This window comes from Xenopus laevis, chromosome 2S (genome assembly GCF_017654675.1).
Source record: "Xenopus laevis strain J_2021 chromosome 2S, Xenopus_laevis_v10.1, whole genome shotgun sequence".
Lineage (NCBI taxonomy): Eukaryota > Metazoa > Chordata > Amphibia > Anura > Pipidae > Xenopus > Xenopus laevis.
In genome coordinates, this window is record NC_054374.1 from 135,847,672 (window position 1) to 135,919,760 (window position 72,089).

The 72,089-nt window shown below is 38.2% G+C and overlaps 1 protein-coding gene across 1 annotated transcript; it reads left to right on the plus strand.

The window, feature by feature from the left end:
* Nucleotides 1-2,767: 2,767 nt before the first annotated feature.
* Nucleotides 2,768-55,209, plus strand: twist2.S (twist family bHLH transcription factor 2 S homeolog). Its single transcript, XM_018250117.2, has 2 exons — nt 2,768-3,577; nt 53,575-55,209. Exon 1 carries the CDS (start codon nt 3,050-3,052, stop codon nt 3,536-3,538), a length of 489 nt encoding a protein of 162 aa, XP_018105606.1. The 5' UTR covers nt 2,768-3,049; the 3' UTR covers nt 3,539-3,577; nt 53,575-55,209.
* Nucleotides 55,210-72,089: the final 16,880 nt, after the last annotated feature.

Below are 72,089 nucleotides of genomic sequence, written 5' to 3' on the forward strand. Positions count from 1 at the left end.
ATTGGTCAAAATTTACAGATTTTTGTTGCTTTTTCAATAATATTCAACAAAACTATTCATTTCTTGCGCTACTTCGAAAATAACTTTCACATGGACTTTGCCCAAAATATTACTAAAACTATTTTGGGGATAAATGAGAAAATAAGGAATTGATATTTTTTCTTATTGTATATCAAAGTTTTCTGCTTCAACAATATATCCACTCAGTGCAGAATTTTACTTTAATCTGCATTAATGAGAAACGTTTTGAAACTTTATGACACTGTATGTGATGTTTCTGCTGCCGAAAAATGCAGTGTCTGCATTAGCAGGAGGGGACTATGCATATCTCTACACACAGAAATGTGAATTTTGTGACCGAAATCCACCCTGTGTGCCCAATGACAGGTGAATATTCCGCCTATAAATACGCATACATTTGCATTGTGCAAAAATTTGAATATACAGGTATGGGACCTGTTATACAGAATGCTCGGGACCTGGGTTTTTCTGTAATTTGGATCTCCATACCTTAAGTCTACTAGAAAATAATTGAAACATCAAATTAACCCAACAGGTTAGTTTATCCTTTAAAAAAGATTATATCTTAGTTGGGACCAAGTAAGTACAAGGAATTGTTTTAGTATTACGGAGAAAAAAGGAATAATTTCTAGAAATCTGAATTACTTGATTAAAATTGAGTCTAGGGGAGATGGCCATCCCATAATTCAGAGCTTTCTGGATAATGGATCCCATACCGGTACACATACACACATCCACTGTTGTGGAGGATTTAGGATTCAAACACAAAATTTTGGATTCAGTACATTCCTAATGGTAACACTGGGACAATGAGTATATTTTAAGTATGTCAATTCTATATGGTGTCCACATTATGTAGTGATCCATGTTGTGACTGATACAGTAAAGATGTGTATTCCACCTACACTCTGGCCACAGGTGATCAGTTTAAGGCTGTGTATAAAACCCTCTACACTGCACTCATTGCCCAATGAAGGTCTATGTTCCATAATTCCTGGGTGTGAGTCTTGTCTGATTTTCCGTTCCTGACCTTTGCCTGTTTTTGACCTTGCTGTATGGCTGTCTGAACCGACCCTTGCCTGTTTGACCACAGATTGGTTTTGACTCCGACCTGTTTATCCTGACTACGCTCCTGGTCCCTGATTCTGTACTGCCCTGTTTAATTAGTACTGTCCCTGCCTGTTCCACGTCTGCACTCTCTGTTCCCCGTCCTTCCTGTATACGTTATGGTTCCCTTGCCTGCCCAGAACTTCCCCAATGGTCCTCTCACTTTAAGACCTGGCAGCATCTGAGTAGTGTAGGGCTCCTCCTGAAGAGAAAGGCGGTTATTAGAGGCAGAAACGTGAGCCAAGACTAGGACCTTGGGGTGTGATCTGGGTTTTGAAATACCATACGTGACAGTACAATAGTGATTTACACTTTTAATTCTAGAGGACATTGAGGTCTAAGATTGGGCATCCCTGATTTAAACCATTGTAAACTCAGAATGCAGGTTTTTATATCAGAAGGTATGTAAAACAAGGAAAACAACTTTGGGCCCCACTGAGAAGCATTTTGTGCAGTGGGAGAGTAAAGAAACTATTATGCCCATCAATTTACTGTATGTCTTTTCTGGAAAGGGATAGTGTGTATATCACAATCACCCAACCTGTTATTTTATTATTTCTACTATTAATACTATCAGCAACTCCAATTTATTTGGCTCTGAGGGATATTAGTATTTGTACCTTGGATGCAGATAGAAATTTGCAATTTGATTGAAAAATAATTTTGCCCTGGGCCCCACTTGGCCCTAAACTTGGCAGACGTGGTTTCTCCAGTGAAACAAGGAGGGCACAGTCCACCTGTTAAAACATAAAGTACTATATTATCATAGTCAGCTGTGCGGGACATGGACTACGAGTACTCAGAACCAAACCTAACTGTTATGCTATAGGCTTCCTGCTTTGAATCCTAGCATTCATTCTCCTGTTTAGACAAGATGATTCAGTTTCCCGATTTAGCATCGTTTGTGTATGAGTATCGCTGCATCTGTCTGACCAGACTTCTGCAACAGCAACAAATTACTGGCAGTTCTCCTTGGTCGGGGGAATTGGGGACAGAAGAAGAATGCATTGCTAGCCTGGCCTCCCTAGTAAACAAGAGAAGTCATTTCTCAATCTTCTGACTTGCACCTGTATTGGAGCTCTGTTAAACGCTTCCACAGCAATATATTTTTATCATGTTACTTCCAGGCAACAAAATCTGTCACCATAGGCTAATGTCATTCTCAAAGATTTAAATTTGCCTAGCGGCAACATTTGTTGAAAGAGCCCAAGTTTTGAAATATGAAGAAAGGGCCTGATTGGCCGGCAACAATATATGTTAAGTGTCCAAAAGATTTAGTGGGTAAAAATGAACTTTTGTTAAAGTCCCCTGTACCCCCCTCAGTGGCGCCTAAGGGGTCTGATGCCGTCTCTTTGTTACTTTTCCCTTGATGGGCAGTCTGCTTCAGTCTTCCGTTCACTGTGCATCTGTGCCTGCAGGGCTTAAATCTGGAACCCATAATGTCCAGCAAAGTTTATACTACCTTTTCGTGATGGATTGGTTTTGACTAAAGGGAAAGAAAGAAGGAGGGGGGAGAAAGGGCTAGTTGGAACTAAGAAGGAGGGAGATGTGTTCTGGACCCTCCTCTCTACTTCATCAGCCTGGGCGACCCAATCAGAAGAAGCACCAGGCCAATTTTACTTGAGTTCCCTCCTTAACAACTCAAATTGAGGAGTGAAAGAAAAGGAGGAAGGATTGGAACATTATTCAGGAAGGCTGCTGAGTTCAGAAGCGCATACTTTGTTTGATGCTGTTGGGAGGTGCAACTTATTCTGCTTATTGTGCTGGCATTCCCACTTTGCCTTCCATTTTGTTTGCCTTGCTTGGACTGCATCTTAATTCTAACAGTAGGTTGGCATACATAAAATATCATCATTAACTTATAGACACCTGGGGGTAGTTTGCATCTGGGCATCAATAAGTAAGGACCAGTCCAACTAAGATGAAAGAAGAAGGAGCATGCCCCGATTCCCCTGAAGGCAGCATGGTAACCAGCGAGGAAGAGGCTGAGCGCCAACAGAGGAAGGCTATAGTTAAGCGTACAGGTCTGGTGGGCAAATCAAATGAGGGTAGAGTGCCCCTTTCACCTCCTTGCAAGCGCAGTAAGAGGAGCCCTCATATAGAACCCTTTGAGGATGTACACACTCAGAGAGTCATTGCCAACGTGAGGGAGCGGCAGCGTACCCAGTCCCTGAATGATGCTTTTGCAGAGCTGAGGAAGATCATCCCTACCTTGCCATCTGATAAACTCAGCAAGATACAGACCCTGAAGCTGGCTTCACGTTATATCGATTTCCTGTACCAGGTCTTGCAGAGTGATGAGTTGGACCACAAGATAGCCAGTTGCAACTACCTTGCTCATGAAAGGCTCAGCTATGCCTTCTCTGTCTGGAGAATGGAAGGTGCATGGTCCATGTCAACAACTCACTGATCCCTCAGCTGGTGCCCCTCCTGCCTGCCATTTCAGAAGGTATGTGGGGGAAAACGACCACAATACTTGGGAAAGATTTTCAAGCTTTTCTGTGGAGCCAACATTAATTATACATCTCTGATTCTTCCCATATCCAAATGCTGAAGAATTCTGCTTCATTCTGGATGCGCAGTATATTTGGCTGTAGACACACACGCACACATACTGTACATACGCACACACACACACAGATTTACACATGACTTGGACATTATTTTGGCTTCGTTAGTGTTTACAAATGTCTTTCTGCAGTGGAAAAATATGCAGGAAGTGTTTAGGAAAGCGATGGAGAAAAATCATTTAATCTCTTATTATAATAATTATGGACTTGAGAATTTGGGTATCTTTGGCTATGCCCCGTGTATCCAAACAGATTAGAATTCAGTTTAACATTTCTCAAATACACTTTATGCCATGTAGATCCATACCCGTGGCCTAGCGTTTTTGAAAAATGCAGCTTCCTATACTCTTAAGTAGTCTGAGGGCTGTTGGGGGATTTTGGGAATTGTAGTTCCCAGCAGCTGGAACATCAGGACTGGCCATCCCTCCCATAAACAAATCTTTCTTATGCCATCCAGATGTGAGGCTTTAATTAGATAATGCTTTCCTGCTGTGGGACACAAACCATCTACACCTTCATGTCCCTGTCAGCACCTACTCTTCTACAATATCTGGCAAAAGTGGCGGTGTTTTATATGTAAATATAGAACTTTAAAATTTCTATTAAATATATATATATATAAAGCAGAGGCCTGCATTCAATATCGGAAATATTTAATACACCTGATACAAAATGAATGTCCTTTCATTTATTTTCCAAAGCCATGGAATAACGTGAGTGCTGGTTCTTTGTCACTTGTGTCCAATACATGTGAGCCGGCTACTGACTAGTATGAAATCTCATTTGCTCACAGTGGATATTATGTAACAGGAAGGCATGGTCGGCCTAGGGCATATTTTCACTTTTCATTCCTTATTACGCTTGCTGTACAGGAACCAGAGACCCTGTGTTTTCGCCATTACCCCGAGCAGCCTTACAGGCTTTACTAATTTATTCCCATAAGAACTGGGACCTACAACAATATATGAGCTTAACACACTTCAGAAGGTAACTCTACACTGGCTGATGTCAGCATATAAACTGCTCAACATGGTACACAGTGGCCTGTGAATGCACCTCACTGGAGCTGAACTTGTATTTCCCTTTGAGTCACTCAGCCAATCCCAGTGTCCAGCAGCTTCATGGCCTTTTAGCCTAAAACCCACACCAATCCAGGCAGAATAACCTAAAATGATCATTTAGCTTCAGAAACAATCTAAGCAATTCTGCAACTGTTCTATCTGTGCATGCCTTTCTATTCCACTTCAACCCCAACTTGCTATACGATTGCTATGGTCAGCGACCCCCAATAACTAGAAAGCAGATTGAGCTCAAGACAATCCAATCTCACAGATACAATGCGACTGAAATGCCTTATTAGCCAACTACACAGTAAAACCATGACGTTCATTTACAGATTCTGTTTACATCATGTTCATTTAAGATCATTTAAGTGAAATTCCTTTTTTTGAAGTTATAAAATGATTATGTTGCTCTACCCCATTCTGTACAAAGCCAACAACTAAATCAATTCAGGCTCAGTACTAACATTTCATGTTTTGCACCCACTGCGCATCCATTCTCTACAGTGGAGCAAAGTGATTGGTGCTCAGATGTCCCAGGAACATGTCCCATATTAAACATCATACATCAATGAAACATAGGATCTATGTTAAGACAAAATAGAATGATCAGTTTGTCCCAATATTGTTCCAGACATAAATGGTGGCCATGGTAACTATAGTGCAGAAAGTGATGTTGCCATGAGTAGCGGATTAGAGGAATCCATACGAAAATCTTTCAAGGTAAATGATGACCTCCCATTCCATGTCAATCATTTCCTATAGATTATTTTACGTTCCTTTATCCTCCATCTCCCTGATAAGACTTGATTTCTTCAGGCAAATTTCTGCAATTGCTATTTGTAGATATTTTATAAAAAATGTTTTACTAGGGGGTAACAAGGCAATTGCCATTTTTGCCCTGGATTCTTTATGCCACAGCGTTTATAATCTACGTTTCCTGAAGCAAAGGGAGATTAAGTGAGTTGCCCAAGGTAACAAGAAATCAAACCAAAAAGTTCCTAAGGGAAAATCAATTGACTTACTAACTGAGTCCCACTGTTCTTATTCGTTGGGTCATAAATATCATTCTTGGTTTTCATGGTCCTCATTTTCAGTGTAGTCTCAGTTCTTATACCTGTATATAAATGGAAGCACCTAGTCTAGTTTCCTTTTGACTGTATGGGTCATTTTCAGCACATGGCACGGCATGAAAGCACCTTACCCCGATGTGATGTTAGTGTACGGATGCCACATCTGTTTGTCAAATATAACTCACAGAATACAGACACTGAAAGTTGAACATTCTTAGGGAATAAATGACTTAAACTGTTTATTGACTGCCACCATTTTCCACATCCCCTTTTGTTGCTATTTTTTATAAAGCACTTTAACCAAAGGACGAAAATTTTTTCCTTTAACCTTTGACAAATACAGTTTCATCCAGTGCTCGTTTTAGAGATTTCTAGGTGATAACAAAATAGTAAAATAGCTGCTATTTTATTTTATTTTATTCCTCTGATCATTCCAAAAAAATATAATTTCTAGGAAAACACTTTTACCTTGTTGTGCTCCATTGTTTCAGCATAAAAACACAAACCCAACACGGGGAAGTCTGTAAATTCCCAGCAGAGAACTTGCTCCATATCATCGTCTAATTACAACTTCCCTCTGCATTTCTAAATCTTATTTTCCTTCCACAGAGATTATGGAAACGGGGAAGTAGGTTATTAGTCCGTTTGTTATCATCCTGTATATATATAAAGTGCCAGAGTGTATTAAGTTACCAGTAGTAGGACATAATGAAGGTTATATATTAGTTTGAGCACTCCATGGGGAAGACGTTTTATTAGATACGTCCATTTACAGAGACAAATGTCAAAATCATGTTTGTTTAATTAACACTTGACCTTTCTGCTCCTGTAGGGACCTTTAGCAAATCGGAAAGCAATGAGCTGCAGGCTTCCTTTCTCACAAAGCTGCCGTTTATTTTGGCTTTGTATATGAGCACAGGTCTCAGCCACAGGGTCTCTGCGTGGGGCATAGCTGAGAACACGCTGTGTATTTAGGATCACAGCACTCATTCTGCCTTTCCCTATTCACAATGCTGTGTACATTAAGAACATCCCTTTGAGTCCTGATGCCCCATTTCAATATACCTCAAGTGCTGTTCTGAAAAAGCTTTATCGTTCTGATATAAATATAAGAAAAAGAACTACAAAATAGTAGAAGCTTTTTAGAATAAATAATCATGAATATTTTGGCAAGTCACAGATCTCAGTCGTGCTGTTCCCTCAAATGTTATAAAATCACTATTATAAAATACTTTCCTGCATAGTTTTCTATGTGTTGTTACAGTTTACATTGAATTTTATTGCAAATTTAATACTTTAATTGGATTAAATAATTATTTTTTAATCCTCCTCCCCCCATATTACACGGTAGCAGCTCATGAATAGAGATTTCATCTGACCCAAAAAATATCTGTGGAATACACACACACGTATATATATATATATATATATTCTGTCTGCTAAAGAAACTAAATGCATTAGGATTGTTTTGCCTCCTGTTTATATCTTTGCTGGAATCAAGTACAAATTATAGAAACAGGAATTTAATTTAAACATTGAATTATTTGATTAAAAAAAAATATTGCTACATGTACATAAAGGGGCACATTTACTAAGGGTAGAATTTCGAAGTTAAAAAACGTTGAAATTCGACCGTCGAATTTGATACTTTGATAGTCAAAGTATTTTTTCGATCGAAAACAGACGTTTTTGAGTGAAGTAAAAATCGTTTGATCGATCGATTTTACTAAAAAATACTTTGACTACTCAAATCTTAGCCAAACACTCAAACAGGTTATAGGAAGTCCCTCATAGGCTAAACCGCTATTTGGCAGGTTGAAGGTGGCGAAGTGCCGAATTCGAAGTTTTTTAAAGAGACAGATTTTCGAATGGTAGAAGTTTTTACAATTCAAATCGAATTTTGGCCTATTCGATGGTCGAAGTACCCAAAAATTACTTCGAAATTCAAAGTTTTTGCATTCGAAAATTCACTTCGACCCTTAGTAAATGTGCCCCAAAGTGTCTTAATGTGTCAAAATTAGGCTATATATATATATATATATATATATATATATATATATATATATATATATATATATATATATATATGTATATATGCAATGGAGCGCTGCATTCCCATAAAATTACACATGTTATTGCCATACATTAACGTTCTTAATGCGAGAAACTCTGAACATCTCTGAACAAACTGTATTTGTGACATCTTTTCAGTTTGGAGCAACAAACAAACAAACAAAACAAATATAACATGAATTCAGCAGGTCATTTGAAAACATCGGGATGTAGAAAACCCAGCTTAGAGGTTCTGCAATGATGAGTTTGTTTAAATGCAATGATTCTTTTTTATCAGTCCCTGATAATGCTGACTTTCACATAGCAGAAAAGAACAAATTGAATGTAACTATAAAACCGATAGACTTGACGAGAGCTGATATAGGTCTTACTGAAGTAGAATAAAATAAAGTTTAAACATTCAATTGCTTTGGAAAAAATATGAGTTTCAGTTTTATAACAAGGTCAGTTACAAAACAATGTACTACGGTACATTAACCCCATGATTTTTACGGGTTTAAGTTTGCCGATTTACTATATAAACAAATTACAAGAGATTTTCATTTGATACATGTAAGGTGTGTTGTGGCTATAAATCACCGATATAAATCACAGTCATTCTTTTGTTCTACACACGCACATAAAATAGTTGCCTGGGTGAAGATTCTGGGAGCTGTCGATCTTTTCACCTGGGGGGTGCATGTATGACAAACCCGATACTGCACTGCTATATGAATCCTAATACTATTAGTTATGATTTGTGGAGTAAAACATGTCAAAGATTCCCATTCCCCCCCTCAGGAAACAGAATATATTGTACTGCAGAGAGCTCTGCATCTCAGCTTCCTATTAGACCCTACTATTAAATAAAATGGAACGTTAAAGTGAACATAAATCTTTCTTTAGGTGTTTATCAGAAAAAAAGAGAGAATTGGGAACCTCGAGGCGTATTGTCTATCAGCAGCTATAGAGGATTATTCCAAAACTGTCAGAATTGAGGATGATATTGAGCAAATGTTCATGATCAGCTTAATCCCAAGGTGAATATTTGCACCAGACGTATCAAACTAGAGAGCTTAATAGTTTCAATGCATTTCCTAACTATATATATATATATATAGCGGAGAAGAGCCGGGATGCTGGAGGCAGGGAATTCTCATTGAGAGACACCTGCTTTCTACCCTTGGGAAAATCACTTTCTATTTTTGTATCTAGATCTCAATAAGCCTAATGCTTGTGGGAATATGAAGACATGTATCAGAAAATGATTAAATAAATATACTTCAATAATTGTGTTATGGTTTGTAAGGTGTTTTTATAAAAATGCCGCTGGCTACAAAGTCACTTTAACCCAAATAGTGGGCAAGAAACCCAGAATTATCATGGTAACCTGGTCACCGCAGTGAAATGGTTAAAGGAGATGATATGTGAAGGTACAGGAGCTTCTGGCAAAATAAGACCCGCTATTTTTATTATATATTACACATCAACAGTATTTGTAAGGAGTTACCTAATGTAGTTACATAGTGCAGCAAAAATACTGGGGCATTTAAGTACAAGTTTCTAATGCCTGAATAATAATAATTTATCATCATTATTGTTTACATATACATTTGTTAATATGTAATTAACGTTCCCTTTTATCTATAAATAGCTCATTTGTATTTTTAACTATTATTGATTATTAATGATGCTTAGTAAATGCTTAATAAACAAACTAGAATTAATATTCTGCATTCTGTACTACTATCCATTTTTATTCCGTATATAGTAAATTATATATATATATATATATATTTACTATATATATACGGAATAAAAATGAATAGTATTACAGAATGCAGAATATTAATTCTAGTTTGTTTATTAAGCATTATGTATATATATATATATATATATATATATATATATATATATATATATATATATACTATATATATATATATATATATATATATATATATATATATATATATATATATAAATATATATACATATATATTTTCTGTTAGTATTTTGTAGATGTGTAAGGAATGTTGCATTTAGCGCTGACATTCATTTTGAGTGGATAATGCAATTATAAATCAGTAGAAATTTTTCCTGCCGAGACCTCAGATGTGTATTTCGTTTTATCCCTTTGGTATAGTATCCATAAACTAGTACGGTAAATGTTTCATACAAACTTTACTTTTAATTTGATTGGAATACTGACAATAAAAAAAGAAAATTCAGACTGGGAAAAAAAGTATTTTATGGATCTATACATTCGCTTGAAATAAGTCGCCTGACGCAGAAATTTCGTAGGTAGAATAACTAAACGAAACCTTTAAATCTCAAATATGAGCTTACGGTTGACGTGACATTTGCTGGGTGAAAGATTTCTGTCTGCATGAGTATAAGAATAAAGAATACTTCTAGAGCTGGAGTTTATTGAAGTCGCCGGTTGCACAAAGAGTGAGACGAGGTTTAGCAAACTAGATACAGGCTTAGGGTCATGTTTGCCAATGGAAGAAAAGAATATAGAAATCTCTACATATTCCCAAACTGTTTCACTGTTACATGTTATTTCTATAGAGGTGTGCGGAAGGTTTTCTCTCTTAGATAAGCATTTTCTTGTTGTTTCGGAGGCTAATGGCAGAGGCTACATGATATTGACTCAATGCCGTTCTATTGAGGGAAAGTGAAAAACCTTTTAAAGCAGCCCTCCTTCTCTATAGCTGTCAACAGCCTAATTATTGGAGCAGGTACCTGGAAACTACAAAACTGACACTATTTGAGGCATGTCTCACACACCTCAAATAGTTTCAAATGGGATGATTTTGCTGCCACCATCATTGAAAACCATTGGGCAGCCATGTCCTGTTCAACCAGAATGAACTTCTGATCATCAATGTTCTTCCTAACAAACCAAAAAAAACAAACCTTGGCCTTTCATGAACCCACTACATTAATCTTTTCTAATCTGCATCTTTAGTTTTAATGCAGTTTGAAGGTACCTGCTCTTTTAACATTCACAGATGCCAAATCCACTAAATTCTTTATATTACTCAAATGCCTAATTAGGAAAGTCACATGTAAATATGAATCACTTCCCATCTCTACCACCTTAAACCTTGCGCCATCAGTCTGTTGTTGATGGAGCAGGTTGCAGGCTGAATGGGGCTTTTACCCAAAGGTGCCTCACTTTATATATAAACAGAGAAAATCCATCTTCAAGTGTAACATAAAGAATTCTGAAACAAACTATAATAATGGCATTGTATTTCTAAAGCATATTTTATCCTATTTAGCCATGCTTCCCTGCAGATCAAAGGAAACACAAGTTAGCGGAATAACAATAATACAATGATGTATATGTAAGCTCTCGGTGCTGAATCAATCATATCTCCTTTCTATATGTCAGGCAATACAATCTGGAACAGGGACAAATTCATGAATATCATCCACTACACAGGAAATAAAACTGCACATGTGGCTTTCTGCTGGCCACTATTTGTCGATGCCCATAAAAAGCCTGAGACTGACACCTTTCTCCTCCTATAGCGGTAAATTACAAATGCAGCACTGGTCAGTTAGTTGTGGTTTGAAATCACACCACAATATTAGGCTGCAGTCGCCTGAGAATCACCAATGCTGCCACTTTCAGGCTCTTGCCTATGAACTTGGGCATCTATGGGAGGTGAAAGGGGACAAATTTGGGCATTTTTCATGTGCCAAAAAAAGTTGAAAGGAAATCACCTGAAGTCAATTCTGTTTGGCCTTAGTCTATATACGAATGACAGAGATTCTCCTGGTTCTCTGAGAAATTGAATACAATCAAACAACAGGACTGCACCAATAGTAGAATAAATACGTCAATATTAATATTTTGCCACTAAATATTATGTTGAATTCCTGTTTTATGAAACTGTTTTTTAACAGTTCTTTAAAAATTTGTGATATTTCTTCCCAGTAGATAATTGTTTGGTAACATAATCAAGTTTCATATACAGTACATCATATTACTGGCTATGCAGCGGGGAAAAAAGTATATCATTCTTTCATTTTAACTAATTTTTAAGGGTTTTGTGAAGACTTTTTGTGGGCTCATACATTTATAGATTATTTACTTTTTATACATCTTCTTTTAAAACTTTAAAACTGATGCCACACAAGTGATTTAGCCCTCTTTTTCATAACTTAATGGTAAACAATGTAATACCAAGTATTTAATGGTTCAGTTGTCATGTGATTGTCTTTATTTATTTGAAAAAGGCCCATTGCCCTGCAACAGTTTATGTGCAATTCAAAAAAAGGCAGACTCTTTTAATAGTTTATTTGAACAGTTGCTGAGAAAGTGCAAGAGGCAAATAAATGACCCATTTGATAGGCTGATCTTTCAGGTCTAGGACCAATTATCGGAACGTAGGGTTGCCACCTGGCCGCTTAAGATGGTTGATCCCAAAATGTTATTAATAGGAAAAAAAGATAAATACAGTATATAGGAAGGCCGGTATTTTTTTCTTGTAATAATAGGACATTTTCTGATGGTAAGCTTGTATATACACATTGCACATCGTAGCTAGCCGAAATATATCAATGTATATGCTTAAACAATGCTATCAGGTTTTTTTTTGATTTTTAAATATATTTGTAGTAGCCTGAAGACATGATATGGAATCTGGAAAACCTCAATTTCTGAGCATTCTATACCATAGATCTTATACCTGTGCGTGCATATATATTTGTGATCCTCAGAAGGTGGTCAATGTGAAAGATGTCTAATAACTAAAGATTAGGATAAAGGGCCTAGTAGGCCCGAAATGTTGCCTTATGTATGATGTGGGCTGAATGAATAAATTCCTCTTTGAGCACTACTACGGCTTATACAGTGTGCTGCTGGTGATTTTCTTCAATATATGGATATGACCCTATGACAGGAGTAGGTTCTCCGGCACAGCACCTGGCACAACAAAAGTGTTTGTTTTTGAGGTAATCACTTCATAATAGTGACTGTAATAATTAAAGATTAGGATATGACTGCCGTTTCTTTGAACTATGACCATATTATTGTTTGGCTAGCACCCAGAATTAAATATATGGTTGGTTTTATAAGTATATACAATATAAAAACTTTGTGCGAGTGGGTGGAGGGGGGTGGTTGAGATTTTCTGGAAGATGATAAGATCAAAAGTTTCCAACATGAATGTCTTCTATGCGGCAGAAATCAGATTTTGCTGTGCTGTTCTCTTGCAGCAGTTTGGCTGAAACTGGGAAGATATGCCACTTGAACTACACCCCCAAACTTAGATACAAATATCAATAATCAACTACACCCCCCAAATTAAATATGAGAAGTTCATCATATCAAGATATTCATTTCCCTAAAAGAAACATCATTGCAGTTCTGTAACTGTTATTGTCCTAAGGAGAGCAGCACGTTACCTTCATTGGGTCTAAACAACTTACTTTGCAAAAAAGTGCAATTGTGAATTGGCCCAACATACACTGGTCCCCAGGGTGAATATTTTTGTATTTAGAATGTGATATGAAGAAGGATTGTGTGTAATATAAAAGTATGGGGACCTGCGGGGATTGCTTGGTACTGTTAATGTTACAGACGCCTGGAGTTGTGCGCTCTTTGACGGGCAACTCCATTGATCTCAGCTTGGAGTGGGAGATGTTAAAGTAGCCAGATGTTATTTGCCACCACAGGCCAGATGTAAACTGTTTGAACTGTTTTATGTGATATAAACCCAGGTTTTCTTTTAACATACCTATTTTACTCACTCTGCATGCATTTAATGACTTTTTGAAAGTAAAATATTAGGGTCACATGGGGGACTTTTTCACCCAATTTGACTCTGAGCCTTTGTCAGTTCCTGTGGCATGAGAGTTATGTATCAAACACATTGTCTTGATGGGCCTGTAGTGCTACGGTGTCTACAGATGGGCCCCTGGGATGACATTGTTGATGCCACTGTTGAGCTTATTTTTATTTCTGCAGGTGAACAGACTTACTGGCCACTAATCACTCCTTTGCCAATCTTCTTCATATGGAACAAGATTGGTCTTGCAGCCTGTGAGCTCCAAAATGATATAGACTGTAAGTGTAACTGGTAAGGTTCTGTCCTGTGGATTGGAAAGTAAATGTCATAGTTAATACAGATTTATCTGACTGGCCATTCTATAACATAGTAACCAATCTTATCCTAACCCAAGCCTTGTTTAAAAACTACAGAGTCAATATATGAACTTTATATCATGTTAAAGACTGTATTTGTGTGTAAAAAGCACTTGGCAAGTCATAGAAGTCCAAAGATACACCTCCTTTAGATATAACAAACCTACAAGAAATGTAGAAATGAAAAGAAGAGAAAACACTGGGGTGAATGAAAGCTTAACAAACATAAAGTAGACAATATAACGTTTATGCATAGCTGCATTCTGATGGTATTTATGCAGCTCTGATACCATTACATGGGCTGACCAGCTGAGTTAGAGTACGGCATTACATTTTGAAGCCTGTTTGCACTGAAATAACCTCGGTCTCATCAGAGTCTGACCCAAAGAACAAAAGTTATATTTCCTTATGGATAGCTAATATGTAATGTAAAAGCTATTGGCAACCCAGGGCAGAACCATGTGCTTTAACATCATCGATCTGAGGCCATTCCATATCAAAATCTCAGTGGAATATCTCAAAATCTCAGTGGCAAATGTTTCAGTTGGGTTTTTAATTAATCCAAGTGCAGTGCCAATGAAGGAGGAACAAGTCAATGTCATAAAATGCATTTGAAGGGCTGATTATTTATCTGTATTCAATGGTCTGACCTGGAAAATATTTCAGCAGTGGCAAAAGAAGGGTGTTTGTATAATAGTACTGGGATTCAGCATGACAGGATCATTAGATACAATGAATCTAAATGTAAAGGGGAAAACAAAGATGTAATATAGGATTCATCCCATGGTAATAAAAGTAAATGTCTGTACTGTTTCTGAAATAACCTGCTCTTCAGCATTCCACAATTAGCAATCCATCTCTCTCTTCATTCAACATTGGATTGTTAGGTTAGATACATTGGCGTGTGCTCACTTTACTTATACAATTTATTAGAGCTAACTGTCTTTTAACATAACCGACTCCGACTCAAAGCTGCATGTATAGAGACAGATTGCTGAGAGGGAGATAGTAAAGAGTAACTTGATTATTTCAGAAACAGTACAACATTTATAGCTGATTATACATGGCAATATTTGTATTTCCATTGGACAAATGTTAAATTACATTCTCTTTTTCAAGACTTCCCCTGTAAACTAAATTTCCTACCATACTTTAACACAATGTCCTTGTGCGTCACTCATTGTAGTTAGATTTGTCACCACACCAGTCTATTATGGGACATCTGAGATCCACATCCTGCATTGCTAATACACAATTCATTTAGATAAACAAATTAATTGTTAAGTAGTCATGCAGCATGTGGCTTTATTTGTACTGCATCTTAAAGGGGTGAAGTGGCAACCGTAACTAAAGTACATACTGGAAATCGACTGATGTTATTGTGCTAATGGATGACACAAGGCTTCTCTTCATTCCCGTAATTTCATGGTTTTGCAATAACATTTGCCCCAATGAAGCAACCAATAGAAAACATTTAACATCACCATCAGATGAAAGCAAAGTCTGATCACCATTACTAGTCTTGGGCAAATGTTAAAGCATATCTCCCCAATTACAATAGTAATAGGGGAGAGGTATAGGCAGTAATGGTAGAAGAAGAGGCAAAACATCTGTCTGTATAGCATTTAGACATAAACACTTGGAAAACCAAATCCAGGGTTCTTCTCTTGCATCCAAGCACTTTTTGCAAGATATAGAAACTTAAACCAACACTTTTCTGTTAAAGCCATGTTGTTATCTTCTCTTTAGTGCTTAAAGGGGAACTAATTAGTGAAAATTCAACCCGATAATCTATATCCTATTAAGTGACCTATTCAACAATCAAATTGGCATCTACGTATCACTAAATATTGCCCTTTTCCTGGTTACATATTGATACCTATACTAAATTAACAGAAGATCCTAAGCTCACTATAGACTTTGATATTCTGCTTGTTCAAGAAATCATCCAAGCCACTCTCAAAGGAAAACTATACCCCCCAAACAATGTAGGTCTCTATAAAAAGATATTGCATAAAACAGCTCATGTCAAACATTGCTTCATGTAAATTGAACCATTTTTATAATAATATACTTTTTTAGTAGTATGTGCCATTGGGTAATCATAAATAGAAAATTGCCATTTTAAAAAATAAGGGCCACCCCCTGGTACATACGATTCACTGTACTCACAAACATACCAACAAACCATACATGTTAGGTCACATGAGCCAATTAACAGACAGAGTTGTGTCTTTTGTTTCCACACTTCTTTCTGTAACAGTTAGAGCTGCAGTATTTCTGGTCAGGTGATCTCTGAGGCAGCACAGAGACCATCACCAGTGGTTCAAGACAAGAGATATAAAAGGGCAGTTTTTACTTAAATATATATTCCAGTTTGGTAAGGTTCTTTCCTATGCCACTTAATTTGATATAAGCTATCTGTTGCTTAAGTATTCATTTTGGGGGTATAGTTTTCTTTTAAAAGCATTAACAGAATCAGCCATTACAAAATCACCTGGCAGTGCATTCCACAACCTCACTGTCCTCACCAAGAAGAACCACATACACTGCTTCAAATAAAAGTTCTTAAGTCTAAAGAGGTGGCCTCTGGATCTTTGATCCCCCGGCTATCTGCCTGTAATGTCCTCTAATGTACTTGTAAACTGTAATCATATCCCCTCGCTTTTACTCCAGACAACCCCAACCTTGATTGATTTTACTTACAGTTTAATTATTTTACCCCTCTTCCAGTTTAGTCGCATGTCTTTTGCACACCTGTACTAAACAAAAGTAAAAGCTGTTGATGTCCCATAGAAGTTAATGGGAGCTGCACTGATCCTATTGGACCATCTTTAATCAGAGATTTTCTAAATCTTTTCCGCTAGTAATTGTACAAAAACCTCAAATTTTCATACAAATTTTTGCATCATTTACTCTATTATTTTTTTTCTACTTTTTTTTTAGATCTAATAACTTTCATGGTATTCATGGTTTTAGAGAATATATTTGAATTGTGGTTTCAAAAACCTCTAAAACCACTTACATAGACCTTTAATAAATAGGCCTCCAAGGATGCTGATCCCCTTCTGTCTTAAGATTCCTTTGATTTATAATGAAGTTCACTTAGTCAACTTATTCCATTTGATCCACTTCGTCCACTTATTCTTTCTGAGTACACTAATCAAGACTTACTGGGGAATATATTAAAACTTCGTAACAGAAAAACTATTCGCAATGCAAAAAGTTATGCCGCTGCGCAAATAAATTTTGCTGTGCGCCAATTTAATATAGCTTTTGCAAACCCGGGAAACTGTTTAGCAACCACTTTCGACGGTGGAAGAACGTTTGCGAATTTTATAGTTTGCGCCAATGCACAGAAAATGTAATAAAACTTCTTAATGAAAAAGTAATGTTTGCTTCAAAAGATTACAACACGTTCAAGCACTTCTTAAGAAGCAATTAAAATTCGTAATGCAATAACAGTTTAAGGAACAATATTACATTGCGAGATGTGGATTTTTATTCTTATTGGTGCAAATTGTTTTTCTCTTTGTGACTTTAATAACATTTCCCCTTAGTTCTATAAATATGATCTGTGCCCATTTTAATATCTCAATGCACAATGATGGAGAGCTCAACCCAATCCAGAGAATAACACTTATTGAAAGTGCAAGGTGCTTACCCAGAACACTCTTCCCTTGCATTAGGATCAGTAGAGCAAATGCAAAAAAAATCTGGATGCACCTTTTTGTTTGAGTTGTATCAAAAGTGGTTTATTAAGCCCATATACATCAAAAAAGGACAACGTTTTGGACCCCTCCGGGCCATTTATCAAAGGCTTGATCAAGGGCCTTTTTTGATGTATATGTGCTTAATAAACCACTTTTGATACAAGTCAAACTAAATGTTTTGCATCCGGATTTTTTTACATTTTAATATCTCAGACCTATGCATGTAAATAAATGTTCGTTTACATATGGACGTAATACAATGCCCAGCTACCTCCTAATCATGTGGGATACGATTTGTGGAATTTAGGACACATATAAAAGAAAATAAAAACATGACAATTCACATAAGGTTATGAGGAAATGCTGAAAATGCCGCAAATGATTTGAGTCCTGTTTATTTTCACGTAGAATTTCCCTTTAAACAGCTTACCATTATTTATCGCTTCACAAAGCAGAATGCTAAGTTTCTAAGGGTCTGACCTCTGACGGAACATTGATATTTACTAGAGACTGTGAAACTATGGGAATGTTTAAATTGCTTTCAGATGAGCTCCATCATGGCAACCCTGTGGATATGAATTTCTATGACTTTGGGAAGATACCCTATGGGTTATCATATAACAAGATGAGAAATTAACATTACCCTTATTTACCGTAAACCCCTTGTATGCGCTTTCATGTATTACGTCTGTCTGCTTCTAACATATGACTTCAGTTCTATAAACTCCATTAGAATTCCGCTGGAATTCTGAGCAGTAGATTGCGATGAAGCCTGAAATTAGATCAGATCCCAAGGGAATGCAAGACGGCATAATCATTTTTGCTAATCTATTAAACTGCCATAATGAATGGAAATACAGTACAAAAAACAGCAGATTGGGAGGAATTGTGCAATACTGAGATAATTTCATGCAGGGAAAGGCAGACCAGTGACATACAAAAACAGCAACGTTTTCTAGAGTTGTGCTACACACAGCCCACTATATATTGCTGAACTGCAGCTCTCAGCAACTTCTTAAAGTTTCTCAATTTTAATGGAGTAATTCACTTCGTTTTTAAAACTATAAGCATATTTTTATTAAATGTACAGTTATGAGACCTGTTATCCAGAATGCTTGGGACGTGAGGTTTTCCGGGTAACAGATCTTTCTGTAATTTGGATCGCCATACCTTAAGTCAACTAGAAAATCATGTAAGCATTAAATAAACCCAATAGGCCGGTTTCGCTTCCCGTAAGGATCAATTATATCATGTAAAATGTACTGTTTTATTATTACCAAGAAAAAGGAAATCATTTTTAAAAAATTGGATTATTTGGATAAAATGGAGTCTATGGGAGATTTTTTAATTCAGAGCTTTCTAGATAACGGATTTGCCAATAACAGATCCCATACCAGTATTTAATATTTTGACAGTTTTATAATTTTTTTAAGGTTCGTCTCCTTATAGGGTACAATTCCGTTTTTATCAACTAATATGTTATAGATGGATCAACTTTGTATCAATATTGCAATTGATCTTTGTTATTTTCAAGTTTAATGATTCCAACAACAAAAAAAACCCAGACTATAAGGGTTCGTTTTTTATTATTGTGGTTTGATTTTCAAACTGTCGTTTAGTTGCTAGGGTAAGTAAAAAATCACATAGTGGTTGGAATTCTAAACCTGACATTTGCAGAATAAAAAAGTAAAATCCTGAATACTTAGATAATTTCATTTTAAGGTTAAGGCACTTTCACACTAAGGGGTAAATTTACTAAAGGGTGAAGTGGCCAACACTAGCGAAAATTAGAATACATTTATTAAGCTTCCCTGGACTTGTGTAGAGTAATGTGTTTTCTGCTGCATTTACGCCATTGTACTTTAACTGCACGCTGTATGCAAATTTCCGATCGCAAACTTCAAACCGATGATCGTAACATCGCTAGCGCAACTTCACAAACGATCGGTAACTTGTGACAACTTCGGATCTTCGTGAATTTGCAAAGCCCTGGCAAATCTACGCCCAGGGCTGGATTTATATAGCGGGCACCCCTAGGCCCACTGCTGTTTGTCGTCCCTGTCCCCTCCCCTTTATTCGGGCAAATTTTTGTCATCGGGACCAGAGCAATTGATTGGAGCACGGGCAATTTAAAAAACTATTGTATCACCTGATATCCCCAGTGTTTCTAAACTAATGTGGGTGTGGTTGGGCAGTGTGCCGTCCCCTAAAATCCTGCCACCCTAGGCCCGGACCTTGGTGGCCTGTCCATAAATCCAGGCCTGTCTACGCCTGGCGAAGTGCGGCAAAGGCAACGCTGGCGCAAATTCGGAGGTAAGTAAATTTGCCCCTGAGAATGTTGGTGTTTTTTCTAGTTGCTCCCATGTGCTGCCTCTGGAATATTCTGCAAGGTAGGCCCATCTTTTGTCCCTCAAAATTGTACAAGCTGTATATGGTATAACAGGTGAAACGGGCGTGGGCAACCAGGCATTTAATCAGTTTATCTTCCATACTGTCTGTATGTGTTGAAAAGCAGCACTTCCTTAGCGAACATTGCAGGGTGAAACATGGAAACTTTTTCAGATCTATTTCAGCTTGTTTGTAGACAAGTAGACATTGCACACTAGTGCAACCTGCACATCTGATGGCACAGAGTTTTATCATTATATCATTCTATCCCCCCTGGAGGCTGATATCTTATAGAAGTAAAATATCATTTGTATACTTTATTTTAAATGCAACTAGCGATGGGCGAATAAATTCAAAACATTTTGGACTCGCGTCATAATTGCCGACACGTCAACACTATTCGGATGCCCATTGACTTTAATGCCGGCGTCAATTTTCGAGTTTCACAAATTTTTTGTGAATTTTTCCCGTTTCGTGACCTTCGCTGGAAATTTGCAAATTTTACAGTGAAACGGGAGAAATTCACCCATCGCTGTATGCAACACTTTGCATTCCATCACTGACATAAGCCCCTGCCCCAGTGGAGCTTATCATCTAAATACCTTATTACAAAAACAGTGGTAAATTAATCGGGTGGCAATTAAACTGCCAGTATCCTTTATGGTACTTTATATCCATCATGGTGTAGCCCAACTGCTGTTTTGCCTACTGAGTAGCTCTCTGCTTTAAAGTAGAAGGAAAGTTACCGAAGCAGTTTATTGCCAATACATTAGACAGAATAGTGTAAGCTAGAACACTATATTATTTTCTGCAGAGTGCTTTACCATAACCAAGTAAACAGCTCTAGAAGCTCTCTGTTTGTTTAGGATAGCAAGCGGCCATATTCGCTTGTTGTGACATCACTTCCTGCCTGAGGCTCTCCCTGCTCGCTCATAGCTCTGGACTCAGATTACAGCAGGATGGGGAGGAGGGAGCAAACTGAGCATGCTCAAGCCCTAGTCCTGGAGGTTTATGCTGGAAACAGGAAGTCTGATGCTGAAGCCTATGTGTACACAATAAAAGGAAAAAAATGCTGTGTTTCTTTTGACAGAGGACTCAGAGCAGCATTACTTTGAGGGTTTACTGGTATATTTATATAGACCTATCTGATAAAGCTTACTTAATTTTAGCCTTTCCTTCTCCTTTAATGAAAAAAGTGCCATGGCTTTTTAATTGAAATATCAAAACTGCAGGGCTTTGGTGTACGCCCAAATTTATTACAGCAACTGGGACATTCATACAGCAGTCCAGCTCTGCACAAGTTGCAAATCAGCTGCTGCCAGTATATGGAACTGTAGAAGTTCAAAGGCACAGGTCATTGTAATATTTGTGTTCTGTTTATTATTACAAGAATAATTTCTCTTCTATTTGCTTTTATGGCCATCGTTGTTTGTACACCGTACTTTTTGTTGCTAGATTAGAACATGACTCTTCAGTACAAACACAAGATGTTGGCAGCAGCTGACAGATTATTTTGGTGCCTCCATAGACAGAAGCTGTATATGTTACCCATGGGGTTCTGGCTGCTAACCCTTGTTCTGTATATTTTTTAAGGAATATACTAGTGTCCGTTACATACAAAAGTGACAATCAATCTCATTTTCACACTTATTCAAGCAGCCTATTATTATTATTTTGTGCTTTTCAGTACATTTCCCTGCAGGGTGATCAATAGTCTTAATGGCTGTTCAGCTCTGTCCACATGTGAGCCATCCAGCCTGCAGTGAATTAGAGCTTTAGTACATTCCTTAAACAAAAGTTAATTGAGCCAGCTAACTGCAACTAAGAATAGCAACATTAAGGGAGATGTACCACTATAGATCAAAAATAATCTCCCACCACGTTCAGCTGTACTGTAATTATGTATTTCATTGACATTTTGGCACTCCATGAATTACCAACCAACCAGCTTTGTATGAGAGTACCTTTCTGATGTGTGTTTCACAAAACCCACAATGTGATGGTAGGGAGCATGGACACAGGGAACTATGGAATTCATATCTGGATGGAAGAGGACTTACTTTCATTCTTCCTGTAGCGTAAAAAAAAGACACAAAATTGACCTAAAACCTAGATAATTGCAGACATGACTGTTTCTCGGGGGCAGATTTACTAAGGGTCGAAGTGAATTTTCAAAGTTAAAAACTTCGAATTTCATACTATTTTTTGGGTACTTCGACCATCGAATAGGCCTAAATCGAAGTACTGTCTCTTCGACTTCGACACTTCGCTGAATGGCTATGTTAGCCTATGGGGACCTCCTAGAATTTATAGCCAACATTTGGCCAAGTTTTTAGAAGTCAAAGTAAAATCGTTCGATCGATGAAATCGTTCGAATCGTTTGATTCGAAGGATTTCATCGAATGAAAGAACAATTTGACTTCGACCGAAAATGGCCAAATTCGATTAAAGAAACCTTTGACTTCGACATTCGAAGTAATCCAATTTGATGGTCTAATTTCAAAGTATTTTCCACTTGAAATTGAAAAAAAATGATGGCAATTGTGAACCAATTGCCTGAGAACACATTAGGGATTCTAAATCCACTATTTTAGGATCTGGGCGAATCCCGAATCCTTCACAAAAAGATTTGACCGAATAAAGGACGAATCCTAATTTGCATATGCAAATTAGGGGAATGAGGGGGCTACAGAGAACTGTATGAGCATTGCGATGTTAAAATCTTTTTTACTTGCTGTGTGATGCCACATGATTTTTAGGATTTGGATTCAGTTCAGCCAGGCACCGCTGAATCCTGCTGAAAAAAGGCTGAATCTTGGTTGAATTCGGTGCATCCCTAGAACACATGCCTGCAATTATCCGGTTTTGCACACGTAATTATATCACATGGAAATTGCAGCTCACACTAGTTGCAAGTTCCTACGATTATGCTGGATTTATGGGGAAATTGTGACATTTTGGTAAAAGCATTGAATGTGTGTGTGTGTTTGTACTTCAGACATTGAGCTTGCGTTCGTAATTGAGCGTTAAAAAGATAATCTGAGGTAAATGAAGGCTCCAACAACTGCCTAACAACATCCCTAATTAACATCTTAATTTTCTCTCTTCCTTCCCTTTCTTTCCTTTAATGATAACAAATTATTATTAATATGATTATCATGTACAGCAAGTTATAAGGAGAATTTGGCAGTTGCCCTGCTTTAACTAGACCATAGTAAATCTGCGCTGTGGGGAATATTTACCCAGGGGAATTCGTTACACTGATCAATTCTGTTATCTAATGACTCAAATAACAGATCAAAAGAGGAGTGAGAGGGAACTGCAAACCTTCTCCAAACCTTCTTTATTCTGGATGTGCCAAAACCATATCCATTACTAGACAAGCTGACTGTAATCCAATGTGATTACAATATGACCTGGTGTCACAAGTATCCCTCACATTGCGGCTGCTGGCCAATAAGACTGTATGGCCTCCCTAAAACCTTGTGTATGGCCTCCTTAAAACCTGTATATTCAGCATCTGGTCTTCTAGTCTCAGTATTACATTTCTAAACCTACAGTAATATGGCATACTCTCATGACAAAAGAGGAGATCGTGGTGTTTTTATTATTTATGTGGGACAAATATGTGCTAATGATTTATCACCTTACTTGATTTGGGTCTGCACCCAAATTGTTCATTCATCAGAGAAGTATATTCCTGGAATTCTGCATTTTGAAGGGCTCTTCTGGTTGAATATACAGAGGTCTTTGCCATCTGTTTGCTGGGCAGCTCTGATTGTGTGTGAATAAATTGCATTTGGCACAGCTCAATTTCCTATACGCGTCCCTGATTTCTTACATGATCTCTGGTAACCTTATGTGAAAAACAAAGCTTCAGATATAGAGCATCTTTGAAGCTTTGCCTTCTTTTGTTTAATCTGCAGGACTAGCTATACAGGATATCTCTTTACATACATAGAGTGTACAAGACCTTTATAAGCGTTAGCAGAATTATTCTTGTAGTTTGAGATGTAACCTTATATGATAGGTATTCACTAGGATGCATAAACAAGAGCAAAGCCTGCACTACCCTGGATCTCAAGGTATGCACCCAAGACATAATGCAGTAGGAATTATTAATGTGATTGGTTGCACATGCATGTAACCTATTGCTCAGCTGGACAATATGCTGTGCTGGACTATGGCTATGAAGCACAAGGATTCCACTGGAGCAGCTTATTTATCGGGGGAAACCATTCCTGTACTCACCGGGGGACCTTCAAGGTATTTTGTTGACTTTCTGCTTGTGATTAAATGCAGTGAGTACGTTTTCTGTCTTACCCCAGCATAGGAGTAAGCCCAAAAAAATACAGACAACATGGAATTTGCTAGCCTGGAGTTTGCAAATAGTTTTTGGCCCCAGTTCCTCCATAGAATATTCCAACGAGAAAATTCTCTGCTTAATAAATATTAATATCTTCTGTACTTCACTGCGTGTACTTTCCAGGGATTGCAAGGAGAATTTTTTTTTCTGAAGACAATTGGCCAAGACCAAAAATTTGATTAGTAAAAAACATGCGCAGTCAACAAAGTCGGCTTTTCTGGCAAATTTATACTTAACCTTTTTGACAAATATGTTCCTATTCGCACAACAATCATTAAAGGCCCCACTTGTTTTTTGCAGTTATAGCATTGTAGGCATTATATAAATCTTCTTAATAATTTCATTTAAGAATGGTAGGCTATTATGCGCAAATGCAGGAACATGGGATTATGGGTAATGATGGGCGAATAAATTTCGGCAGGCATGGATTCGTCACCACAAAAGACAGAGCTCTGTCCATTCATTGGCTGATGTAACCTAGCATGTATGTGTTCCCAATGTTTGCGTGTGAGCACAGTGAATCGCACAAGCCAAGGGGCTGCCCATCTTACATAAAACTGCAGTTTTTTATTTAGGATTATCCAATGGCAGATACTACTAGAACAGTATGGGGCAGATTTATCACGGGTCGAATTTCGAAGTTAAAAATACTTTCGAAATTCGATCATCGAATCGAAATACTTCGACTTCGAATATCGAAGTCGAAGTTTTTTTTCAGCGAATTTGTATCCTGCGGTCGAAGTAAAATCGAACGATTCAAAGGATTTCAGCGATCGATCGAATCATTTTACTTCGACTTCCAAAAACGTAGAAAAATGCTCTAGAAGGTCCACATAGGCTAACATAGCACTTCGGCAGGTTTAATTTGGCGAAGTATTGAAATCGAAGTTTTTTTAAAGAGACAGTACTTTGATTATCGAATGGTCGAATATTCGAACGATTTTACTTCGAATCGAATACAAAGTCGTAGCATCCTATTCGATGGTCAAAGTATCCAAAAAATTACTTTGAATTTCAAATTTTTTTACTTCGAAAATTCCATCGAATTCCCTTTGACCCTTGATAAATCTGCCCCTTTATGTTTAAGATTTTTCTATGGTTTATTTAGATGAAGTAGTGTTTTACATATGGGCTATTTTATGTGATCATGGGGGTTTCTGAGAGAACTGATGGTAGACAATGTTACATGATACCTCTTCAACTCAGTGGAGTGACGGCCTCCAGCATCCAGACCACATTAGAGGAGAAGGAGTAGCATTTTACACTTGAGGGTGCCAAACGTTAGGCACCCCCCAAGGGACTGCTTTTATTTACCTGACACGCCGGGTCGGCGCTCCTATCAGCAGAAAACTGGGTTTTTGTAGCGACCACCATGGAGAAGAGATCTTCTTCCTGCTTCTTCGCGTTTTCTCACAGTTGCGCATGCGCAGTAGAGCGGAAATCCGAAAACTGATGAAGCAGAAAGAGGATTTCTCCATGGTGCCCGCTAGTCAACATTGTCAACATTATTTGGACGCCTATTGAGTTTAATGCAGGTGTCAAAATTGATGCGAGCGTCAAAATGTACGCTAATTGACAAGGGTTTCAAAATTCATGTTTTGGGACAAATTCACCCATCGCTGATAGTAATTCAGCAGCAGCCTCGGGGACACAGGTCTAGCCTCGCTGTTACAGAGCTGTGCAGGGTTTTGGGAGTCGACAGAACTAGGCTCTGGTGAATTCAAACAACGATTTGCAGAACTTTATAGGCTGTTAGCAGTGCAGCACTGCCTGGGGCTAGTCACCTAATCAGTCAGGCTTCTAATATGATGCCGCACAGGCTGTTCCCCTGATTACAAGGAGTCTCTATTAGAGTGGAAACCCACTTTAATCTTCTGCAGGATATTCTCAACTCTCTCATGTAGCTCCACACTGGCAAAAATCCCCCTTTAAAAATAAAGCATACAGTATGTATCCTCTTAATTTTAAGTCTGTCTAGTGTCTACTAATACAATTAAGCAGGAATTGCTTTGTATAAATAATCATCAGCCCCTGAGTAAATGGGAACATTTACTATATTCATTATATATTTATATATGGGTCCCTCTCTTCAATCGAATTATATTTATTCTGCACCATTTCTGACTCATCTAACCTAGAAATGGGAAATATAGAAGCCATAATAAGGCTGGCCAATGTCTGCTCACTGCATTATTGTATAGAAACTACTGTCCAACAATTTCTCTTCCAACAGTTTATTAGAATCTTAGAATAATGTATTACAATGCCCAAAATAGAATTTTATTTATTACTCAATTAATTGCAAAAATCAATTTTTATGGTTGTAATACATATTCCACTACAGAATAATCAGTATTGATCAATTTTTCTATGCATGCAGTAGAGCAATTATCAGTTTCTAAACTTAATAAATCTGAGAGTACACGGCTTATGGCACACACGGGTGTCCATCAAAAGCATCTTCTTAAGGATATATATATTTATGTATATACTGTACTGTATATATGGCACAATGGCAAAATGGGACCTGTCTCTGGTATATTAAGCACCAAATGTGATGGTTTCTCTTAGGATATATTTGTACATCTGAAAAAGTGAATGGGCTCTATGATATTCTAGATAAATTGAAACTAACAGACCATCAAACTTTTAAACCTTACCTTGTTCTTCATCTTCATCTTGCAAAAACCAAACTTTCATGCACAGACTGAAGTACAATGACAATTTGTTTTTACATTTGTATTGTTGTTTTTCAATGCTTTATAATATATAGATATATATATATATATATATATATATATATATATATATTTATATTATAGTGATGGACGAATTTATTCGCCAGGTGCAAATTCGTGGCGAATTTGCATGATTCGCGAAACGCCCATTTGCCGGCACTAAAAAACGGATGCCGGCGCCGTTTCGCAAATTCGTCCATCACTATATATATATATATATATATATATATATATATATATATATATATTATGCTGAACAGAGGCGTCTCCCTGCTAAAATGCTTAGCAAATGTCATGGCAGCAAAATATCCTTACACCATCATTTTCTTCCACCGATCATTTTAACTAGCCTTCTCTGCATTCTTGCCATTACCCTCATAATACCTTGAATCATAAGACCACTCTTAGACTAGCATAGAAGAGCTTAGAAGACCACTACCAGACCTTATGGAGTCTATGGATGGAGACAGTAAACCAGTCTGCTATGTTTGAAGACAGGCTACTGCCTTGACAAACCCATAATACCTTAAGCAAGCACAAACTCATGTTAAATGGCATTGCCTATGGTCCAAAACAACTGGGCCATACCTACTTAATGCAATGAGTCAGAGGGTAAATAGGTAAAATAAAGGATATATCTTGTATGTGTAAATAGTTAAGGTACTGTGCAAATTCAGCAAGCAGGTTTCTGCCTAAGGTTGGCCAGCAGGAGCCTATATAAGGCAGTGCCTTTCTGAGGATTTTACTTTTTCAGCCTAGAAAGATCTATTTCTAGAAGCAGCATCCAGACCGAGCTAGCTAGAGGCTAGCAGTGGCAAGTGAGTTCACTCTAGAATTGAAAGTTAGATAGGCCTAGTGTGCATGGATAGGCTGTTGTTCCAAAAGGAGTAGGGCTGCCACCTTTTTGCTGTAATAAAACCAGCTTTTGGGTCGGATCATAGGTGCTGACATCACACGGGGGTGGGGCAATGACATAACTGGGCAGTGAATATGGTGAAGTGGGTTGGGAATAGGTGAGGCCTAACTATATAAGGGGTTATTTTCAGTGGAGAGGCTCAGGGAAGGGAGGGATTTATCGGGTGTTGGGAATAAACTGGCTATTACAATTTTTAATTCTGGTCCCACCTGGTGATTTACCAGCTGGGCTTGTCAAATACAATCTGTGTGACAACGATAGTGAGGGGTGACTAAGTAGAGGATAGAGCCCCTGAGGCAATTGTGCGCCTGTGTTAGGTAACTGAGCATGTAGGTGTATATAGAGGAGATCTATGGTGGAAACATGCGGTCACAGCAGAGAAAGGGAGAAGGAAGACCCTCATGGAACAGCTAATGGGTGGCTCCGTTAGAAGGAGGTCAACATGGATTTTTACTTATGTTTCTAGCCTATTCTTATTTATGTGTGAGTGCAAGCTGAGGTCATACACTATGGTAGCTCCTATAAGTGTGTATATTTGAAGGCTGCGGGGGAAATTTGAGCTAAAATGACATACAGTATATAAGGGATGCACAAACTGTTGCCCTACAGTGTTAGTGCACTGATATCCTTTGTCTAAGCCTTATATAAAATGTAGTAATATGGGAACATTTACTGTGGGCAGTATTAGGCCAAGAGGGTCCCAATAAATTATACCCTGCCCTTAAAACATCTCTGAGTACTTTGAACCTACAGTTATTAGACAAAAATGTCTCTATTTATAACAGTCCGGCCCTTTCATTGACTTAACGTCTCCATCCTACAACCCCAAAACACTTACTGGGATTGCTCAGGAACTACATTGATTGTAAGATTATAGCTATATATATATACACATGGAAAAAGCAAACGGATCAATCATAAGTGACTACATGTTGGTTGTGGAGCTGTTGGTGGTCACCCACCCCATAAAAGTGATTTCCTAAACACAGGTCTATATGGCTTTTTAGGTGAACATTGTCAGCACAAACAAACAGACCCTCTCCCCCTTAAAAAATAAAAAGTATGTGAAATAGTCGTTAGCCTTGCACTCCCAACTCCCTCGCTGCTACCCTCTCCCTCCCCTCCAACATTCATTTAAAATCCCAGGGCACTTTCTTTTGAAGTTCAGCACAGTTATTTTCACTTACAATTCTGTGCCAGGATTTTTTTTTTTTACTCTATGAAAGTCTTGTCAATTAAACCCAGCATTTTCCATTATAACAGAAACGGCATCCAGAGCACAAGGGATTGTGGGAAATAAAATAATGAGCAGGGCAGGGGAAAAGGTCAGACCCTCTCGCCACCAGGATGGTCCGAAATGTTATTCTATACAAACCTGAACTAACCCTTCTAGGGAAGAAGGGGTTAACCCTTTAGCCTCAAGAGAATATGTGATACAACAACACACCGTTGTTTCTACTTTGCCAGCAAAAATCATTTATCTATCTTCTGACTCATATCCCTTTTATTAGTAATATCTATTAGAACAGGGCTGCCAGTGTATCCATTTCTGTATTCACAATGTATTCAAGGGGAAAAGTTATAAAGGTCATAAATGGAATAAACATTTTCAAAACAATTTGATAGATAACAGTGTGTTACTTTGCAAAGTTGTAAATTGTCACAGTGCGTTTGTTTCAACGTGGTGAAACAAACAAGGAGGAAAACAACTTTTAAGGAGTTTGCATATGCTGCTCAGTGGCGCCGTAAGAAAAATGCACACTTTTAAAGGAAAACTCAAAGTAATGTAGGTCTCTATAAAAATATATTGCATAAAATAGCTCATATGTAAAACCCTGTTACATGCAAATAAACCATTTTCGTAATAATATACAGTTTTAGTAGTATGTGCCATTGGGTAATCCTAAATAGAAAACTGCCATTTTAAGAGCTAAGGGCCACCTCCTGGGATCACACAATTCACAGTGAACACAAACGAACCAAGGGCACACATACATGTTAGGTCACATGAACCATTTAATGGACAAAGTTCTGTCTTTTGCTTCCACACTTTTTCCTGTTACAGTTAGAGCTGCAGTATTTCTGGTCAGGTGATCTCTGAGGCAGCGCAGAGAATATCATAAAGTGGGAGGGATGAAGATGTATAAGGTCAATATTTACTAAAATGTATATTTTGTTTGGTAAGAGCCTTTAATATGACACTTAGGGGCCCATTTACTTAGCTCGAGTGAAGGAATGAATAGAAAAAACTTCGAATTTCGAATGTTTTTTTTGGCTACTTTGACCATCGAATGGGCTACTTCGACCTTCGACTACGACTTCTAATCGAACGATTCGAACTAAAAACCGTTCGACTATTCGACCATTCGATAGTCGAAGTACTGTCTCTTTAAGAAAAAACTTTGACCCCCTAGTTCGCCACGTAAAAGCTACCGAAGTCAATGTTAGGTCCCCATAGGCTTCCTGGGCATTTTTTGGTCGAAGAAAAATCGTTCGATTGATGGATTAAAAAGGATTTCGAAGGATTTCATCATTCCATCGAACGATTTTTCGTTTGATCGTTCCATCGAACTATTTGCGCTAAATCCTTCGACTTCGATATTCGAAGTCGAAGGATTTAACTTCGATGATCGAATATCGAGGGTTAATTAACCCTCGATATTCAACCCTATGTAAATCTGCCCCCAAATATGATAGTATTCATTTTGGGGGTATAGTTATCCTTTAATTATGGGTCACAATTCTGTCGAAAGTGCTTCCTGAGGTACCCAAAATTCACTGCGTTAGGACATGAGCCAGGCATCCAGGGAGCAGCACCATCTGCATTTACACACGAGTTAAGGTGGCTATAGACGTTAAAAGTTTTGAAAGATTTTTTCGTTATCGTAAGACCAAGCTTATCCTGAAACAATCGTTTAAATGTACGATTTGTCCATCAAACTGTGAGTAGCTGCCTGATTGGCCCTGCAAATAATTGAACAATGGATACATTTCACTGTGAACGATTCAATTTCTTTTAACATGATCAAACATTTTTTTTAACCGATGTTGGAAGAAAAATCGTTAAATGCATGATAGTTCGGTGCCCACTAACCTCACGATGATTTGATGGATTCGTCGGATCTCACTAAAATTGATAAAGAGAAAAAAAATCTTAACGTCTATGGCCACCTTTAGCGTGGGGAGTGCAGCCAGTTGTACAAAGGAAGCTGCATAAAAGTGCCTGTCCAGAGGTTCAACTGATCAACTGATATTTGTTTACTCACTGGTGGGACTGAGTGGTTCTAAGACAGTGAGGGTCATTTATCAACACTGGGCAAATATGCCCATGGGCAGTAACCCATGGCAACCAATCAGATTTCTGCATTCATTGTTCTACTTGCAGCTGACTTTAAAAAGCTAATCACTGATTGGTTGCTATAGCTAACTGCCCATGGGCAAATTTGCCCAGTGTTGATAAATGAGCCTCAGTGTGCCTTACTTTGCCTTGACCTGACTGATGCGAGATTAGTTGTTATACCTTTTGTAGTCTGTAGTGCCATGAGCAGTTGGCAACAGGGCCGGATTTACATATTGGGCGCCCCTAGGCCCACTGCCATTCATCGCCCCCTTTCCCCTCCAGGGGGACTGGAGCAATGGGGATTGGCACATGGGAAATGTAAAAAATTATTGTATCTCCAGCACATCCCCAATGTTTTTGAACCAATGTGGGTGTGGTTGGGCAGCATGCCGCCCCCCTAAAATCCTGCCGCCCTAGGTCTGGGCCTAGGTGGCCTTTCCACAAATCCGGGCCTGGTTGGCAACAATGCAGCAGGACCACAAATCATGAGCTGTGTTGGGACAGTCAAAAACAATGCTGCTGCTAAGAGTAATGAATTTCATGTTTGCAGACACGGTCTCCCCAAATTTTTAAGCTTTTTGGAAGAATGATGATCTAGTATAAAAGAAATGTGCATTTAATTTTTGCATTCAGTGCCAGCAGCTCCCTGGTAAGCCAACCATCCAAACAAACAGCTTTTCTTTCCCATTTTTCCTCAATGAATAATCCTTAGTTCTGCCAGGTTATGATACACAATTCCCACTTATAATAAGGATATATGAACTGCTATGATATAATCGCACTGGCCTCACATGTCACATATACCATTTTATTCTGCACTCGTTACATACCACGTCTCTTTCTCAATCTACCATATAATTCTAAATTGTCAGCTGAACTGGATCCAAGTATCTGGTTTGCCAGACATTTGCAGAAAGCATAATGCAAAATCCATAATTTAAAACTGGAATTACTGTTATTAGTAATCATTTCACCTAATTCCCCTAGTCCCTTTTTGGACCAATATTGCGCTTTTGAGCTGGGCACCCAAGAATATAGGAATGGGACACTTGTCATTGATATATATATATATATATATATATATATATATATATATATATATATATATGCAGCAGCCAATTATCTAGAACCAGAACTTTTGTTTATATAGTCAAAGGTTTCTGTCATAAAAAAAAAACTTCAAAACACATCAGTTAATTGCGCTGCTCTAGCAAAATCCTGCATTGACATTCTTTTTTTTTTTAAAAGAGCAAACAAATTTACAATTTCAATTCAATATTTAATTTTAAAATATGACATGGGACTAGACTATTGTTAGTTATCCAGGTGCCCTCAGGCATGTGACTTGTGCTCTGATAAACTTAAGTGTCTGCTGCACTTTAAGTTGGAGTGATATTACCCACTCCCTTTTCCACCAGCAGCAACAGATCAATGGGAAGGTAACCAGATAACAGCTCCCTGGTAAATGTGACATAATCACTCAGTAGTAAAAATCCAAGTCTCACAGCAATATTGAGTAGGAGAAACAATAGCTTATCTGAAAGCAATTCAGAAATGCAAGCTCTTTCCGAAAGTATAGATCAGGCAGCATGACTGGAGAGGACTGACAGCTAAAAAATACACTTGTTGATTCAGGAATAACATTTTATATGGTGAATTAATTGTAATGTAAACAGTAGGAATAAAAAATACACCAGAAAAAATCATGACAAATTCCTTTTATATATAGGCTAAGGGGATAACAAGAGGTTGTATAGAAATATGGATTCAGGAACATTAGCAGCCCAGGGACCTGAAGGAACCATATGAGTACAGAAAACATAAAAATTGCAGAGAGCAGGTCCACATGCCTCAAGCTACACCACTTCATGGTAGCACATCACTTTACTATTAACAGATCATTTTACATTACTGGTAAGCTTTTTCAATATCCGATTTGAGGCACCAACTAACCAGAAGTCACAATAACAGTGGAAAATAAATTAATGTTTATCTTTTAGTTTTCTTAGCTTCAATCTTTCATCCAACTTTGGTGAAGATGCAATACGTGATTTTTGGGTGAATATTCTACTCCAAGAGAAGGCTTCACAAAAAGATCCAATAAACGTGGTGCATCAGGTTAATCCTAAACCCACTAGTAGAACTCCATGAGGCTTTGATTACGGGAACCTCATCACTTATTGAAAAACAGTTCTGTTTGTAGGCCATTTAAAGAAACCTTATATTTTTTGGCTTGTATTGGACATCCATATTTTACAATGAAGTATATAACTATATCTGTCAGATATCCTATGGTTTAGGACATCAGATGGTTCTCCATGAACCTTGTTCACATAGAAATTGCATCTTACAATAGACAGTAGTAATTACATAATAAGTCATAAACCAATTCATGGGACTTATTTGGCTCCTTTAATTTATCTGGTTGAACTAAAGCTTCAGTACTACTACTATCTACTATATTTTTCCCATAAAGAAATAGGGAATGACCATGAAATAGGCTTAATGGTTAGAAGCAAGAGGTCCTACAGACACCTGGGCCCACCGGGAGCCAGTCCGATTCTATCAATGAAAGTTTCTTGGTACAGTTATTTAGCCATTTCATCCTGAACCACAGCATCACAAGCAATGTTTTTGTGGGACAGAAAACTAGGTGGTCATGGGAAACAAGAAGGGTGGTCAGAGAGGAGTGGAAATTGATTAAATAAGGTGCAGAGGTGCCTAATCACCCTGTAATTTATGGATCTACCATAAAATTAGGTACCACATTATGTATATATAAAGCACTGTGTATCTTGACAGCGCTATATAAATAAATGATGACGATATACCACACCTTCTCATGTTTCATTTAAAGTACCAACCTACTACTGAGATACTTCTGAAATGTTCAATTTTATTCTTATAGCATAAACTACATGTTTCTGAAGAAAGACCCTTGACCAATTCTCTAATTTTCTCTAATTTTCCCAAATACCAAATCATTTACTAAGGTGACATTGTATAATGTCTGAAAGAATTCTTCAAAAAAAACTTCAAAAATATACTGTTTGAATAAGAATCATCACACCTACCTGTCATTACTTGAATGACACCTTAATTCTAAAACAGTGCCACCAATTTTTAGTTGGATTGAGGTTGTGGTTTTAACTGGTGTAAATTCAGCTTTGTTGTTCTTGAGCCTCTCAGATTTTACTTTTGCCTTGTGTTTGGGATCATTGTCCTGCTGAAACATAAACTGTCATACAAGCTTTTTATATTTTATCAGACTGAAGCTAGTTCTTATAAGTGTTTCTCAGTATTTTGGACCACCCATTCTTCATAAGGGTTTAACACAAAATATTGCACTTGCAAAATTTTGGGATAAAAATATTAGAAGCCAACATTTTACATTCTGATTTGTTATTCAGTAAATTATATGAATTGGTCAATTGTTTGAATATGTTTGTGTAAATTGTGTAAGATTATGTTTGTGTATGTTGTGTAAGATGTAGGTTTAATGCAGGGTGGTGTTAATATAGTTTAATTAAATCAAGTTTACCAAAAATTGGCAATTGGTATGCCATTATTCTTGAGTGAGATTATACACATTTTAAGGGGATATTAACCCCATATGTTAAAGTTTACCTAGGTAAACTCATAGCAACGAATAAGGTACTTTTACAGGGGTGGTACATCTTTAAGTTAACTTTTAGTATGTTTTAGGATGGCCTATTCTAATTAACATTTCAATTGGTCTTTATTTTTTATTGTTTTTTTTAATTATTTGGCAATTTCTTCTGGCTCTTTCCAGCTTTCATATGGGGGTCACTGTCCCTGAGGGACTTCTTGAGCTACTCCCTGGTCTGCGGGTGGTGATAGCTCCAGGGTTCCTCTGGAGAACTTTTTAATAGGGATGCGCCGAATCCACTATTTTGGATTCGGCCGAACCCCTGAATCCTTCATGAAAGATTCGTCCGAATACTGAACCAAATCCGGATCCTGATTTGCATATGCAAATTAGGGATGGGAAGGGGAAAAGATTTTTTACTTCCTTGTTTTGTGACCAAAAATCACACGATTTCCCTCCCCACCCCTAATTTGCATATGAAAATTAGGATTCAGATTCGGTTCGACCGGGCAGAAGGATTCTGCCGAATCCTGCTGAAAAAGGCCGAATCCTGGGTTCGGTGTATCCCTACTTTTTAAAGAACTTCCTCCTGTCGATTAGAGGAGTCTAATACAATGGCAAAGGACTGTTTTTGTACAACATTTCTTCATGGAACATGGCCTTCCCATAATTCACAGTTTTTTCAGGAGGTTTCCAGATCCCATACCTGTACCTCTGTTTATTGGGAGCGCAACCCCTACATATTATACAGGTCTGGAAAATAGCCATTTAAAGGAGAAGGAAAGGTTAAAACTAAGTAAGCATTTTCAGAAAGATCCACCTAAATATACCAGTAAATCCTCAAAGTAATGCTGCTCTGAATCCTCTGTCAAAAGAAACACTGCATTTCTTTCCTTCTATTGTGTACACATCTGCTTCTGTATCAGACTTCCTGCCTTCAGCTTAAACCTCCTTGCCCTGGGCGTGAGCATGCTCAGTTTGCTCCTCTCCCCTCCCTTCTCTGCTGTAATCTGAGCCCAGAGCTATGAGTGAGCAGGGAGAGACTCAGGCAGGAAGTGATGTCACACCATGCTAATACTGCAGCTGCTATCCTAAACAAACAGAGAGCTTCTAGAGCTTTGGTAAAACATTCTACAAGATAAATATAGCATTCTAGCTTGCACTATTGCAGCTTATCTATTGGCAATAAAATGCCTCCGTAGCTTTCCTTCTCCTTCAATTCACTGCATTCTAGTTATCTTCTTGTGTTTGTCAGAGGAAGTGGGCTAAAGGATATAAAATAGCCAGCACTAGTTTGGGTCTTGTTATGGGTTTATAAGTGAGTGAGGAATGCCATTCTCATTCCAGTAATCATGTATGGGTCATAAAGCAGCTTTTAGAAACCCACAATAAAAACAAGAATTTTAAAGAAGGATTATAGCGTGTATTTACTGAATGAATTTGGATTAAAAATGGGAAACCATTTGCATCAAGGATTATTTACATAGCAGTATTAGCTTTAGTCAATGGGTATATCATTTTGGCAAATCTAAAAATAAAGTCTTTATTTTTTTCTATTACCTAAATTACCACTGCATAAGTAAGCTGTTTCTGACTTGCAATTAGAATTGTGTAAGGAATGCAAGAAGAAGCATGATGTTTCAGGAAATAGGGGCTGAACTATTAAAGGTCCCTCGTGAGAAATAATGATTGTCTCTATGGCATGTGATGCCCCAATGAACTATCCATGTTCAGGGAGCGCTTTAAGAAAACGTTGGCACAAACGTAAAATTCCAAATGAAAATATTCTGCAGCTGTGTTAAGGAGTACAACAGGATCTACAAAATAACTGTGCAGCAGGGAACATTCATGTCTTCTGCTTTGCTGAAATGTAAAAATGAAGGTACTGAGTGCTAATCAATAGATGGCAGAGACAGAATTACTGTAAGTCCAATATTACATGTCTGGATGCCTTATAGGAAGACTGGCAATATGTATATATTATAACATATAGGCACAAATAGGAGGGCAAACAAAGGTTTGGGCATTGCTCCTAAGGTTGCTGTGCCATTGCTAAACCAGAACAAAGGGGACGGTCGGGGATGATAACATTGGGGATGGGGCAGTGATGTTGGGGTGGGTATGACGATATCAGAGGCAAGTACAATGATGTTGGTGGAGTTATGACACCAGGGCTGGGATATTGCTTCACTTAGGTGCATCTGGCTGGGTCCAGTTTTCTCAATGTTTTGAACTGGCAGCCCTTTGAAAAAACAGAGATGTCCAGTTCAAAACCACATGGGTGGCAACCCTATTTCTATTTATATTCTGCGTGATGCGTACGCCCAATCCTTTTTTTATATGTATGTATGCATGTATAACTTTATTTGTAAAGTGCTGTTAAGGAGCCGCAGCGCTGTACAGTGCATAAAAGAACAATATATATAAAAGTATCCATGGGGGAGACAAATCACATAATAAATATATACAGAATCGTAGGTCAAAGAGCTTAAGTGCTATATGCTAAGAGACATAGTGGAAGGAGGTCATTACATTACATGTATTGGATCTATTATACAGATATCAGTTATCCAGAAAACTGTGAAATATTATCAATTATAAATTAGCAACGCTATTTTAGAAAACCAATTTCTTATTTTTGAGTGATTCGGTTTTTTTGCTTCTGAGAAAGCAAACTGCATGAAATGAACTGCACTTGATAATAACTAAGCCATGTTTAGGTGAGTATCTTAGTATTTAATAGTGATAGGCTGATCTGTCCCTTTTCGCTTTGCCAGAAAAATCGCAAAATGGCGAAAAATTCACGAAAACGCATTGAAGTCAATGGGCGTCAAAATAATTCTGACACACAACAATTTTGATGCGAGCGCCAATTTTTATACACGCTGCCAGGCCCGGATTTGTGGTGACGCCACAAAGGCCCGGGTCTAGGGCTGCAAAATTTTAGGCCGCATCCTAAGGAGCACTGGGTGCTCTGGTTCTTGAGAGTGCGCTCGCATCTGGCGCTGGCCTGGGGGCATAGCTTCCTGAAATCCAGCCCTGTGTACGGCTATTTTGTCCAAATGCATTCAAGTCAATGGGTGTTCAAATTATTTTTATTTGTCACGGCGGATTTTCGCTTCAAAACCGTGCCCATCACTAGTATTTAAGTGTTTTTCATTTATTGCCCAGATTATTGTTTGGGTTTAACAAGGCCGAAACCGAACAGAAAGTTTAGACTTGACTACGTTTTGGGCTTCTGTACCAGCCCAAGGCAACCATAGCCCTTTATCAGGGGAAGATCTGTGTCTCCAAAGATGCCCCAGTAGCTCCCCATCTTCTTTTCTGCTGATTCACTGCACATACTCTGTGCTGCAGTCACTTACTGAGCTTAGGGACCCACTCACAATATACTGTACACAAAGAATATACATGTCACAATATAAGGCTGATTAGTAATTAATACAGATAATTACTACATGGCAGCACAGAAACCAGTGCAACTAGCATCAGAATTTAATAATCAGCCCTGTAGCTTCAGTCTATATTATAGGTAAACCTCATTTTCTGCTTGATAAGTTGTAACGACCCCTAAGCTTAGCTTCTCAACAGCTGCTCAAAGCTCACTGAGCATGTGTGTCGCAGACACTTTCCAAGATAGTGACCCCCTGTGACAAGTTTGAAGTCCGGGATCATTGCTGCTATTGAGAACTTTAGGCTGGTGCAAAAAGTTAAGTATATAAAATATTGCATTCGGGTTCAGTTTTCCTTTAAAGGAGAATTCTACCCATTTGTAAAAAACCGAGTACCCCCCACCCCAGGTAGACCTCTCTCCCTCCTCCCCAGGCTAACTACCCCCCCCCCCCGGGAAATGTCCCATACTTTATACTAACCCCTCGGTGCAGATTCTGCCAGCGGAGTTCCAAGCATCCATCTTCCGGGTCCTCGGTAAAATGACTGGGAGATCAGCAATTTCCGTGTAATTCCGCGCATGCGCAGTTGTCGCGAACCCTCCAACTGCACATACGCAGAAAATACCGATCTCCCAGTCAGCTTACCGAGGACCTGGAAGATGGATGTGAGGAACTCTGCCAGAATCTGCGCCAAAGGGTAAGTATAAAGTATGGGGCATTTCCCTGGGGTGTGGGAGTACTCGGTTTTTTACAAATGGGTTGAATTCTCCCTTAAGTGCCAAGAATGGGTGAGATAATGTTCTGTTGCTTCAAAAGATAGGATCTGAGTTTCTTTTTGAAGATAGAGCGTTGAGAAAGTGTTCCCTATGGAGGAACCTGGGGACAGAATTGCATAGGTAAGTAGCAGCAAGATTTTAAGACAAGAGACAGCAGTGGTGTAAAAACATAGTGGCTCTAAGAGGAGAGGAGGAGACGTCCCGAAAACATAGAGGGAGACAAATGATGAAATGTAGTGAGGAGCCGCAGAGTGAAGGGCTACCCTTTGTAAACATGCAGCCATGATAGGAATTTTACCTTGGGTTGAACAACTTGCCATTTTAATAGAGTAAATGTTAGCAGTTTTTTTCTAAATAAGCATGCAATGCAGATTTTCGAGTTTTCATAATTTGGTTATTGGTAAATATACATTTTGATAGATCTGCCTCCAGGTTTCAGAAATAAGCCAGTAAGGCATGCTCCAAGATTAGCTGGTCACATTCTCACAGCAAGAATATCCAATCAAATTTGAAATAGTAGTAGATACATATACAAATATCAGTGTTAAGTGTCTGACCACGTAAGTCAATAGAGCATGATGCTCAGCTCGTTATGAGGCATGAAATTGCTGGCATCTGGAAAGTCACACTGAGTAAATTGGCTGAACCAAGTGGTCTGTACTATAACCTGCTAGTGCTGTGTGAGGTCAGCAACATAAGCAGTGTGGTGTTTATACAAATGGCCTGCAGGTGTCACTGTGCACATGAGTTATACTGTGTATACATAGTACTATCAATACTGCTTAAAAGTGATAGAGTTGGAAGTTACTGTTGTGCAATGGCTGCATGAGTCTGCTAATAAAGCACTGTTATACTCTACTCATCCTCGGTTACCAAAACATAACAAGCAGCATGGTAAATGCTGAGATACTTTCCATATGTAGTATATTAAATATGCTGTCAATATCCCTGTACACCACTATCCTCATTTATTTGTACATTCCAATAAAATTAAATATAGAGCAAGCATGCCACACAATTAGGCAGACAAAATGCAGTAGAGCACCACACCTGTTGTTAGACTATACACACAGCAGACTTAAGGTGGCCATACACTATAAGATCCACTTGTTTGGCAAGGTCGGCAATATCGAGCTAATCCAATCGTTCAGCCCTAGGGAACGGGACTAGCGAATGCGATCCTCGATCTCAGGGATTTCTGGCCTATTTTTAGGCAGATATGGAATGGGGAGGCCCGTTGGAAAGGCTCTATACACAGGCAGATAAATCTAAAGGACCCAAGCAGCTTAAATCTGCCTGTGTTTGACCACCTTTAGGCTCCTGCATGGAAACACTTTTTCAAACCCCGATCTATAACCAGCATTTATACCCACTTGGACCACTACCAGCTATGGTGTATATTTAATGGTTTCATGGTTATCTAGTATACTTAGGGTATGAAGATCTAAATTACAGAAATATCCATTATGTATGTATGTATATTTTTATTTGTAAAGCGCTCCTTGAGGGCAAAGCACTGTACAACAAAACAATAAATTAGTAGTAACAAACAAGGGGTCAGAATAAAAAGTAACAATAAGTGCATTATAAAATACAATTCACATAAATATAAAATATAATTACAATGCAGATTAAGTGCTCAGTGTCAAGGAAACAAAAGGCTAGAGGACCCTACCCCGTAGGGCTTACAGTCCACCAACCTGGATAACAGATCCCATACCTGTATGTACTGTAGAAAATAAAATTCCTCAGCTCATTGCAGTTTTATGTTGTGGAACGTTATTGTTAAATTGTGACAGAATTTGCCTGCACTGTGTTTTCTGCCCATATTTACTTCTGAGAAACCCTGTCTCTGCGGTTGGCTCTTTTTAGCTTTACACAACTTTTCCAGTCTTTTGTTGCTTCTGCCCCAATTTGTTTGAAACAGAAAACAATAAAATGTTTCAGTCAGTGGTATAACTAGATATAGCTGAACTCCATATCAACAATTTTTTTCAGGCACCAAAATGTCTAGAGATTGACCTGTTTTACCAATATTTATTGAAATTGTATATGAATTATGGCCTTGTGGGGCCCCTATACTTTCTGGGGCCCCCTGCAGCCACAGGGTCTGCTCCCACTGTATTTACAGCCCTGGTTTCAGCATTTGATATGTTGTCTTTATAGTATTTTGAATTGAAGCCCATTATTTTTATTTTACACAGCTAAAATTAAGTTTTATCTACTACCCTTTGTTCTCTCTGATATCAACTCAACAGATACTGAGCTCTCTTAAATGATGCCCCAGCCTCTCCCTTATTATTACATAAACATTATATTATACAGGGGATTCAACATGGACTATATAGTATAAAAGCAGAATAATAAGCCAGTTTAGAGGTGGGTATTTTTTTTTTCTTCTACTTAGTTTACTTTCTTTACAAAATACATTTTCAATTTTTAATATATTCTCCTAGAGAAAAAGCAGAATTACTCATTTAATAAATATTCAAAGCCAATAATTCTATTTTTACAAACCCTAGTGGGAAAAATACTCTTCTGCCTTTCATTAATATGTTCCACATTCAGAGTATGAATAGGCTCTTCTGTGTAGCAACTTCATCCATTTTCACACAAATCCAGTAATTATCGGTTCCTCCATTGTTTTCCCATTTAAAATAGTTGCCTTACTTGGTGTTTTCATTAAAGTAATTGCAATGTCAAAGTGTTAATAATTAGTAGACAAAGGTTTTATTGTTTCTCGTGTTGTTTTGCACAAAGGTCGGATTTCAGAATTTTTTTTAAAAGAGCACAAAAATAATCAGCAGAGAATTTCACCTTTGGACAATTTTTTTGTACTTTTTGAGATTGATTTTTTGTTTTCCATATTTGAAAGATCAAGCAATTTCAAGATTTAAGTAGACAAGATTGAAAATAGCCCCCTACCATCTACCCCAATAGTTAAAATTCGAATTTGATTTTTGAAATTTATCATGTACTGCTATTTAGGAATTCGAATTCGACTATTCACCACCTTAAACCTGCCGAATTGCTGTTTTTGCCTATGGGGGACATCCTGGGATCAATTTGGAGTTTTTTGCAGCTGTCCGGATAAAAAACTCAAATCAAATTAGAATCGAGTTTGCGGGTCAATCCCATTCACCGAATATGAAAAAGTCAAATTTTTTGATAAATTTCAATTGTTTTGTTTCCGAATTTCGAGTTCATGGGAGTTTATGGGAGATAATGGGAGTTTTTAAAAACTCCCATGAACTCTAAATTCGGCCCTTGAAAAAAAAAAAATCTGAAAAAAAAAAATCTGAAAACCTCTAAAAGTCCGAATGGATTAAAATCGGTCCAGTAAACTCAGAGCAGCTTCCATTGACTTTTATAAGACCATGGCAACATTTATGTAGCAAAGTTTTCCATTACAGGTTTTTTTTTTTTTTACACTTGGGGGCTGATTCACTAATGGTCGAATATCGAGGGTTAATTAACCCTCGATATTCGACTAGGAATTGAAATCCTTCGACTTCGAATATCGAAGTCGAAGGATTTAGCGCAAATACTGCGATCGTACGATCGAAGGATTATTCCTTCGATCGAACGATTAAATCCTTCGAATCGAACGATTCGAAGGATTTTAATCTAACGATCGAAGGAATATCCTTCGATCAAAAAAACTTAGGAAAGCCTATGGGGACCTTCCCCATAGGCTAACATTGACTTCGGTAGCTTTTAGCTGCCGAACTAGGGGGTCGAGTTTTTTTTAAAGAGACAGTACTTCGACTATCGAATGGTCGAATAGTCGAACGATTTTTAGTTCGAATCCTTCGATTCGAAGTCGTAGTCGAAGGTCGAAGTAGCTCATCCGATGGTCGAAGTAGCCAAAAAAAATTTCGAAATTCGAAGTACATTTACTTCGAATCATTCACTCGAAATTAGTGAATCGGCCCCTTAATAAATCTAAAATTTTTAGAGCTTTTAAGAAATATTTGAAAACCACACATTTTTTGAGATTCTTGGAAAAATCACCATTCCATTGTTAGTGAATGGGCCCCTTAGGGGGCTGATCTGATGTAAAACTCACAAATTCTAATTAGAGTTTCAACTTGAATTTTATAGATTTATTAAGCACCAAAACTTTAAAAATCCAGCATGGACAATTTGCTGTATTCAAATACAGTAGAAGTCATTGGAAGTTGTCCTAGGCCAAATGTAAGTATTCTTTTCAATATGTGTTTGATAGAGTTGGTAGACCCATTGAAAATTATGAGTAGAATAGAATTTAATAGAATTCTTTTTTCATGGTTTTATATGATCAAGTTTTTTTGTATTCAGATTTTTTAATTTGAGTGTATTTCATTTTTTTAAAAAAATGATAGAAGTGCCTTCCAGTGGCCATACATATTCATTTGCAATTTGCAAGATGCCTGCTCTGATGAATTACACATTTATGCATGCATTGATGTAAGGCAGGAGTGCCCATACTTTACTAATGCGGGGTCTACTTTTAGGGGGTAATTTATTAAAGTCCAAATTTATCTCAATATTTTCTGCTACAAACTTACACTTATTTATTAAATTTTCCTAAGAATTTGCTTTGCAGAAAAAAATTCAGATTTTCACGATTTTTTCAAATTTTTAATCTGATTTCAAGTTTTTTCGGATTTTTCACCCAAAAACTTTGGGGTATAGCACAAACCCCAGCGCACATCAAAAAATCATTGGGACTTCTCCCATTAACTTATATGCAACCTCGACAGGTCTGAGATGCCGGATATTTTGTTTCCGACTTTTCCATCCTCTGGGTTTAATAAATTCCAAAAATTTTTGATTTTTTTAAAAGTCCGATTTTATAAAAAAAATGTTTTATAATTTTGCGTGATTTTTGCATTCGGAGTTTAGTAAATAACCTCCCAAGTGATGTTGTCCCTTTATAATCTACATCCATAAAAGCATTGTTAGCATTCTGTTCCATGGAAAATATTACTTAAATATTATATTGATTTATGAGAGAATTTATATTGCTGTATTTTACAAACATCTATTTCTTATGTAACCTTCTAATAAATATCTGAATGAAAAGCATAAAACAGGTGGGTCCTTTATACAAGCTGTTTGTTGACCGTGTTGAGATCTACTGATCACCAGCTAAATGTCTACTGGTAGATCCCAATCTACATTTTGGGCACCCCTGATGTAAGGGAACCCAGGAACTACTATCACCCATGTTGATAATTCCCTCAGTGGGTTGCATCAGTGGCCATAACTGACTTGCGGCAACTGAAACCTAATGCCATTACTAAAAACATTAGAAGTGATCCATTTAAACAAATGCATCAGTGTTATAAACAGGTATGCGATTTTATAGCAAAATGAAACACGCCTTTTATATATGAGGCTCAAAGATTTCCCATGTACAGTTATATCTAATGAACTTGATGGATGAGGTCCTATTTTGGCATCAGTAAAAAAACCTACAACAGTGTCTATATATATAAGTATACTCTACCACTGATGGGATAATTTTAAAATACATTCTGACAATATTACACAAATTTTATACCCTGGGAATTGTTAGAGGTACATTATTTTCAGTAGAATACCGTTATCACTCCCCTAATAACCAGACTGAAGAGAGATGGTTTCCCGGGCCAGTACCATTAACGTTGCAGTTGAAGTGAGTTGAGGTTTTATCAGAAACCCTTTTCAGTATATCACTGGGGAGCTTAAATAGTGTTGGTGGAATATGTTTTGGCTTTGACTCAACCCCTGCTAATTAAAAGCATTAACAAAGTGTCAAGACTTCTACAACTCTGGCCCTGCAGAAGCTTAACAAGGCCGACAGGTTTGGCCACTTTTCATGAAAAGCTATATAACTTTTAATTAAAAGGCAAGTCCCATTTAATCAGGGACGCTTGGCAGAATTTAAAGCTTTCTTGCGTGTCTATGGTATTGCTTTTCTGAAGAGAAGCAAAGCAACCTTCAGCAGTTTCCAGCGTGTGAAGCTCCCATCAACCTCACTCACTATTTCATCTCTGGGGACAGGATGTTTTGGAAGATGAAAGGGGAGCTAATCTCAGACCTCAATTACTTCCATACTTCTTTTTCTTTATGACCAGAATCCCTTTTAGGAACAGGGAGGAGGAGGGGGTTTGTTTCTCCCTCCTCTTGGATGGATTCCTTTTTGTGCCATCTGTTTTGAACTAAAATATAATGTGATCAAAACTATAACATTTTAAGCAAATTCAGCTGGGCAAGTCCTACAAAGGAGAGGTGAGAGCAAACTCCCAGTTGAAGTAGAATATTATTCAGACTTCTCAAAGCCATTTGTTGGTCCCACGTACCTAAATGAACCTCTCAATTCATGTTACGTGCAATATCTTAACTAAAAGGAGTTGAGCTCCTTTTGAAATAGGGGGTTCTAATACAGCTTAGAGAATACTACGGGTAAAGAACTAGTTCATGCACCATTATTCCTGCCAAACTTGTAGTGTTTAATGATCTTCTTTCATTCCCTAAGAATTGTGCCTTTACGTTTTAACGTTCTTCTATAAGTGCTGTCTGTTTGCTGATATGTATAATCGGTGTAACACATTTTAAGGTTTACACCTATTTTAGGATATTTTATATCAGATATTGGTGATTCCTTAAAAATAGTTGCAGTGATAGTAATGATGTTCTTTGTCCCCTTCCACTACTGTAACTTCTCAGTCTACTGCCTCAGCCACACACATCTGCAATACTTCTGCCTGATGCAATGTGTCTCTTTCTCTCACCAAACATTCTTTTGTCTTAACCAGTTCATGACCACATAACATACAGTACATAGACATAATCCTACTAGCCTTTGTCTTTCAGAGTAATATATATTTATAAAATGCACACACAACTTACTCATGTAGTATAGTATACACAGTGGTGCTAATATAGAAGATACAGAAGTATACAGAAGTGTCCCTTAGTGCTGATTAAAAGAGCACCTCTGGTCTGCGTCTGGCTGCATTTTAAACAAGGTGCAGCATCAGTGTGCACAATAGGGTTGCCTACTGTAAAAAGCCTGTCCAGGCCTGGCTGGTATTATAAATTTACTGGCAATGTAGGCCCATGTAAGCCCTCAACCTGCCCAGATCTCATCTTTTCCCTATAGCCTCTCAATCCACATTCTACTTCTTTGTTGTGGTATTGGCCTGAAATATAAGATGATGCTACAGGGCTGATTATTGAATTCTGATGCTAATTGCACTGGTTTCTGTGCTGCCATGTAGTAATTATCTGTATTAATTACTAATCAGCCTTAAATTGGTTAGAGGGACGGAAGACTTAAATTATGAGGGTAGACTGTCAAGGTTGGGGTTGTTTTCTCTGGAAAAAGGGGGCTTGTGAGGGGACATGATTACCCTTTACAAGTACATTAGGGGACATTATAGACAAATAGCAGGGGACCTTTTTACCCATAAAGTGGATCACCGTACCAGAGGCCTCCCCTTTAAACTAGAAGAAAAGAACTTTCATTTGAAGCAACGTAGGGGGTTCTTCACAGTCAGGACAGTGAGGTTGTGGAATGCACTGCCGGGTGATGTTGTGATGCTGATTCAGTTAATGCCTTTAAGAATGGCTTGGATGATTTTTTGGACAGACATAATATCAAAGGCTATTGTGATACTAAACTCTATAGTTAGTATAGGTATGGGTATATAGAATTTAATTAAAAGTAGGGATGGGTGTGTGTATGGATGCCGGGTTTTCATTTGGAGGGGTTGAACTTGATGGACCTTGTCTTTTTTCAACCCAATTTAACTATGTAACTATGTAACTTATATGTGACACTTAGGGGCCGATTCATCAAGGGTCGAATATCGAGGGTTAATTAACCCTCAATATTCGACTAGGAATTGAAATCCTTCGACTTCGACTTCGAATATCGAAGTCGAAGGATTTAGCGCAGAAAATTCGATCGGATAATTCCTTCGATCGAACGATAAAATCCTTCGAATCGAACGATTCGAAGGATTTGAATCCAACGATCGAAGGAATATCCTTCGATCAAAAAAACTTAGGCAAGCCTATGGGGACCTTCCCCATAGGCTAACATTGACTTCGGTAGCTTTTATCTGCCGAACTAGGGGGTCGAAGTTTTTTTTAAAGAGACAGTACTTCGACTATCGAATGGTCGAATAGTCGAACGATTTTTAGTTTGAATCCTTCGATTCGAAGTCGTAGTCGTAGTCGTAGTCGAAGGTCGAAGTAGCCCATTCGATGGTCGAAGTAGCCCAAAAAACACTTCGAAATTCGAAGTTTTTTTACTTCGAATCCTTCACTCGAGCTTGATGAATCGGCCCCTTATATTATATGTGTACTGTATATTGTGAGCGGGACCCTAAGCTCAGTAAGTGACCGCAGCACAGAGCATGTGCAGTGAATCAGCAGAAAAGAAGATGGGGAGCTACTGGGGCATCTTTGAAGACACAGATCTTTATTGCTAAAGGGCTGTGGTTGCCTTGGTCTACTTCTTTAGTTAAGCTTTAGTTCTCCTTTAAGAAACAATACATTGGAGCATACTGCCTCCATATCTTTCCTAAAAGTGTAGCAAATAATACTTCTCTTAAAGCACTTCTCTTACAATGTTCATTTAACCTGCACTTTATATACACTCAGCACAATTTATAGAATGCTTGATAGTTGTATAGAAATCAACTGTACATTTTCCAGGATATATCAGGATAGGTCATATATACTATAAAAGGAGCAGATTAGCAATGGATCATTATGGTTTGACCTACTGTATAAAGATCAATTTATAACAGTTTTTGGATTTATTGAATTTAGTGCAAATCAAAAGGAATATTTATTAATGGATCTAGCACTGACTGACTAGGAAAGCTTGATATTAGTCAATATTGATACTGATATAAATCAACAGGAAAATGAAAAAGTAATGCTGCCCATGTCCTTCTATTAGTTAAGACATTTAAGATCAATTGTTTTTTTTGGGAGTTTTTCTGAGATAAAGAATACCTGAAAACTCAGATAATGACAAATGTTGATCTAATTGGTCAAATAGGACAACTGGAAAAATTCAGAGCAAGTTCATGAATCTGCACAACTGACTGCACAACAATATAGCTGATATGATAGCTAATATGGAGAGCGCTGTTAGGTACCACACTGCGATAAAAACAGGATAAAAAACAGGATTGGTAGCAAGAGACTATTGGCATAATAATGTATAAGTCGGGTGTAACAGATCCTTTGGCTAATGTAAGATATGGCCAGTAAATAAAATTGCAATACTGCCTCACACAGACTATTGGGACCATTTATTAACATTCATATTTTTTTCTTTTCCCCAAATCATATTTTTTACCGCTACAAATCGTATACTAATTACTCTAAACCATGAAATCATAATTTATAAAATAAAAAAGCATGAAAAAACAATAATACGGAACTTTGCCATCTAAAAGCTGTCCAGTTCATATACCGTAGAAGTCATTGCTTGCTGTCCTTAACCAATTGTACTGTTTTTCTTTAATTGGGCTTTTGGAGTTTTTTCACGGTTTTTTTTTTTGTGCTACTGTTTGTATGACAATGAGGTTTTCATTGTCTTATTCCGATCATTCTGCATTTTTGTTTTTATTTGTGTTTATTGTATTCAGATTTTTTAATGGATGACACGGCATTGGTGGTTTTAGTTTATTTGTTATTTTAAAAACCTCTATAACCACTAAAATGAGTCTGTTGATAAAATGGCCTTGCAGGGGCAAATTTACTAAAGGGCGAAGTGACTAACGCAGGCGAAAATTTTTGGTACTTCCCAGATTTACTAACAGTCGCTGGCGTAACTTCGCTAGTGAAGGAGATAGACTCTAGCGGTACTGCGCTCCCTAACACCTGTCGAATTTGCGCTCTGGCGAATGGACATAACTACACAAATTCTCTAAGATGCAGATTTTACTGAACGTTACCTATTGTGCCAGACTTGCCTTCACCACATCAGACCAGGCAAAATGCAATAGATTACATAGGAGTTCATAAAAAAAATAGTTCTCAAAATAGTCCCAAAAAACGCTGGCATCTTTTCCTTTTTTCAAGGTGATAGGCTTCAAAAGAGTATAAAAATTTTTGGGGTAACCACTTTCCCCCTACATATCCTAACATATGGCACATAAACTATACACTGGGCTCATGTGTAGGGCAATATAACAACTCTATTCTCTTTTATTAAGGTTTCATTGGGCCTGTGTAATGTAATGTATTTGCTGCAACACATATGTCCATTGAACTTTAACTTCCTGCCATATGCAAATTAGACAACGCTAGTGTAACTTCGCTTTGCTTGGTGCAATAACGCTAGCGCAACTTCGCCAGCATTCAACGCCCTGGACGCAACTTCGGATTTTAGTGAATTTGCGTTGTCCTATGCCTGGCGAAGTGTTGCACTGTGAGCGAAGCCATCGCTGGCGAATTTTCAGAGGTTAGTAAATTTGCCCCTATATCTCATGCGAGATTCAATGGCATCTGTCTGTCACTGTAGATAGGGTTGCCACCTGGCCCGTCAAAAATTATGGTTGATCCCAATGTTATTAATAGGGAAAAAAGATAAATATATAGGAAGGCCGGTAGTAAGGTGGCAACCCTATCTATACAAAAGGGGCAGATTTCAGCCTTTAAAATGCACTTGGGATGAAATTTGCCCCATGTAACATTGCACTTAATTTTGCACATGATTGGTACCAGGTACATGTCTGTCTCATGCACCATTTTTGGCAGTTGATGAATAAGACCATTTTAATATGGTTCATATAAATGTACTCATCTTGGATGTTGAGTTTTGGAACTTATGTACAGTAACCACATATCATATGTGTCAGGATTCCCCCCCCCACACACACACTTCTTTTATAATTCCATACAAAATTTGCAAATTACAGTTCATTCTTCTGAAACCAGATTAGACAAGTCCACTGCTTTTTCTATCGTGCCTTGGCCACTATTAATGCAACACAAACTAATAGAGTAAAAAGTAAATAGTCTTTTTGGTGTTTCGTCCTCAGTTCCCCCTCTCTTTCTTAAAATCCTTGACAAAAAGCTCACACCCTGCTCCCCTTTTCACAGGTGATGACTAATTAATTCGATCACCTGGACTCACTTTCCGGCCTGAGTGAACACTGCCCCTATTATTCTTCACGTCAGATTTGTCTCAGAATTCTGGGAGAAATAAACTACAGGTGCTACTACAGATTAGACGTAAATGTCACCTAAAATAATGAATAAATAAGAACACAGCATATAGTGTAATAACACAACTATGTGAACTGCATTTATTTAAAAGATGGTTTGCTGATTTTTTTTGTCTTGATCTTTGACAGATTGGCTACTTGATGTCTCAGAATTGCAAACTAGATATAAAGGTCACATCCCTCTGCATTGGAGCCCTTGCTTCTTCACATTTATTTCTCCCATGGGCCATATTTTATTGCACTTTGAACCTTGCACTACCTTTAGTAAAGAGCTGTAGTATATACTGGACCCTTTGGGAAAGCTCCTCGTTCTTACAATGGATGAGCGGATTTTTAGCTATAAGCAGCCATGGAAAACAAAATGTAGAATAAAACTGTAGATTTAGCACCCAGTGACCCCAAGAAGTGGTCTGTTAACCCTGCAGTGTTACAGAATGCCAGGATTGATTTGGTTAATATTATGAATATAGTCCTGTTGATATTAAGGGAGCAAATACTGAACATTTGTGTATATACAATTAATTTTAATAGGATACATTTCATCCATAAATTCAGTATGCACCATCCCCTGAGACTGGAATACAACCTCTAAATACACACACAAAGCATATGGTTCAAAGCCGTATTACAAGACTGTAAATGTTAGCCAAATCTTGAAAGGGTCAGGAACATAGCTTTGGGAACTCAGCAATAAACAGACATTTCTTAATTCCTTAAATCTTTTGTGTTTACAAGTCAACGCTCCCACCCTTATATGTTTGGAACCGATAATTAACTCTTTGTCCTTCTCAGGAGATCTGCAAATATTAATGGATCAAATACACATTCACATGGTTAGCAGCAGAAATCCATCAGAAGCACAATTATTAGGAGCACATTTTATATTTAAGTTCATACAGGTATGGGACCTCTAATTTAGAACTCTGGGGACCTGGGGTTTTCTGGACAATGGATCTTTCTGTAATTTGGATCTTCATGCCTTAAGTCTACCTGAAAATAAAGTAAACATTAAATAAACCCAATAGACTGATTTTGCTTCCGATAAGGATTAAGTATTGTTGGGAACAAGTACAAGGTACTGCTTTATTATTACAGAGAAAAAGGAAATCATTTCTAAAAATTTGGATTACAGTATTTGGATAAAATGGAGCCTATGGGAGATGACCTTGCCATAATTTGGAGCTTTCGGGATAATGGATTTCCGGATAATATGTCCCATACCTTTATATATAATGACCATGAGATAAAATATATACTACTTCTACTCAAAGGCAGCCTGCCTTTAAATGCTAAATTGACACGCATGTAAATTGCATGCCAAAATGAGCTGCTAATTGAAGTCCCACAGCAGTTAGCAAGGAACCATTTATATAGATTTAGGGGATATGCATTAAACTCCGAAAAATTCATGATTTTTTTTCAATTTAAAATCAGACTTTTAAAAAAATCAAAATTTTTTTTGGAATGTATTAAACCCCGAGGATGGAAAAGTTTTTATCTGAAAATCCGGCATCTCAGACCTGTCGAGGTTTCATATAAGTCAATGGGAGAAGTCCCAATGATTTTTTGATGTGCGCTGGGTTTTGCACTTTGCCCTATCTCAAGGCCAATAATATAGGGCATCACTGACTATCCCGCACCCTGCATATGTTATTCATAAACGTCCCAGGTCTAAATATGGGTGTACTGATCTCCAGGATTTAATTCCCATTTGTAATGTCCGAAAACAATTTAGACCACTCTCTCTTCAAAACAAACTTGGAAATGACTTCAATAAAAATGTGTTTGCCTCATTCTTAATCCAAAAAAAAATTTTTGGCAGAAACTGAGCCTGAGAGACAAGCAGAATTCAGATGAGTTTCCACTTGTTTATTCCAATGGCTATTGCTAAGAAACATTGGCCTAATTTTTAAGCTATATAAATTGCCTGGTGTTGTACATTGATTATAGCTGCAAATTGTTAAAAGAAAGAAAGGGAAGGACAGGAAAGGTAACGAAGGAGAAGAAAGAAATGGAAAGGAAGGGAAGAAAAGAAAGGGGAAGGAAGGATCACCACATTCAAATATGGCAGCCTGTATGCTCCCTAACTTGCTCAATTGAAAGAGGGGGCATGCCTGCGTGCAGTGGCATATCTAGAAGTTAATGTACAGCCCCCAAAATTTGCAGGGGTTCTGCTGTTTTACAAATATATGTTGAAATTACTCATTAAGTATGGCCTTGTGGGGCCCACTATACTTCCTGGGACCCCCTGCAGTCACAGGGTCTGCTTCCTCTGTAGTTACGCCCCTTCCTGTGTGCTTCCCCAGCCGACGTGAATTCAGCACTGACAAATTCATGGGATGAAGGCAGGTTTGATCTGTGGCAATCTTTAAATATTCTGGGCAGGGTGCACAGTGCAGAAAACATGCAGATTGCTATAGTATTTATTTCGCATTGCACTACTGACTCAGGACTTTTTCATGCTGTATGATACTTGTGAATAACATCACAACTGCCTGCTTGCCTTGCCTGCAGTTTTTAAACATTCTTGAAAGAGCGACCACTTCAAAGACACATCTTCATTATTTCCTTATGTATGATTTGTTCTCTATTCCTACAGCTTGTAAATTTGCTACAGCAGGATTCTGTCTTTTACATGTTAGGGTGTTACTTGATGGCTTGAGTGGTAGTAATGAATGAAAATTGACATATGGACAATATTCAAAATGACACCTATTTTAATAGTAAGGGGCCAGAATAGTTTTAGTTTCGCATTTGGAACAGGGTCTTGAAATTGAGGGGTCATTACAGGCAAGATATACAGGCAAGATGTTTGTATGTTCTCCCTGTATCTGCTTGATTTCCTACAGGTGCTCAAGTGTCCTCCCAGACTCCAAACACTTACAAGAAAGTTATTAGGTTCCTGATAAAAGTGCCCATAGTGTCATCTGTGAACCATCCAGGGTTTACCGTACTTGGTCCATGACACAGAGACAAACAAACCAACTTCAAAACATAACAATAATTGAATAAAATGTGTCAAAAGTGTCTCTAAACATTCATTGTGCTATTTTGTCTCCACAGACTTTTCAAGAGTGGATTCCAAAAGGACTGCTAGAAATGGTTTACTCCTCTGCTTTGTGGCTCCACAGTCTGATGTTCTAACCCAACAAGATGGAAGATTATCTAAAGTGATAAGAATCTCAAAACATCGTCAGATGGAATACTTCCGATAACAAGACACCAAAAACAGTTGAATATTCCTAAGACACAATCTTAGTATAAGCACAAACAATACTTTATCAAGTGTGCGAGTCTCATCAAGAGCATGGATATTTAACCTCGTAACTTGTCTAAAACCCTGTGGAGATTATTTATTCAGGAAAAGCTGAAGACCATGCAGATAATGATTGATTTTTGTTTCTTCTTTTTTTTCCTTGGTCTATCATGACCAGCCTTATCACTTCCAATTTGCTATGCACTTCTAAATCCAGGCACTTTGTTTGTAGGACAAGCTGGCATACCTATTGCCCATTTTTTCCCCTGCTAATATTAAATGTGTTCTTAAGTTGCAGCTTTCTTAGATATAATTGCTTCCATATCACAGTAATGTTAAGCGAGTTGCCAAATTTAAGTGCAAAATACATGGTCAGACCCCAGGATGCAATGGCACCTTCTTCCGTAGGGAACAGACATTTTTTTTTGTATGTCATTTCATGCATTGCTTTTAGATATGACACAAGCAGAGTAATCTCTTTTAAACCAAACTAAGTAACGCTCTAAAATGAAATGCCCCTGTACTCAAAGGCATACTAACCCATATATAATTAGTCATAAAGAATTAGCCATAATTCAGGTCTCTTGGAAAGATATGTTCTAGGATTGCAAAACTATACATTGGGTTAATGTAGCGGTAGCTGAAAATCCAAAGATGTAACTTCGAGGGGGCATAAATTGAGCATCATGGCACAAGGAGGATACAAAGACTATGGATCAAGTGACAGGGCTGACTGGGGGCAAATGAACAGGGTTGAATGGGTGTTCTGTGTAAAAGTCAGCATGAGTTATCTGTGAAAATCGTTTAAGTACTGTTTCTGGAAGATGTAAATATGAAAATATATACTGAGCTCAATGACTCGTATCCTCAGGTGTGACTCATTGCATGGAGTGTATTTTATTGGTTGAAGGGATTGAGGTCTGTGAGCCCTCGATAACCCTTTATTATGTGTCTCACTTATAATTAACTTCTAGAGAACATGGTGAAAATACCATAAGAGAACTCATGAGTTTTAGCTGAAAATTTAAGGTGCTGACAGTGTGGGAATTGGGTATTAGGTCACTGCCTTTATTTTTCAAAGCCATTAATATTATTACATTCTCTGCATTGGTGCATTTAGAAACCTTGTTTGAAAATGTAAACCTGTAGTTTCCCCTCAACTTTACCATGAATATGCCAAATCATCTTGCCACAAGAGGGCCATGACCACTGTATTCTAAAGACAGACCCACAAAGGAGACAGTGGAACTCCTAATATGTTCCTTATAATAACATGTTGGAACACAGGATAACAATTAAATATCCAAAACGACCAGTTGTGGCTCCTACCCAAAAAGAACCCGTTGTAAACTGACATGGGGCAATATTGGGCTACTATTTGAATTTTTCATGCTTAAATGTAAGAGTGGAACCTCAAAGACAAATAAATGGAATAACAATCACTCATGCTCACTCTTGCATTGCTGGTGGGAGACATGAATTTTGCTTTGTAAATTGAATATTGATTATTGTATAGTCTTTTGTAGTGTGTTCTAAAGGAAGTGAAATGGAGAACTGTAAGAATACAGAAGAATTTATGGATGTGGGGTCGAAAATCATAGCAATGAACCTATTTGCTTACAACAAACTAATTCATTTTCCGAATTTACATTGGGTGACCCAATGAGAGCGAAATTTTTGGTCTTGGGGATTTTATGAATGTTAAATTTGCCTTCACTAGGTTTAATGGAGCAATATTTATTGAGATACTGACACTGGGATGCATGGTTTATCATCGACCAAACCTGATATCCTGGCGATAACATTTTTTTCACTACAGTAGCCCATATTCCGTGGCCCAACTCACCCAAGAAGTTGTGTTATTGTTTCCATAGGTAAATGTAAGCAGCAAACTGATAAAGGATTCTTTAGTAATTTGGACCTAGAAGTTCAGGTTGCTGTACCAAAATAGGGCATGTTGGGATCAAAACTGTCATGATAACAAGATAAAGGTTACTTGCAAAAACATTATCAAGCAAATTCATTATCAAGACTGCAGTTCCTGTGTCTCCCAGTGGGCATATATATAAACATTTTAGCACAGACCCATTCAGTAATATTTCTGCAGTAGCATTATTACTAGAAGGAATGCCCTTTCATTTTTACATGAGGGGATGCTATTTCACAAAAATAAAGCCATCCCTTCACTTCTTTATTTTTGTGAAATAGCATCCCCTCAGCGGGGATGCAAGTGTTTTGAATCCCAGAACTTTCTTTTGCTCCTCTCCACTTCTGCATGCAAATAAAATGCAGAGGTAAAATAAAATATAGTTAACTATAGAGAAGATAAAAGGAGAGAAAAGATTGCTGGGAGAGTTATAGAGAGTGATAAAGAAGACGGGGACACCAGAGAGTGTTGTAGAGAAAAGGAGAGAAGAAGAAAATATGGGAAACAAAAATAGAAAATGAAGGTATTAAACAGCATAACAGAATAGTGAGAGTATATATATATATATATATATATATATATATATATATATATATATATATATATATATATATACACTATGTGAAATAATCTTGGGTTATATAGAATATATTGGGGTTGTGCTATGTTATGAAACACAATACATAGGCAAGGTGCTGTGTTTGCAGAATTGAATTGTCAGCCAAGAAAAGTCATAATGCACAATTTTCGCTTTGGGTTCCTTGCAGGTCACATACTTAATCTATGCATACTGGGCATTAAACTGTGCATTAGAAGGACATCCCAAAATGGAAATAGCAAAATGGTTTTGCATTAAATTGAGTGAAACCAGAAAGTATTGGGGTGTGAGGCTTATTATAACAAAGGGTGTGGCTTATGGTTGTGGGAGGGGCTTGTTTTAGCAATATATGTTGGGGATTGTATAACATTTTCCCTGCTTCAGCTTAACTTCTGTGTCTTAAAGGAATAGTTCAGTGTGAAACTAAAAACTGTATAAATAGATAGACTGTGCAAAATAAAAAATGTTTCTAATATAGTTAGTTAGCCAAAAATTTAATGTATAAAGGCTGGAGTGAACAGATGTCTAATAAAACAGCCAGAATCCAACTTCCTGCTTTTCAGCTCTATAACTCTGAGTTAGTCAGCGACTTGAAGGGGGGCCACATGGTACATTTCTGTTCAGTGAGTTTGTAATTGATCCTCAGCATTCAGCTCAGATTCAAAAGCAACAGATATGACCCATGTGGCCCCCCTTCAAGTCTCTGATTGGTTACTGCCTGGTAGCCAGGGTAACCAGTCAGTGTAAACCAAGAGAGCTGAAAAGCAGGAAGTAGTGTTGTAGCTGTTATATTACATATCCAGTCACTCCAGTCTTTATACATTACATATTTGCCTAACTAACTATATTAGAAACATTTTTTATTTTGCACAGCCTATCTATTTACCCAGTTTTTATTTTTACACTGAACAATTCCTTTAAGGGGCACTAAGACAAAAAATAGGACCTGCAGGTTGGGCGTATCTAATTTATTTTTCTTTAATGCAATGATCCCCAACCAGTGGCGTGTGAGCAACATGTTGCTCACTAACTCCTTGGATGTTGTTTCCAGTGGCCTCAAACCAAGTGCTTATTATTAAATTTCTGGCTTGGAGGCAAGTTTTGGTTGCATAAAAACCAGATGTACTGCAAAATTGAGCCTCCTGGAAGTCCACATAGGAGCTAACAAATGGCCAATCAAAGCACTTATTTGGCACCCCAAGAACATTTCTCGTGCTTGTGTTGTTCCCCAACTCCCTTTTCATCTGAATGTTGCTTACAGGTAAAAAAAAAAAAAAGGTTGTGGACCCCCTGCGTTAATGAAATCACTCAGATGCATGGATTCTCCGGTTGAGGACCCAAGGACTACAAGAATCACATCCATTTTGTGAAATGCTGGTACATAAAAAAATTACATTATCTGCGTTAACCTATTGATTTTTTTTGTTCTGTCTAAGTGATAAACAGTCAACTTAACCACCCTGATCATGGTTCCAGTGAAAATCTAGCTGTCTGATTCAAAAGCAATTTCAGTGCGTATCTTTAGGCAATGAAAATGGAAGTCTCAGGGCCAGAGGTTACACAATATAATTGTTCATTCATTGCTCATCTGATTTCCACTTCTGTTCATACACTACCAGTGGAGAGTTGATGTTCCCTATTTCCATCATTGACAAGAATGAGGAATTCCACCTACAGCATTCTCCAGCAGGTTTTATAGTTGACACGTTCTCACATTTTGGGTATTAAAGAAAGTTTTCTGACTAGTGCAGAGCTAAAGCAGTTCATAATGTTAACTATACTTTATTTTTAGGGATATTGTCTGCATTTGACACTGTCCAAAATGATTTTTTTCCCCAGGAAATATGTACCTGTATTTAAAACTAGTCAACTGCACTATGCAACTATAACTATGAATGCAAATCACAGCATCTTCTCTCACAGTCTAGGGTCGCCCTGGATAATGAATTTGCTATGTAATGTGGGGATGACGGTAAGGGGATCCACCAAACCCATAACTGATTTGTGAATCTCACATGAAATTCTGGCAAATACAAAACCAGATCTGAACACTAATTTTTATATACACACAACAGTGTGATCTCTTTGTAGTCACATTACATTAGGGGTTATTTCACTCTAGAGGACTGTGGCGATCTCTAACTCTTATAAATATACCCCTAGGAATCTGTGTTGTTTTGGCTTATGGGGTATATTTATCAAAGAGTGAAGTTAGAGATCACCACAGTCCGCTAGAGTGAAATTCTGCCACTCTCCATTCATTTCTATGGGATTTTTAAAAGAGTATTTATCAATGTGTGAAAGTTCATCCTTTGATAAATAAGCCTTTCAAAATTCCATAGAAATTAATAGAAAGTGGCAGAATTTCACTCTAACAGACTGTGGCGATCTTTAACTTCACTTAAAGGGGTTTATTAACTAAACTCCGTATGCAAAAATCATGATAAATTCATGATTATTTTTTTTAATAAAATCAGACTTTTAAAAAATCACGAATGTTTCGGAATTTATTAAACCCTGAGGATGGAAAAGTCTGAATCTGAGAATCCGGCATCTCAGACCTGTTGAGGTTGCATCTAAATCAATGGGAGAAGTCCCAGTGATTTTTTGACGTGCGCTGGGTTTTCGTGCAATACCCCGGGTTTTCGGGATTAAAAATCCGAAAAAATTTTGAAAATCTGATTTTTTTTCCCCGCAAAGCAAATTTTTAGGAGAATTTAATACTAAATAAGCGAAAAAAACCTGAGCGGATTTGATCGAAGTTTGTAGCAGAAGATATTGAGATAAAATTTTGAATTTGATAAATAACCCCTTAAATATACCTCTATCGATCAATTGAATATGAATTTTGCAAATACGATAGATTTGTCATGATCTCTTATTGATTCCCCGATTTAGTGTATCCCTAGTCAGAGTTGGAAATGGACTCCTAGGGCTCACTAGGAAATCTGACATTGACGGACTACTTTTACAACAAGTAAATGCTAAATGCATGAAGACTTGACGATGATAGAAACAAGAAATACTTAATGAAAATTGTTCTTAGGTTGGGACCCATTGGAAGATCCTCTGATACTCTGGCAAGCCAGTCCAACCCTGTCTCTATTTATGTGACTGGTTAATCATAATTCATATTACTATGTTTACGTAGGGATGTGAAAATCTTAGACACCCTTACACTTTACAGACAGGCACATCCCTAGTAATATGGACACCTCAGTGGGTCCTTGTGGGGACCTTGTGCTTATGTAACCCCTGCAGTTCACACAGTGTACACCAGATGGCACTGTGCCAGAGTATAAAAGGTTTAGGAACCATGTGCTCTGGGTCCATTGCTTTAGCCCATCCAAGCAGGCTGGAAGGGAATGGGTAGTGCTGACCCTAGGCGCCTTGGCCCTAGTAATTAGACAGCTATACTCGTTTTATAGATCGCTATAGGAGTGATAGAGAGGTTAATTAGTTGAGCAGCTCAAGGCTCCGCCGAGGAGATTAGAGGGATTAAGATCCCAGGGTATTACTGACCCAGAGTAAGGAACCAAGTGTTGAGATAGGGATGTCAGGAGTTCCCCTAGTCTGCCACTGGAAGATATCCTGAAAACTGGGCAATACCCATCGCATGTTGTCAACTTACTCTCTGCTGTATATTCCCTAGCCTGTGGGGATTCAGTCTATACGTGCTGTGAGTATATGCTTCCTTTATGCTGCTGTGTATGTTCTATACTCCATTGTGGATCAATGTGCTAAATGATCTATGTGCTATTGTTCAATAAATACTGTTCTTGGTTCAACTGTTAAAGAACTACTGGCGCCCATCATTGTGCTATCAATGTGGTTACAGTTACACTACACCCTTGCCTCCACCCCGCTGCGTGGGCTTACCCCTGAGAAAGAGAGCTCATCGGTGGTCTCAGCCCACCAAGGAAAGTAGCTAAACTGTCCTAGCACAAGTCAGTTTACTATAGCGCTACATTTATACAGGCTAAAGGCCTAATCGGGTGAATTGCATTACATATTTAAAAAGCTAAAAAAAACCTGTGATTGCTTTTTTGCCCTGGCAAGACCAAAATCATGGGACCCATCATGGGACTGATACCTTCCCAATCCCCCTTTCTGTAAATGTAAATGTCTGATTCCCTTTTAATCTACTGTTTGTACATACAGTAAGTTGTATTGTGATTCTCTTCTATTAAAAATGTAAAATAAATTCTATCTGCTGGCTCGTTGCTTAAATGATCTTAATCTTAAGATTTGTTTTTTTTCCCTCTTCACTCAGTAAGGAACATATTTATTCTATATCAAGAATATTTAAACTGCAAACTGATGTATCCTTTCTCCCCCCCCCCATTAACGGGTGCCCATTCTTTATCAAAACCTTAACTCTGTAGATTTTACAATACTTGCTGAGGCCTCATAACAAGCCAGGCTTATCATTTCCACTAACGGTTTGATTATCTGATATGATTGAAGGCTGTTTTATTACTGAAACTTGGGTTTCAATTCAGTTTGGTGTTTGGCCAAACCATTTTGCGGATGATTTGGCAGTGGATCACCTAAAAAAATGTGGATTATGTACATTGATAATACTTTTCTTTTGCAGAAGGCAAACCAATCTGATTACAAAGATGTGAATAAGAAATATTTTTTGCACAAGGCAAACCAATCTGACTACAGAGATGTGAATAAGAAATATTTGTCTGAAATTCTAGATAATATGATGTCAGTTAAGAGTGTACTGTAATGTAAACCATATTGCATATTCCCTGCTTCCCTCAATACAACCTGTATTAATCTGAGAGTTGTGTCCTCCAGGGGTCAGTTCTTTGTTATCAAGTAAGATTAAGGGGGTTATCAAAATCCGAATTTTTCAGATTTTTTAAATATAAAAAGTCTGACCAAACTAGAATCCACGACTTACCCTTATTTATCAATACAAAACAACAACAAAAAAATCGGATTGTCAGACGAAAACCAAAACTTTTTCAGAATTTTTCAGATTTGACTCATGAAAAGTTTGAGTTTTTCGTGAAATTGTCGAAAAAGCCCAAAATGTTTGGATTATTGTATGAAACCCAGCACAGAAATAATATCTTCAAATTGCAAATAGAATCTCTGTCATTGACTTCTACAGGACCTTGACAGGTTGAAGATGGAGTATTTTCGGATTTGGACTTTTTGCCGCCTTGGGATTTTATAGTAAGAAGTTTTTCAACCTTAGTGAATATTCACTGTTTAGTTTACCAAATTTTATTTGTACCAAGAAAATGTATAATAGGGGATGAATGAATTCATGAGCTGGGAGGACCAAGGAGAACCATGAATAGGACTAAATAGACAATAGCAACTGTACATAGTTAACAGAAAGGGGCTGATTTATTTATTTTCACTTTGATTTTGTTTCAGTGAATGAAAGTTTTATTAATGGGCAATTTTATCAAGGGTCGAATTTGAAAAACTTCGAAATTCGAATACAAAAAGACCAACCAAAATTAAATCAAAGGTTTTTTTTGCTGAGTAGGCCCGCTTTCTATCGAATAGGTCCATATTCGTTGAAATTCGAATCTAATATAACTTCACAATTGTGAGTGTCAACTTGTTCAAAATTGTGATTACCTGCAGGTTAGTGTTCAATACTGAACCAATATTATCAAAAAAATAACCAAAGAAAACCAGGGAAAGTAAGAAACTTTAGAGACCCTGTTCACTTCAAGCCAACCAGTTCAGATAAAGTTATAAATGCGGGAATAAAATGTAGCTTTTAATCTAATCTAAAAAACACATACACGCCATCACTAACGATACCAAACTAGACTTCATTAATTAATTGGTGAAGTCCGGGACCGTGACCGTGTTTCTTAATTTCCCTGGTTTTCTTTGTTTTTTTTTTTTTGATAATTCGAATCTAATGTAAGTTTTTCCCCCCAAAAAAATCTTAGATTGTTCAATTCACTTTCAATTTTTCAATTGACTCCAAATGGGTTCTAGGAGATCCCCCATAGGCTAAAACAGCAATTCGGCAGGTTTTAGATGGCGAATGGTCGAAGTCAAATTTTTAAAGAGGCAGTACATGATACATTTTTAAAAACGAATTTTCAAATTTGGACTATTCCCTAGTCGAATTACACAAAAATTAGCTGAAAATTTGAATTTTTTTTAAATTCGAATTTTCATTTCGACCTTTGATATATGTGCCCCTAAGTGTAGAAACCATAAAAAAATCTGATACAAAACCTCAGCATCTAAAATTTGGCAAGATCATGCAGAAGTCAGTGGGAGGTGTCCTTCAGAAATGTTTTCACTTCTAATAGCATGAAAATTCTTCTGAAAATGAGGATTTCTGATCTTTGCATTTGTATTTGTTCCATGTTTTTATTTATGCTTTTTGTATTTGTGTTTTTTAATAAAAAAGGGAACAGCTGAGCTTTTTAAAAAGGTACGTTTAGTCGAAGTTGAAAGAAACTAAAACTACACAAAAACAAATTTTGATAAATAACCCCCACAGGTAAGTGGGAAGGAAAACATTGAAAACAAAATTAGCATAGGATACTTGCAAGGGGCCGATTCACTAACTTCGAGTGAAGGATTCGAAGTAAAAAAACTTCAAATTTCGAAGTGTTTTTTGGGCTACTTCGACCATTGAATGGGCTACTACGACCTTCGACTACGACTAAGAATTCGAATCGAACTATTCGAACTAAAAATCGTTACACCATTCAACCATTCGATAGTCGAAGTACTGTCTCTTTAAGAAAAAACTTCGACCCCCTAGTTCGCCATATAAAAGCTACCGAACTCAATGTTAGCCTATGGGGAAGGTCCCCATAGGCTTGGCTAACTTTTTTTGATCGAAGGATATTTCTTCGATCGTTGGATTAAAATCCTTCGAATCGTTCGATTCGAAGGATTTTATCGTTCGATCAAAGGAATAATCCTTCGATCGTTCGATCGCACTATTTGCGCTAAAATCCTTCGACTTCGATATTCGAGGGATTTTAATTCCCAGTCGAATATCGAGCATTAATTAACCCTCGATATTCGACCCTTTGTGAATCGGCCCCTAAATCATCTTACTGGTTACTATTACAGAAAATTCTGAAATAAATAAAAATATCAGCTTTGAAACAATCAGTGTTATAGAGTTGTTGACTGTGCAGTGCTCAGCCTGGAAGTTGTAGTTCCTCAGTTTGGGGATTCATGCTGAACACCCCTGCATTAGATGATAATTAGACAAAAGAGAGTGGAACCCAGCTGTCTGGCTGCAGAGACTCGTCATGTAACTTGGGAATCAGTGAAGACCTGCAGGCAGATTGGCTAAGACTTCACTATGGTCCCCCAGAACAATCCCGGTGGCCTGGCACTGACACCATCTCTCAGTCGGCCTTTTAATCTCTGTTATAATATTTACCGCTTCAATTCAAAGCTGAAAAGGAAAAGCAATTCAGCAACAATAAACATCCACATCTTTTGTTTCAGCATCCAAATCAAAGGGCGTCCTAATTTTAGAATATTTTTCATTTGTAATAAACAAAATTACAGATCAGCAGCCAAAGCACTAAACAGAGTATCTGAACCGTTATTACTCAGTATTTCCTTTGACAGTCAGATCTTCGTGATAAAAAATCCTCATGCACGTTATACCTCCCAACATTTTGGAAACAGAAAGGGACAAAAAGATTTGATGGGCTCCGTCCACGGCCATTTGTGTGGCCACACCCCCGAATTACCACGTTCATTTTACAGAATTTGGCAGATTATGGAAGTCTGAACACATTGCTGTGGTTTTTATGTGTTATTACAGTTTTGCTAATGAAGGTGAATTTCCCTTTAAGATGCAAGTCACAGTTTTCCCAAGAGACCTGCTTATATTAAATTATTACAATTGTTTCTTTGCTTATCATAAATTGTTACAAAAGTATTTAAGTGCAACTGCCAGGTATTCTGGGCCAATTAAGTTTTAGAAACTTGGGGGCAGATTCACTAAAGGGCGAATTGTAGCCAGCGACTGCTTCACACACATCGCACCACTTCGTCATGCTCAAATTTCGCTAATTCACTAATACGCAAAGTTGCGCCGTGGGCGCCGAACGCTGGCGTCTTTTCATTTGTGCCTAGTCATCTTGCACTTGGGTCAATTTGCATGCGGCAGGTAATTTAAAGTTGTATGGAGGTCTTTATTATAAATGTTGGTGCAAATGCTTGAAGTTACCACTTTTTATTATACATGTCCAGGGAACCTTAATAAAGACAAGAGAATTAATATAATGCCCTACACATGAGCCCACTGTAAAATTAATGTTCCATATGTTATAAAGTATGTAGAGAAAACCAGTTACCCAAAAAAAAGTCAGGACTATTGCAGCCAATCCCTCTTAAATAAAGGAAAAGTCGCCAGCGTTTTTTAAGCTTTAATGCATTTTCAGCACAAAGGATATGATGTAAGTGACAGAAGATTGAGGAAGATCTAGTTTATTTTTAGCACTTCGCTTGGTCTGAGGTGGCGAAGATAAACTCTGGAGAAAGAGGTAACGATCAGTAAAATCCGCATTTAAGTGAATTTGTAAAGTAAAGATCGTTTGCCAGAGGGAAAAGTCGCCTGGCAATAGAGTGCGAATGAACGATATCGACGGTCCCATTCGCCTGCGTCCGTTAGTGAATTGCCGATGTCCCTGCGGGTGGCAACCATGGCGAAAAGTAACTAGCGTAAGCCACTTCGCCCTTTAGTGAATCTGCCCCTTTGTATCTTTTTCTGGCTGTTCAGTGCAGGAGATCAAAGAGAAAGTCAGGACATTTTTAGTAACAAACCGGGACTGTGGACTGAGCTGTCAAAATCTGGACTGTCCTGCAAAAAACGGAAAACAGTTGGGAGGTACGCTTTACTCCCTTGGGAAGGCTTTCTGCTAGATTTTGGTGGGATTTACTTCCATTCATGCTAGGGGGGTTGAGCACTGATATAGGGGATCAGGCCTGGCTTCCTTTGGTATTCCAGTTCATACGGTGGTTCAGTTGGCTTGAGATCAATGAAGCACAGAGTTGTCTCAAATAGAAACATTTTTCATTTGTATGTTCTATAAACTACTATTGCTATGCAATGGATGTGCCTCAGATTCACTCCAATGTAGGAAGGAGGTTTCTGCCATGAGGGGAGGTAAAGAACATTCCTTGTGGCCTTTCAGCAGGTCACTAATAAGCCCCAGGCAGGCACACAAACATCTACTGGTTCAGTGTAGAAATCAGCAGGGGTAATTTACAAACACAAGTACAGTGTGCAATTTCATATGCAAACCACTATGTTATGTACCCATAATGCAACGTCTTCAAGGAAAAACACACAAGTCCAGTTGGTTTGACTTATTTCTACAGATATGGTATAATCAAATCTCTGTAACACATTTTTTATGAATTCAGATGGAAAGACTTGTGATTCTACCTACCTTTTTAAAATACGTACCGTAAAAGCTCTGCATGATACGCTGTACAAGGCACCTGCCTAGAAATCTGTTGTGACATATAAAGAATCAGCGAAAGCAAAATATTCCTTAAAGGGATACTGTCATGGGAAAAAAAATTTTTTTCAAAATGAATCAGTTAATAGTGCTGCTCCAGCAGAATTCTGCAAACAGATTTTTTTATATTCAATTTTGAAATCTGACATGGGGCTAGACATTTTGTCATTTCCCAGCTGCCCCCAGTCATGTGACTTGTGCCTGCACTTTAGCAGAGAAATGCTTTCTGGCAGGCTGCTGTTTTTCCTTCTCAATGTAACTGAACGTGTCTCAGTGGGACATGGGTTTTTACTATTGAGTGCTGTTCTTAGATCTATACCAGGGAGCTGTTATCTTGTGTTAGGGAGCTGATATCTGGTTACCTTCCCATTGTTCTTTTGTTTGGCTGCTGGGGGAGAAAAGGGAGGGGAGTGATATCACTCCAACTTGCAGTACAGCAGTAAAGAGTGATTGAAGTTTATCAGAGCACAAGTCACATGACTTGGGGCAGCTGGGAAATTGATATGTCTAGCCCCATGTCAGATTTCAAAATTGAATATAAAAAAATCTGTTTGCTCTTTTGAGAAATGAATTTCAGTGCAGAATTCTGCTGGAGCAGCACTATTAACTGATTTATTTTGAAAAAATGTTTTTTTCCCATGACAGTCTCCCTTTAATATAAGCAACGCTGGATATCATCAAATTGTTATTTCACAGCAAGTAAATATTAGACATAAATAAACTGTATATACTTTAAATATATATAGCAACCATGCTGCTCAGACAATGGTGCCTACAAGCAGGGCAGCCATCAGTTATAGGGGGCCCCGAGGGTAAGGGGGGCCCTGCCATGCCACACTTACTTGATTAGCCGGGCCCCGCTGACTTCGGGAAGGCATGGATGTTTAAGGGGCCCTGGCCACCAGTTTTCTCATAATGTGGGGGGGGGCCCTGGCCACCAATTTTTCTTTTCTCATGTGGGGTGGGGAGGGCATACCTGTAGGTAGGGCTTGCGGTGGCTGCAGCCCAGGGGGCCCAGGAAATTTTGTCGTATGGGGCCCTGCGATTTCTGATGGCGGTCCTGCCTACAAGCAAATATAGTTGCAACTACTGCTACATTTTAAACACTGAAATCATAAAAGCCTTGCCCTTAGACACTGGCTTTCTGTACAATACTGAAAGCACCATGGCAGGTTTCCCTGACAAAAAAAACTTTAGTTCAACCCCCATTTGATTTGTCTTGATCGCTGCAGGCTTTTCAAGCCCTGGTGAATAAACAAAACCAGGCTTGAACACAGCAAAAGTTAATAATAGGGGCTGCTCTGTGTTTCATCTCAGGAAGGAAGTAATTGCCGGTTGGTTTGCTGTTACTTTGCTTGCACAATTTGCAGGCCCCTCCTGTAGCGAACGGGTTGAGGAAAGGAAGAGAGTCAGGCGTTGCGGGTGGGAATACCATGCTGTTAACCCTCACTGCTCATTCATAAGTAATTATGAGATGCAAAAACAAATACTTTCTGAACAGGTCATTATTTAAAAGACATAAACTGACAAGTGAAACTGAGAATTTTCAATGTTTTAAGCACACAATGATGCCCTGAGACCTTAACGCATGCAGAATACCTTCCTCTGCTTTTCATTGAACCAACTGTTCAAATTCCAAAGGAAAAAATGACCTGCCCTCTGCAGACAAAGTCTGTCTTTGTATGCAAATTGAATAATAAGGTCAGTCTGTACACTTTGCATTTCTTCTCCCTCCTATACCAGCAACACTTACAACAATTTGCATGATTTTGATTTAATTTGGTAGCCTGGGCCCTTAAATAAATAAAAGAAGGATTTTACTTTTACTTGCTTTGGTGTGATCTAATACTGGACACATTGCTATGGCATGGGGTTTTTCAACTTTCAAAAATACTGCTGTGCCATGTTTGCCTACCAATAAATACACTCCTGGTGCGCTAATTCTGTATATTACGTGATGACGTCACGCGCAATGGTACGAAATTCTACATACTTCAATCCGATTCCGGCCTGTCTGATGATTCTCTGTTTGTGATGGTCCTGCCTGCCTGTTCTTGGTGGTGTTCTTCCTTCTAGTATCCTGGTGAGACAATCGTGCCCCTTTGATAACCATTAAGCTTAGCTCCTCTCTCAATTAAGACCTGGCGGCATCCGATTAGCCGAGGGCTCCTCCCGAGTTGAAAGGCGGCGGTTAAAGGCAGAAGTGAGAGCTGAGACCAGGGAGCTTTGCTTAGGGTTCTGGATATTGGGTGCTGAACGTGACGCTTGGTCAACGTGCTATCCCTGCTCCCTTGCGGCGGCACACGACATGACATCATGGCATCTGTGGCATTGCACAAACATCTGACGTCATGTTATGTGCTGCTGCAAGGGAGTAGGGACCTTGTGTCGGCAACAAAACACAGAACCGCCTGGGGACAGAAACGCTGGGAGGGAAGAGAGTGCGCCAATCTCCCAGCCTGTCTTTCACTCTGCCTGTGTGTGCCTATTCTGCCTGTGTATGCATACTCTGCCTGTCCAACTCTGCCTTTGTTTGCCATATTCTTCCTGTGTGTTCCATACTCTGCCTGTCCAATTCTGCAGGTGTGTGCCATACTCTGCCTGCCCATGCCCTGCTCTACCTGTATGTGGCATACCCTGACTAGGCCAAGGTTTGTGACGAGCACTGGGGATGCACAGCTCTCCAGTGCATTGACGCATGTGGGTGCTAGGACCCTGCAGCCTAGGGGCACAGCAGAGGGAAATCTGGCCCTGATTCTGACTGCCCTACTGTGCTTGTGTATGCCATATTGTGCCTGCCCTATGCTCCCTGTGTGTGCCATACTCTGCCTGCCCTACGCTCCCTGTCTGTGCCATATTGTGCCTGCCCTATAATCCCTTTGTGTATCATAATCTGCCTTCCCTATGCTCCCTGTGTGCCATACTCAGCCTGCCCTATTGTCAGGATCAGCCCGGGACTTGAACTCTGGTGGTGCTGTTCTGCTCATTGTAGCACTTACCTCATGAGCCACTGGGGGCTCTCGGGACTGGTTCTGAACTATTGTTTCTGTTATATGCCTGTTCACAGTGTTTTCCACCCACCTCGTTTACCCTCATGTGTTTCCCATTTCCTAATCACCTTCCCTTTATAAACCCCGCCCTGAGCTTTGCTCAGGGCTGAGTCATTGATTGTATTATGTTTGTTCCTGACCTGCAAATCTGAACCTGAACCTGAACCTGAACCTGAACCTGAACCTGAACCTGAACCTGAACCTGAACCTGAACCTGAACCTGAACCTGAATCTGAACCTGAACCTTGAATACCCTGTATGTCTTGTTCCTGAAAACCTTGTTACCTTGTTTCCTGAGTGAGTACCTTTGTTCCTGTGTTCCCCATTTTTCCCTCACCATGTGGATTCCTCGATCAGCCATTTTGCTTGTTCCTGCCTTTTGTGTTTCTGTGTTCCGACTGCAATAAACCTACTATAACTTCATCACCATCATGTCTTTGCCTACAATTACCTATGGCTACACCCCTGGGCGTCCACCATATCCACTCCCCTTGGAGTGGCTATCCTCGGTCACAACGGTTCCTCGTTGTGAACGTTACACCTATGCTCCCTATGTGTGCCATACTCTGCCTGCTCTACTCTGCCTTTGTATGCCATACTCTGCCTTCCCTATACTGCCTGTATGTGCCATACTCTGCCTGCTCTACTCTGCCTTTGTGTGCCATACTCTGCCTTCCCTATACTCCCTGTGTAGGCCATACTCTGCCTGCCCTATGCTCCCTGTGTGTGCTCTGCCTGCCCTGCGTGTGCTATGCTCTGCCTGTGGGAGATAAACCTAGTGGGGGTTTGTTAGCATTTGGAAATACTTGTTAGGGGGTCTTCTAAGGTATGTAATTATGTGCTGGGGGTTGCTTTGCTATCCATAGGGAAGGAGGAGGAATGTGAATTTAGGGGTATGTCTTAAAATGACATAAACCTTTTGTCACATATGATTGATAAGTGATATCCCTGCAGTGAGCATCAACCATTTGGTTTTTTAGTGTGATACCACCATAAATGTGTGTATGGTCTTAACATTTTTTATAATAACATGGGTGTGGTTTAAAGTGGGTATGGTTTAAAAGGTGAGTGGTCAACTCTGGTTTACATTATCGGTTCTCTACCACACAGACCAGAAAAATTCCAGATACCACAGTAGGTTAACAAAAAATAAAATTAATTCTATAATCTTGTGAATAATTATATACCTCTTGCACCATGTAAAATGAAAGCCCCCTTAGAAATGGCTAAACCTAATGATGAGCAAATATTTTTTCGCAGCCATGGATTTGTGGCGAAATTTCACCACGAGAAAACGTGACAACAAATTGCCCATACAATGTATTCTGTGCTGAAAAAGTCATCCCAGAAAAAGTTGCTACAATGTGTGTTCATGACCTTTCGCCAGGACTAGTTAAAACCCTCTTTTAAATGTAAGTGACTTCCAAAAATATACAGTTAAAATCATATCACATCGTGTTGCACAAGCTTATGGCAGGAAGGTGGCAGAAAGAGTTAAAGTCAGCTGAGGCTGAAAGGGTGGAAAGGTAGCAAGCAAAGGTCTAACCAACCTCCTGTATTTGTTTCCTTATTAGCTGCTCTGTAATCAGGGCTTCCTTCCTTAAAAGTTTCAAGATGGGTTTTAAGTCAGTGTTGTTAATCTTTCATTACTTTATTACTGTACCGCCCCCACTAACTGTCATTTTCACTACAGAACCCTGTAGCCCCATTGGTACATCAACATATATTGGTAGAGGTGTCAGACTTGAACATTCGGGTGACAAACACGTTTTTGATAGAGAAACTTTATTTAGATGGCATGGTAACATTGACAACTGTTTCGCCCTAAATCTCAACAAGAAAGGTAAGTAACAATATACTGTACAGTAATGATATTTTTGGATGGAATATTGTATAGTGGTAAGGTTTAAAGAAGAAGTAAAGCTCAACTAAATAAGTAGGCTAGAAATGTTGTACATTATGTTTTGGATCCTGTACCAACCCAAGGCAAACACAGCCCTTTAGCAGTGAAGATCTGTGTCTCCAAAGATGCCCCAGTAGCTGCCCATCTTCTTTTCTGCTGATTCACTGCACATACTCTGTGCTGCTGTCACTTACTGAGCTTAGGGACCCACTCACAATACACAGTACACATAGCATAGAAATGTCACAGTATAAGGCTGATTCATACTTTATTCAGATAATTACTACATGGCAGCACAGAAACCAGTGCAACTAACATCAGAATTTAATAATCAGCCCTGTAGCATCAGCTTATATTACAGGCCAACCTCGTTTTCTGCTTGATATTTTGCAACCACCCCTAAGTTTAGCTTCTCAACAGCTGCTCAGAGCCCACTGAGCATGTGAATGTCACAGACACTTTCCAAGATGGTGACCCCCTGTGACAAGTTTGAAATCCTGGATCATTGCTGTTATTAAGAACCCGACACTTTAGGCTGGTGCAATAAGTTCAGTATATAAAATATGGCATTTTTAGCCACATTTATTGTTAGGGTTTAGTTCTACTTTCATTATATAGCCTCTACATTACAATAAGCATGATTTTGAACAGAGATTTACGACAGGCCTAATCACTTGAGCTCCATGAATTAATCCGCTGTTTAAAGATTTTTGGAAACAGTTTTGAAACACGTCAGGCTTATACCATGAGCATGTACCTAATTATGTAACTAAATTTTATTTAATCTGCCTATAGTGATCGGATATAACCCAACATGAATATTTTGAAACACGAGGAAAACAAGGAACTGATTAAATGTCACCATGGGCAAAGCCAAGTACATGAAGGACAGATCATGGGGGCTCATTGTTTTTCTGAGACAATAACTGCATAGCTTTGCTGGGAAGGGTCTGCCTGAAAATGTCAGTGTAGGACATGGGAGAGAACATACATGTGTGAGGTGTTATGTTAGGAGACACTTATGTCATGGAACTCGGAAAGAACTTAAATTAACCCTGAAAAGAAGCAGATGCATACAGCACCACTGAGAAGAATTATTATATTATACAAAGTAATCCCTGTTCCTTAGCGCTTTCAATCATATAACAAATGGTTATTACAAACACAAATATTTTTGGTTAGGCAATATCTTTCATTCTCAACACATGACATGGACAAAATAAAAACTGAAAATCAGCAGAGTGATACATAAGTGATGACCTCAAATAAATGTTTATTTTTTATTTTTTAATTAAAAGGCCCGCTGATGGTAGTCACCCCCGTCCCCTTTTTCATTATCAGGAC

Bases quoted from the DNA above. Each gene is read 5' to 3' on its own strand.
- twist2.S (XM_018250117.2), top strand. From the start codon at position 3,050: ATGAAAGAAGAAGGAGCATGCCCCGATTCCCCTGAAGGCAGCATGGTA.